Genomic DNA, 60,948 nt, shown 5'->3' on the forward strand with positions numbered 1-60,948 from the left:
CACTTAACAAATAAAGTTGAAAAAAGGAAGGTTGTGAATGAGATGCTAAATGTTTGCGCTGTTTTATTCAGAGATTGAGTAGTTTCGAGTATTGCTAAGTTCCACAGCACGACAGTGGATGGATGAGACAGAGTGGATAATTCACTGGAGTAGTGATAGTTTAGTCACATGGACACTAAAGTCATCTAAGTCGATGGATGGAGCTGAAGTGGAGAGGGAGTGGGGGAGTATGGAGTCTGGTTACGAAATTATCAGTGAAAGAGGAGTGACTGGGAAGTCAGATGCAGACTGACACAGGGAATGGAGCACAAGCTTCAAATTATGGAGGAATAACTAGAGAGTGAAGGAGCAGTGGCCTGAATGTGGCGATAGGGAGAACATTGCCCCACCCTCAAATCTGGAGCTACTTGGAGTGTAAAATGGCCCTCACTTGACAGGCTGACAGATGAAGCCTTGTTCTCAGAAGACTGGCTGGATTCAGTTAAGATAATGAGATGGAAGGAATCTCCTGAGTAGAGTTTGAGGCTACAGGAGGTGAAGTCTCCTTTTGCATTTCACTACACACTGTGGTACATGGGTTCATCAGAGGTGAACAAATGGTGGCTTGGGTCATAGTCCCTCCGATTGATGCAGGGAAGTGTTTTTCTCATATTTCTATACCCCAAACCTAGCATACTGTAAGACACCTGGAATAGTTTTTTAAAGTGTGTAACTCTTATTGAAAGTTTGATTGCTCCGTCTTTTGCTGATTCTACATTCTACTTTGACATTCTGAATACTAGTAATCATTATACCAGAATTTAGATGCTGATCCAAAAGAGTATAAGAGATTCATTTGTACCTGTATTTTCATCCGTACACATCTGGTGAATAGATCTCTGTTATGAGCTTTTCTTGGTATCATTGGCTTCTTTTTTCCCTAAAATTGAAGCAGTAGAATGTGTTCTGGTTAATTTAGTGTTTTGATTACTGAGGTTGTAGTTAAATCAAGTGTCTTAATCACCAAGCTTCACACTCACAGCCCTAGGAAAGATCATGATGTAGTTTTTGCACTATAAACTCAATGAAGGATCCACTTTGACAAAGCATCAAATTGAGGACTTCTAGAAAATATCAATATTGGTTTCTCATGCACTACGGAGATTTATGTGACTATTCATACCATCTGTCCCTTCTTTCTTAATACATCTCAGATCTTGGAAGTGTTGTTTAAACAAAGGGGTCTCATATGCCTAGGAGAAAGAGCAAAGATGAAGTAAGTCTGCCCTAACAAGGCCTAAAACCAAGCCTGGACAGGATCAAGGTGATCCTCCAGTAATTTAGCATAATCCAGAACCTCTACAATCTACTATCTACCGTGTTCAGCATACAATAAAATTACAAGATAGGAAGATATAGGAAAATGTTCATCATGAGAACACATAACCCTTTAAGTCAAAATACTTCCTCAACCTCCAGAGTGACTTCTATGGCCCAGATAAAGCAATCATAATAAGTAATGCTACATTTCCCAAAAGCTGAGTTCCTCAACATTAAATTACACCACGTGCAGAACCCCAAACTTCTAATCTAACTCCATGTTTAGGAAAGAAAATAGTTATCTACCTCATCCAGGGAACAGTTCTGTTAAAACCATCATACATTCACTTGACCACAGAGATCGTATATCAAGTTTAATCAATTGCCCCACATTCAGATTTATGATGACTTCAAAGTTTTCTCTGAGAAAAAAAAATGGATGCTTTATATTTGCTTATCTAAGGAATGCAGTTTAGTAATACTCCCCAAACAAAGGAAGTCTGCTAGGAAATCAAAGTCTCCACTTCCGGAATGATAGCTGCCAGATACCTCCAAACAGAAGTTTTCCCACTTACAAACAAACAAAATGAAAGTTCTTTCTCTACCAGGTACCCTGTCAACATGCTAAACGTCAGTGAACCCAAAGTTGCTAATCAGGACAGCTCTTTATTGAAATCTGTTTTTAGCAGATGCTTTTACTTAGAAAAGAATGATCACATTGATGAAATGAATACTCAGAGCAGTAGACATGAATCCAACACACATGAAGAATCTTGATAAATACTTCGCTACATGCCTATCAAGTTCATGTACATATCATTGTAAGTACCATTTATAATTCAAAGACAACACTTATACACTTTTGGTGAATACTTGAGAATTACATGTAAAAGCTCTGGATTTTTAGTTTTTTGTATTTTCTTGTAAGATTTTAGGTACTCATTTAAAATCCTAGTTACCATTAGATGAATAAGACCTCGAATTAAAAATTTGTAAAATTCAAGCTTCAAGAATTAATTTGGCTATGAATGATCTAAAATGCAAGCCTATTCCTTCCAAAACTGCATAATCCTGACCTCATCATGAGAAGACATCAGACCAAACCCAAATTGAGGGCATTTAACAAAATAACGGGCCTATACTCTTCAAAATGGTCAAGATCATGAAGGAGAATGACTGTCTCAGGACTCTTCCAGATTAAGGGAGATTAAAGAGATGTGACAACTAAAGGAGATGGGTGATCCTGGATCAACTCCTGGGACGATTGATGAAATCTAGATGTCTGTAGATTAGACGACACCATTTTCTCAATGTTAATTTTCTGATTTGGATCATGTCTGTAATATAGTCTCAAAAGTCTCAGAAAAAAATGTATAAATGTGTATACAGAGAGAGAGTGATAAAGCAAATGTGGTAAAATGTCAACATTTGGCTGATGAGGGTACATCTGAAATTTTTGTACTGTTGGTAATTTTTTTGTAAATCCGAAACAATTTTAAAATCCGCCCACCAAGGCATTCTCCTGTTTTTCTAGATGAACGTAAAATGGCATAGCTGCACATCTGACGGCGGTCTGTTCTCTGTCTCCCTGTTTTATTCACAAAGCATTCAAAATACTTACCCCCATTTTCCTCCTAGTATTCTAGCCAAGTTCATTACTTTATTCCCCTGACACATAATCTTTTCATTCCTTTTTCTATCAACCACAACATTGAAAAACTCTGTGATTTTCAGGAAATTCTGTACAAGACAAAGCATTAGCGTCCTTCCATTGAAGGCTGCTAGTCTACAGGGAGCAAAATTCTAGCAAGATTTAGGCTTTGTTGTTCCACTAGTACTCCCCACACATAAACCCAGCTGTATGAGGAAAGAAGCTCTTCCTACATAAGAAGAAAAACTCTTTTTCAAATTATGACAAGCAATAAAAGAAGAAATAGGGAAAAAAAAGAAAAAGCCAGTAAATGCTATTGATCTAGCTCCAGTAACACGAGACTTTAAACCCAGGAGAACTTGGATTAAGGTTCGGAGACTCTCCTGAGTCTCAGACAATCCCGAACACTAGCCAGAACCTTCCAGGAAGGCCCTCTGCCCGCAGTGGAATAACCTTGGTGTCCTCTGTGCTTATCTCCTCCATTCTTCTATCTCCTCCCAATCTTGACTGTTGTTACCTCGTTTCCCCTGGGATATAAAGAAACAGCCCATACAAAAATGTGCACTTGCCACCTGAAGATGAAGCAGAACATGAAGTGAGATGAAAACCAGTGGCATCACCTTACCTTCAAGTAGCAGTTGTGTGAAACAGGTTCCACGTCTGCACCAGGTCCCTGGGGGGGTTGAGCCTACCTAATGCATGCAGAATATATAGGGACAGATTATATATCCGTGGTTTTCATTACACAAGGCGTTTTTGATGAGTTCTCAGCCAAGATCCACTTGAAAACAAAAGCTACACAAAGACTACAAAAAGGCCACACAAAGTTTAAACAAAAGGCTAAAGAAAGACCAAACAAAAGCCAAAGAAAGTTTAAACAAAGAATGAAACAAAGACAAAACAAAGGCCAAACAAAGACAAAAACAAAGACCAAAACAAAGGGCAAAAGAAAATCTAAACAAAAGCTAAGCTAAGCTACAACTGTATCACACACACACACACCATATCTACAGGCTATCCCCACACACACTCGCATATTCTGGTCTTCCACCTCCCACAGCCCACATAATTAACACCCCATGCCAAGCCCCTCACTAAGGCTCAGTCCACACCAACTGTACCCCATCAAACCACACACCAGGTCCAACCACACCACACACCAACTCACCCCAGCAAACCACACACCCTTCCACCAATGAGCCACCCCACCACAGCAACCATCTCACCCCACCATGCTATATGCCACGCCACACACCACATGCCAAACCCACAAGCCATGGACAGAGTTGGAGTCACACTGACAAATCTCTATTTTTAGGTTTCTGTTTCCATACTCTATGCAGATTAAATTCCCATCCACACTCCCCTTGCTCACACACCTACATACACACGCCCCCAAGACTAACATTCACACACGCCTACCCTCATATACACATACCCTCATAACAAGACTACCTCAGTCTAGTCACAATTGAGATTGGATTTGGAAGATTCTGTGACAATTACCCTTTGCATTCAAATTTATGAAAACTTTAAAAAAATCATCTCTTTTGGTACATGATTTCTGTAAATGATGAATCTCATTCAATTAACATGATAATATTGGCTTCAGTCTTAGACATTTGCATTTTCTTATCATTGTCCTAAAATTTGGGGATCACACTATTGAGTCCTATAGCTCTGTGCCTCTGTTAAATTTCATGGGTCCTATAACCCTGTGCTTCTGCAAAACTTCATTTTATATATGCAGAACTACACGCTAATGATTTGAAAGATGGAAGGACACTTCTGAAACTAATCCAACCAACAGCAGCCTTGCCTCTTGAATTCCCAGAACGCCCTGCTTGATGGTGAGGTAAAAATGCCAACATTGCCATCAAGTTTCCTTTTAGGCTCTCGTCTCGTTGTATGCAAAAAAGAATCACCCAGGGAACCCTGAAAAGGCAATCCAATGAGACTACAAACAGCCAGTAGAAATCTCATTGTACACTAACATCTTTCTCTGAGTAGCAAGTTAACGAGTTATAAATGTGTGCTGGCTGATTCACTCCTACGACGAAGCCAGGGCTTTGCTTGTGCTGCCGTGGATGTGCTTGAGGACTAGGTAGAGTGAGGTGGTTCAGAGCATGGGCTCTGGTGGTCCTGAGCACTTGGATGGTCACAGGACTATGGCTCCAAGTACAAGCCCGGGGCTTGTTGATGAGTGGTGGAATGGGCAGCCATGCCGGCCTTCACATGGGCAGACCTCAAAATCCAAGTAGCTGGAAGATTTTCCCCTGGGGTCAGTCAGTTTCTTCAAGAAAGAGCAATCCATTTTCCAGCCTGGCAGGGTAGGGAAGGAGGAGGAGTTTGAATATCTTACTACTGATATTCTGTGATCAGGGTGGGCAAGGGACCCACGTGAGTATGCGGATGTTTCCTTTTCTAAGCCCTGCCCATCACGCTGCTCTCCACAGTTTCTGAGTCTAGAAATTTCTCCATAATAAACTTCCAGGACCGAAGGCAAGCTGTGCAGTGAAGTTGGAAATTTGTTCAGAATGTGTACCTTCCCCACACCTTATCCTGCTTTCCACTATGCCTGGTCCCCCAAGCCTGTAGACGCTTGGTCTTTTGACACATCCTTTTGACATGCTTTTCTCGGGCATGACCCCTGCCAGCTCTTAAAATGGAACTTCCTCCAGTCGACCAAGCCATTTACTGCCCTCCACTCATTTCTACCCCCCAAATTGTGTTATAATCACTCATCTTTTGGTGTCTCCTTTTCTTTGATGGGTTAAAACCTTTTTGAAAATTCTCTACTGCCCCTGTGGGAGTAAAAATTGTTTTTAATTCTTTACCTTTTAAAAATATTTTACTACTATAATTTTCGTAATTTGGGGGGAGATAAAAGTAGATAAAATAAGCACATGTAGTTAACCTGCCACTTTTAACCAAAAAAAAAAAACAGTAATTGTTTTTTATTGAGATATAATTTGCATACCATAATATTCACAATTTTACATTGTAAAATTTAGAGACTTTTAATAAATTCACGGGGTTATGGAGGCATCGCCACTATCTAATTCCGTAACATTTTCATCACTCTAAAAATAAATCCATACTGTAGCAGTGAAACATAATACTAGTTTATATCAGCACATAGAGAGAGTCAAGCATAAAAGGGGTTAGAGGGTATGGCGAACATCGTGTTAGGGGGAATCACTGAAAGTTAGTACAAAGTGAGTGAATCATCCACAGAAAAAAGTTACCTTAGGAAAGACACTGGTGAGAGAAGGACATCTCCATATTCTCCCTAGAAAGTTAAATGTGCATAAACTCATATCCACAATTAGACAATTGTTGTTTACCTAACAAAATTATGTACCAAAATATGTGTTGTAAATGTTGTTTTTTATTAAAATTTAAAAGATAGGCCAAGAGATGTTCAGATTAATGACAACAATCCTATTTTTCCTGTAGAAATATGAAAAAAATGACCTTTATAAATAGCTATAAGACCATTTAATTATTGCAAGGTAAATAATAATGAATTGATCAAATCTGAGAGAAACCAAAACGTTTCTTCATTTTTTGCCCTTCAGTCCTCACTTTGAGAGCAAATCTGTCTCCTCTAAGACTTTGACCTGGATCTCACAGATTTCGAGCTATACAGTCCCCAGCTTTCAATGGTAATCAGAGGAATAGACACCCTCTGAGCTGCCAGCCATTCAGACAAAGCCTCTGTGTGTTCCCAAGCTCCACAACCGCACTGAATCTCTCTCTCTCTCTCTCTCTCTCCCTCCCCCACTCCCCCTCCCTCTCCCTCCCTCCCTTTCTCTCTCTCTCTTTCTGCTGTGCTTGGGCTCAGTTACAATTGTGTTCTGGCCAGTGGTGACCTGTGTAAATGTACATTATGTTCCATACTTAAGGGACTGGGTTTTATCCAACTTGCTGTGTTAAAACTCAACTCCAGGGCTTCCCTGGTGGCGCAGTGGTTGAGAATCTGCCTGCCGGTGCAGGGGACACGGGTTCGAGCCCGGGTCTGGGAAGATCCCACATGCCGCGGAGCAACTAGGCCCATGAGCCACAATTACTGAGCCTGCGCGTCTGGAGCCTGTGCTCCGCAACAAGAGAGTCCGCGACAGTGAGAGGCCCGCGCACTGCGATGAAGAGTGGCCCCCGCTCGCCGCAACTAGAGAAAGCCCTCGCACAGAAACGAAGACCTAACACAGCCATAAATAAATAAATAAATAATTAAAAAAAAAAAAAAAACTCAACTCCATAGAAGACATGCTTCTGCTGTTCAACTTTCTGGACCTAACCCAGGGATTTTACCCCTTGTAATATTACCATTAGAAAAGGAAAGGGTGGACACAGGGTAGCAATATGCAAGGATTCTAGCAAAAGGAGAGATTCAGAATAAGAATATATTGTTGTGATGTGTTAAAGAAAACCAAAGCTGAATAGTAATTAAAGTGTTAAAAACAGATTTTATTCAGGAACTATTGTAATAGGAAAAAAGAGATCTCGCTATAAAACTGGGCTCAATTCCAAATACAGTATGGACACATGGGGATTAATAGCCAAGGAGCAGGTTGGAGGAGGAGGAGTTGGTGGATGGAAAATTACTAAGAGGAAATATCAGTGGTAAGGAGGGGATTTCTAGCTAAACTGACTTGACAGGATTCTTGCTGAAATCAGGCCAGGGTGACCAGACATCATCTGGTGGATGGTGAGGGATGAGGAATTGGACCAGATATTGAGAATGATCTGATATTGAGGGTGGGGGATTCTTGCTAAAATGACTTAGCAAGATTCTTGTTAAAACTAAGTGATACAAAGACAGACATTGAGGTCCCAAGGTCAAGGCCTAGTTGGGAAGAGGGTTCAGAGTTGGCCTGACTAAAGTTGGTCCAGGAGGGTCTTTGTCAGATGTCAGCATGTTGCAGTGGCGGAACCTTTTGATTCTAATTAGTGATATCAGTTACCCAGAGACAAGAGTGAAGTGAAGGACTGAACTATTATATTAATTATTAATAATATTATTATTAATGGAAATAATCTTTGCAAAAAGAGAACTATCTTTGTTTTAGTTCTATGCTTACCAAGCTGCCAAGCACCTATCATTATGTTATCAAAATAACTCACAAGCCAAAGTGGCACATTTTAGAGTGTCATATTCTGCTCCCCTTCATCATGAAAGTGCCTTGAGAAAAGCACAGATCCTGGGTAATCTGTCGCCATTTGAGTGAATAGATTGGAATTCATTATCAGGCTCTGTTAAAAAAAAAGTAATAATAATGCCCATCACACTGCCTGACACACAGTAAGATCTCTATAATAGAAGCTACCTTCTCTAATTTATTGCCCCTTCACAAACTAAAACTCTGATTCCTGATCCTGTTAATCTGAAATCCATAATAAAGTGTAGACAGCACACATGTGACTAAACTGAAAACAGCCTGTTTTGTTTTTTTTTTTTTAAGAAATTTAAATTTATTTTATAGGCTGTGGTGGGTCTTCGTTTCTGTGTGAGGGCTTTCTCCAGTTGCGGAGAGTGGGGGCCACTCTTCATCGCGCTGCGCGGGCCTCTCACTGTCGCAGCCTCTCCCGTTGCGGAGCACAGGCTCCAGACGCGCAGGCTCAGTAGTTGTGGCGCACGGGCTTAGCCGCTCCGCGGCATGTGGGATCTTCCTGGACCAGGGCTCGAACCTGTGTCCCCTGCATTGGTAGACGGACTCTTAACCACTGCGCCACCAGGGAAGCCCCAAACAGCCTGTTTTTAATGTAACCTTTATTGAAGTTTTTACCCAAAGTTCCCATTGACTCTCTTCCTCTTATGCCAAGTTCAGCTTCTCGGCTGGTGTGGTCTGGTGTGAGAAAGATCTGCATCCTGTCCTAGGGTGAGACAGGACCAGTGCCAGGCTCGCTCTCCAGGGAGAAGACCATCTCACTGTGGGAATCCTCCGTCCCACCGTCCTCGTCTGCTCCCTCTCAGGTTCCCCCTCCTCTCAGCAGTGCCTGCCTCATCAATTGCACTGGGCAGAATTCTCAAAGAGGGCTAAGAGTATGACAAGACTCCTGCAAGATTTCTTTTTAATAAAAAGGGTCCCCGCCGATTGAAATTGTTCTCAAAGTTTAGTGCCTGGTGAGGCCAGTTACCAGTGGGTTTTCATTTCCGGTAAATTTGGCTGAGTCTGTCCTGAATCCCAGAGAGGGAATTAAATGGACCATTACTGGGAATTCCCTGGCGGTCCAGTGGTTGGGACTCCAGGCTTCCACTGCAGGGGACACGGGTTCGATCCCTGGTCAGGAAACTAGGATCCCGCAAGCCCGCAGCACCGCCAAAAGAAAAAAAACAAAATTAAATGGACAATTACTTATAAAGTGCTTTGTGAGGGGAAAATGTTCAATCATTCCTCACAGATCGTGTGCAGTAGTCATTTCACCATAACTTTGAGGGAGGTAAGAGCTGGGAGCCTGACAAACCACACCTTGAACTCATTCAGCACCTGAGAGAATTTCACACAGTATTTGAAGTAAAGAGAAGAGCAACATCTCTCCACTTCATAAAAAGAAATCGCAGAATGAAATTCTGTCCGTGGTCAAACCCATATATTGAACATTTGTCACAAGCAGCTGTTGTTTGTAAAGAAGAGCCTCATTCACTCCAAGTAAAATAATGGTGGGGACTTCTCTGGTTTTGTCTGAGTCCTGTCATTGGGTGGCATTTTCTTCTCTCACACAGTGCTGTCCACATCTTCACAGTGACAAGGGCAAATGGAGTGAGTGTCCAGGTTTAGAGTTGTATTAGAAAGTACAATAAGTTTGTTTGGAAAGTAAAGTAAAGATGTTATTTGCACACGAGTGCATTCATGGCCACGTCCTGTTCACCTCTCCGCGGTGTGCCCTCTATTCAGGGTTTGCTCCTCCCAAGCCAACAAGCTGTGATGGGCCACTGCAGGAACCCAGGTAACACGTCACAGAGCACTTCTATGTATAAAACCCATGGTTCTCAAACACTGCAGGAATCCCTGGTGTGCACAGCAGGCTCACAGTGTGCCATGGAACATTGAAAATGTCAAGAAAAACTCAACAGACCTCTGTCCGACACCCCATGGACCATCAGCTTGAGATAGTTCACCATTTTAAGAGTACATTGCACTGTGGTGTTTTTTGTTTTTGGCCACGCTGCGCGGCTTTCGGGATCTTAGTTCCCCAACCTGGGATCAAACCTGCGACTAAGATCCCACAAGCCGCTCAGTTCAACAACACAGCAACAAAACAACAACAACAAAAAAAAAAAAAACACCCCCAAAAAACAACAAAGGAGGACCCTGGAACACTGAAAGCAGCCAGACAGAGCCTCCAAACAATCTCCAGGTTGCCTAGCTCTGGAAGTCACTTTAAAAGAGTGAAAAATATGTCCCCATCTTAATTAAGGCACAGTTATTTGAGGCCTCTGTAACTAGCAGCTAAACAATTTCTAGGTAACAGAAGCTGGTCTCCATGGGGAATGGAAGAGAGGCAACATGGTTGGAACTGACTCCTATGTGTAATAAATATTCATGTTATAAAACTTAAACAGAGAGAGTGGCATGGACATATATACAGTACCAAATGTAAAATAGCTAGCTAGTGGGAAGCAGCCGCATAGCACAGGGAGATCAGCTGGGTGCTTTGTGTCCACCAAGAGGGGTGGGATAGGGAGGGTGGGAGGGAGACGCAAGAGGGAGGGGATATGGGTATGCATGTATACGTATAGCTGATTCACTTTGTTACACAGCAGAAACTAACACACCATTGTAAAGCAATTATACTCCAATAAAGATGTTAAAAAAAAAAACAAATTTTTTCGTGTTATATAACTTTAATACATCAATTTTTAAATTAAATGTATCTCACCTAAAACTGTGATCTGCTTCAGCAGACAGAGTCGATGATGAAAACACTAGCAATCACAAAAATGTCAAATATATTTCTGAAGTGATTTTCATATATACTATGTTAGCATGTTATATATATATTTATATTAGTATAGATTATAAATATATAAAATATAATAGTGATCTACTCTGTATACATAGTATTTCTTTTCTTATCATGTGATTAGGAGTTTATTAGTTTCCTAATCCTAATGTAACAAAGTGCCTCAAACTTAGTGGTTTAAAGCAACACAAATCTATTATCTTACAGTTCTGGAAGGCATTCCAGAGTTCTCCATTCCTTTGGAGACTCTAGGGAAGAAAACGTTCCCTTACCTTTCCCAGCTTGCATTTCTTGAGGAGGCTGCCTACATTACTTGTGTAAGGATAAATACAAATTAAAAATAAGAAAGACTTTTTTTTTTTTTGCCTCGTTGTGGCATGTGGGATCTTAGTTCCCCAACCAGGGATCAAACCAGCGCCCCCTGCAGTGGAAGCATGGAGTCTTAACCACTGGACTGCCAGGGAAGTCCCAGATTTTTTAAGAGACTTAATTCTACTTGTTGAAAATAAAGGACTCTCCCCACCCCTTCTTCTTAGAGCATTTACTTTAGAAAATGTGTAAATATACATTCTTTCTCTGTCTCTTCAAAATGTATATAAATCCTTTTAAAAGCTCACTAAGCCTCTTGCCAGCTTTCCAGCCCAGGAGTGTCTTCCTCGGGGACCTGGGAGCCGACTCTTGAAATATCATCACCAAGGAAGATGGCGCCCCAACCTCCTCTCATAAAGATACAGGAGGTTTTATTTTTCCTTTGGATAAAGCCAATTAACTGATACGGTTGGTCACTCCAATTACCAGCTGAATATACGATGAACTGTGTGTGACAAAGTCCACAAACCAAATGCGCCTGTGATATCTTTGAAAGTTCTGGGACAGTGTCATTTTCTTTCTTCTAAAATATTTCACCCCTGAAAAGAATCAAATGTCCTTTTTATCAAATGTCTGTCTTAAGAGGTGCTGGCAAGCCCTCTTACTTGAGGACCAGTTATCATTTATCTTGGGAACATGGCTATAATAGGTTGTATCTGCCTGGCTATATACACGGGATGTGGCCAGGCCAAGTCAGCAGAAACAGCAGAAAGTCATCACTGCCAGGAGGATGGTGATAAAATGTATGGAATAAGGAGTACTTATTATTACTGGCTTGGGAATGGGATTTTTCTAGATTGCAGCCTGGCAGAAATGGTGAGATGTTAGCCAAAGCACCTTCCTCACTCCACCAAGGCTCACAAGCAGCTGTAGCTGGGTGACATGCCTGACAGGTGAGCAAACATCCCCATGGGCCTGGGCAGGAGTAGTTTGTGTCTCCTTTCCCTGTGTCTCTTCTGGTTTATCATGTGTCTGAAATTTTTATTTTGTAACAAAATTTTTTTTTTTTTTAAATAAATTTATTTATTTATTTTTGGCTGTGTTGGGTCTCCGTTTCTGTGCGAGGGCTTTCTCTAGTTGCGGCGAGCGGGGGCCACTCTTCATCGCGGTGCGCGGGCCTCTTACTATCGCAGCCTCTCTTGTTGCGGAGCACAGGCTCCAGACACGCAGGCTCAGTAGTTGTGGCTCACGGGCCCAGTTGCTCCGCGGCATGTGGGATCTTCCCAGACCCGGGCTCGAACCCGTGTCCCCTGCATTGGCAGGCGGATTCTCAACCACTGCATCACCAGGGAAGCCCCAAAATATTATTTTTAATCACTACATTGGAATAAGCCAGGACGAGTTTGGTAGGCCTCCACTGTGTACATCCGATTCTGCCATGATCTCTCCTGCTGGTGTGTGAGACACGCGTGCAGTGAAAGGAACTCTCACTTAGATGTGCTTAAGTCTGAAAGATGACCGTAGTAACTATCTCTCTTTTCTCTACTCTTTCCAGAAACAGCAGCTTAACTAACGCCTCCTTTTCAAGAACAGCATCAGGACACTTGCTAAAAGTATAGTGAGCTGGGACTCGAGGACCTGGGGACAGTCAATGCCTACTTATCTCAGATGGTGAGAGAAGTACTCCAAGCTGCTGCCCCTGTGGGAGACTTGAGTACCAGCCAGATGCACAGTGACAAAGAGCAGTCTGATGGCTTTTGCTACAGTGGTTTTTAGATTTCTTTGTATGATATAAATATGCAACTATTTAACTAGTTGGCAATGTTTTTTGCATTTTGCAGTAAAGTTTTTGATGACAAAGAGCTCAAATAAATGAAAGCCAAGGTTTAATAGAAAACTAAGCATTGAATCTCAGTTTCTCCAGAAAGGTGGTGATGAATCTGTAACTTGCACAAAATGTATATAAGAATTTACATACCACTGTAGGCTCTGTGGTGATGTCGGTGATCTTCCCACACCCCCCAAAAAAGAGAGACATCCGCTGACAAAGCATCAGTGTCCACTTCAAAAGTAAGTATTTTAAGAAGACTGCGTCCTAGAATGGCAGTTAAACAGGTGCAGCCACAGGACATGCATTTACAGAGAATTCTGTGAAGATCAAATGACTGCCCTTTTAAGTTTGCTCATTTTTCATTTGAAATTTGCTGCTAATCATCAGATTTTAGAAAAGTTTGAGCCTTTGAAAAACTACTTTATAAATCAAACTGTGTCCCTACTCACTTTTGTGAATGAATTACTTTAAATTTTGGTTGCGTTTTGTTCAAAATGAATTAGAACTCCTTAAGTAAAATATTCAAAGAATGGAGCACTGAAAACTTGTCTTTGAAGTTTCAGCAAATCACAGTTATCGTTAAACCCGAGAAACTTGTTAATCCCCCACGCCATCACCCTTCCGCTGAGATACTTGTGTTCTGCGCTGCCTCTCAGTTCCCAGTGGCTGCAGCCCCAGTTGCCTGCTCAGTGAGGCACCCAGCTCCGTCTCCCTTCCCCGCTCCCCTACTTGTGGGGGCCCCCTGCCATCACCTCCCCAATAACTTACTTGTATTAGACTCCTTGTCCCTGGGTCTGCTCCTGGTGGGACCCAATCTAAGGCTAGACCACAGGACAGTCTCCCTGTGAGCCTTGCCCTTTTTTTGTTCATATAATGGGGGGCCTCATCGAACTTGGGGTCTGTATCTACCTTGTATGGGAAGTCAGATTTCCCCATCCGGAACCCTAACCTAGCCCCAGGTCATCCTGAAGTCTGGCATGATTTAGCCAAGTGTTTGCTGCAAAATCAGATGCCTTGTTCCTACTAGCAGCTTCTGCTTTAGCAAGTCCTTTAACAGTTGCTGAAACTCAGGACATCTCCCTATGAAAGTGTTACCCGGCCACTCAGTTTTAGTTTATTAGCATCAAGAAATACTCTCTTTTTTAAAATAATATGAACAGATTATACATACAGTATATACTAAATTTTATAGTATATATGTAAATATATAATGTATGTATGTAAATATGTAACGTTCATTTTGATTATTAAAGGAAAATAACTTTATGCTTGACCATTTGGAGATTACAAATAAGTGGATATCCAATTCCAGTGATACAAGTAAAGCAGTTAAGTCCTCACATGTGAGGCTATAGACTTGGTCTCCTGGAACCAGTGATTGGAAGAACTGAACACTGAAAGGCTGGGCATCCAGGCTTGCAAATAAGGAACTTGTTGCATCTCTCTGCATCTGCAGTGTCTTTGTTAATCATACAAAGTGTGATTTTGCATTCTAATTACAAGTGCCATCACCCTTTGTACAGATTTGAGCCCAGCAAGTCACAATCATAATCATTTTATGACATGGGATTCTAATCTCTTCACAAATTATTACCATTTTGAATATTATTTAATTGCAGTGGTTGGTTTTAAAAAACACCCACAAGGCCGAAAACCAAGATCCCACAAATACTTTGGTTGAAAACAATATTTCAGGAAACCCACTGTGCAGGCTGTATTTTATGGTCAGTATTTTTATTTAAATATTTGATATTGGTTAATTCTATTTTTTTCCTTAGGAAATTTTAGTGAATGACAGTGTTCAACATAACTTGGTAGTTTGTCTTTATGATGAAGAATTTTAAATGTACACAAGATTCGGAGGGGAATTTTCGTATTTTTTTACCTAGTTTCAGTAACTATCGACATTTGCCTTTCTTGTTTCATTTATACCTAATCCTCACTCACCCTCTCCCCCACCCACATACACTTTTTTTTTTGCTGGGGGTGGGTCAGAAGTTTTAAAATCAATTCTCAGCCATCATATTATTTCACCCACAAATCTGCACTATGTACTGTATGTATCTCTAACAAATTATGACTTTTTAAACTGACCACAATGCTATTATCACACCTAACAATTTAATAGTAATTCCATAGCTAACATGATAATTCATTAGTGATTGTTGTTGATATTCAGTAATCCAAATTGGCGTTGTAGGAAAGAACTCAGCCAGTAGTTTGTTATTTCAAAAATACAAATTGTCACAGGATTTTGCTTCTGTTTCAAATTCACCAGCTAATCTTTTCTGCAAATTCAGTGAATCTGGGGGGAATAAAACATTGACCTTCTCCTCTATTTAGTATTGTTTAAGATGAAGTTACATAAAAAGAAAGTTTCTCCTATCCCTGATTTTAAATAAGATGTTTAAGCTATGTTTTGTAAATTCTCAAACAATATTAGGGTTCGACACACAGTTTCCAGAATATGTTCGTGCTGTGTTTATTGTGGTGGAGCATAAGAGGACCCCAGGGGTATTTGGGATTTCAGGAATAAAATGATGCATTTGCATGCAGTGTCAATTTTACTCAGATGTATTATGGAGTAAATTTTCATATTTTTAAAAAGAAACAAGAGCTTTTAAAGAAATACTATTCTTCTTTATTTGGGCTACTTTCCCAGACCCTGTGAGATTTGAGTGCGGGCTCCTCTTTTCCTCCCCGGCTAAAGGGGAGGGGCTGCTTTGCTGGAGAACCTTGTAAAGAATACTGAGTTACAGGATAAAGAAAATGCAACCCATCCTATTGAGGGATATCTTTATTAGCCAAAGCATTTCAACATGCTTTCAGATGAAAAACCTGCCTTTGATTATACAATCCAGATTCCAGCCTGCAAAACTCAGAGCAAAATCCTAACTAGCGCATTTAGTCATGCCAGAACCAAAAGGTCTTTATTATGTTAACAAAAATAATTACAAAATCCAACAGTCCAGAAATTAGCAGACTATCTAAAATATATCCACCCTCATTTAATAAGCATAAAAAATACTGTTATGGATTTTTTTTTGGTGCAATGAGTCCCAGCTTTCAAATATTTCAGAACTTATCATTTCTGCTTGCTGTTCACAATACCTGATTGGTATGAATTTGCAATTATCCACAAGATAAAGGCAAAGGAAAACACAAGGGAGGATCAAACAGGGATCTAAACTTCTAAACAGTGGAGTAAGAGGCTTAGGCCATTATTCATCATAAGTACTTAGAAAAAAATTGTTGACTTTCAGTTGTATCACTTTTAATTATACCAGTAACTTACATTTGTCTTTTTTCTTTTTTTTTTAACTCCAAGTTCAAGTCCTCTTTAATACCACTCCCAACCCCAGAGCCCTCAAGTACTTCTCAGTAGTAACTGCTATGTGGCGGATCTCCAGTCCTTTCATTACACATTCAGATTTGTTTGTTTATTCCTTAACACATGTGAGGTACTGCCTCTTAGTAGGGGTCAACATGAATATATTCGTGCACTTTTGGCTTTTTCAGCAGTGTTTTTAGGATCTATTCAGATGTACAGGTATGTGAATTCCTTTTAACTGCTGGATGTCCTGTGTCATCACATGTAGATATCATCTATGATTCTGCCTTTCCCCTATGGATGGACATGAAGGTTTTCCCCCAAGTTCCTCTATTATAAATGATGCTGCAATAATGCTGGTACCCAGTGCCAGGCCAAGCTGGAGGGGTGTATGGCAGCAGTTGGCTACAGTGGAGAGAAGTAGTTTATCAAGGACTTCTAGAATTTCTTTCTCATGATGATAATTAGCGGAAAGGCTTTAAGTGAGGTGACTTTTTAAAGTCTTCACCACGCACTCCTGTTGCCGGTGGGAGTAGACTGCTGCCCTCCCCTCCACCTCTGCTGTTACGTGCCTCCTACTTCCTGGTAGATACGGAAAAGTGGGATCACATTTCAGTTTCCATGAGTGTTGCCAAATGTTTGTTCCAAAATTGATGGTTTTTTCATCAGCCTTTAAGACAATTTTACTTAGGATTTTCTTCATTTTCTCTCCCCTGACCTCCTCAGACTCCGACGAAGTTTCTCTCCCTCTACCTGGCCCTGGGATGGGGCTGTCCACCAATTTCTGAGCTCACCTCTCTCAAATCTCATCCAGTTCCGTGGCTCCACATTTATGTTGATGAATCCAGCCCATTTCTGATGCCCTGTCCACACACTGGACCTCTCCCTGTGAATCTTGGGTGAGCCCAGGGTATCTCTGTTTACAAATGAAGCATCTCTCAAATTGAACTGTACACACCCCTTTCTTTCCAGCATACCCCCGACTTCCTTTACCCCTGCCTCCCCATCTCAGTTAAGGGCAGGAGATAAGCCAGCTACTAAACTCAGCCATCTTCACCCTTGGCTGGATGTCCTCCCAGCCCCACCCCCATCAGAATGATTGGTCTGTGACATATATTCATACTTCTTGTTTATAGCTTTAAAAAAAAAAAAGTCGGCCATTCTCCACCGTAAGGGCCATCCCTAGCCCAAGTCGTGCTCCCCTGTACCTAGGTCACCCACACAATCTCCTGGCCAGCTTCCTGTCGCAGACTTGCCCGAGAACTTTGTCCATTGCCCTCACTGTTCCCAGAACTTCCTTCTACATCACACATCTGATGGCACCCCTCAGCCCTCTTCTTTCCGGACATGGAGGCCTCAGGATCTAGCCTCTACTTTCCTACCCATTGGTGTCTCTCTTCACCCGCTCCTCTGCTTCTAAGGTTCAGCCGCACACTAGTGACCAGAAAGGTTTCCAAAGTCACGACCTTCTCCAGGCACCACTCCAGGATATCACACCGTCCTTATCCTTAGCTTACAACACGACACCCTGAAGACCGTCTTCACTTGTCAGCTTCCAGCCCCCTAAACACTGCCTCCTCTAAGGAGCCCACCCAGCATCAGCGCCCACCCCGCCAGAAAAGGAGGTTAAGATCCAGGGTCGTTGAGAGTCGCTGGGGGCCGGATGCAGGCCTTGGGGTTTGGTTGGGGCCGTTGGGGATTGGCTGGGGCCGTTCGGGATTGGCTAGAGCTGTTGTTGATTGGCTGGGGTCGTTGGGGATTGGCTAGAGCAGTTGTTGATTGGCTGGGGCCCTTGTTGATTGGCTAGGGCCATGGTGGGGGGTTGGTGGGGCCCTTGTTGTTTGGCTGGGGCCCTTGTTGATTGGCTGGGGCAGTTGGGGATTGGCTGAGGCCCTTGGAGTCGCAGATAGTTGCTGAGAGAGGTCCCGCCTGTGTCCAGGGTAGAGAGCTGAGGCAAACGGAACCAGGAGGCCAAGGAGTAGGCCCTCTGTCTGGCCAGGACCAGGAGTGAGGGAATCCGACAGGGAGTCCGCCCGCCCGCCAGCCGCGGAAAGACCAAGACCACGAGATGAGCAAGAGCCAGGGCGCTCCTGAGCATCCTCCAGGCCGGCTGCGGGCAGCGGCCGCCGGCGAGGGGCAGGTCTGGTGTGCGCAGGAGGCCGAGGCCCCTGGACTGTCCCCGGGAGAGTCAGGCCCGCAGGGGGTTTAGCTGGCTCCCAGGTTCGGGGCCGCACCTGCTGAGAGCCCAGAAGCCTCAGCTGCCTCAGCCCTGCGCCCGCGGGAGCAGCGAGGGATCCTGGACTGGACCCAGTTCCCCGTCTTACTGTGGCTCTTTCAGACCTGTTTGAGTGCAGGCTCCAGTTTTAGGGGCTGTGGAGGACTGGGGGAGGGAGCTTCCCTGACTTTAGGCTCCCATAGCTCTTCCTCCAAACCCTCACTCCAGTGGAGCTGGGCTCCAGGTGCCTTGGCCGGTACTCTTTCTTTCTGAAGTCAGGGTCGAGATCACCTGCCCCACTCAATCTCAGGAACCTCCTATTTATTTTTATTTTATAATTAGTTGTCTTTTGTGTCTTCTCATTCCTCCATGGGGTAGACTTCGGCCCCTCTGTTTGCTCATGCCTTCCTATATCCACGATCTTGCAGAACCCTCACCTCCTGAGGCTGGGCTTGGACGGGTGACTTGTTTTGGCCAAGAAGAAGATATCAAAGGTGAGGCAAGAGGAAACTTGAAAATCTCTTGTTACTCCTGGAATCTGCCTCCATGTGCACAAACCCTGACTCTTCTGCTAGATGACATGGCCCAGCACCCCCAAAGACCCAGCTGAGAGAGAGGCCGTCTTGAGTCATCCAGCCCATCGGCCACCTGACCCCAGACATGTGAGTAAATCCATCGCAGCTTGGCTGAGCCTAGCGCAGGTGAAAAGAATCGCCCAGTGGACTCGAGCTAAATAAGTGTTGTTGATTTGAGATAGATCGTTATATAGCAACAGGTGACTTATATGCTACTCAAATCCCTTTGTTCTCTCCACCCCCCGACTCCCATCTCTTATCCTGATTCTGTCACTCTAGACAACAAGCCTGGAGGGAACCCCATTAGGGTTTCTAAAGAAATGTTTCCCCAAAAAACTTTTACATAGACCCCCCTGCATCAGAATCATCTGGAGAATCTTTTGGAAATAGTGAGTCCTGGTAATTGCTGGGAATCTTTGGGAGTGCAGGATGAGAATCTCCAACTTAATAGGTCCCTCTGTCCCACTGGACACATTTTAACAGTTCTCTTTCCTCATCCACAGTTGTTGCAGTGTCCTTCCTTGCCCTAGTCCCTGTGTAATAGGGAAAAACCTTTGTATTCTATACAGGTTAATCAGTAAAGGAATGTTGCCTATAAGCTTAAATTAAACATTCTGGCCCATCTCTGGGAACCCTGTCTCCCAGGTAGGTAACAAGCATTAAGCTAAAATACCCTTGTTTAGCTCACAGGAATCATCCTGACCAGGCCCACCTGTGAATGACTGCAGAGAGGAAGAAAGTAACACATCCCCACCGGAGGCTGACGGGAACCAGGAAACATTTGACTTGACTCTCCTTTTAGTTAAAAGAAACCTGAGTTCCAACTCAGGCAAGATGTTTTTTGGGGACACAAGTCCACCATCTTCTCGATCTGTTGGCTTCCCTACCAAAGTCGCCATTCCTTGCCCCAGCATCTCGTCTCTCGATTTATTGGCGTGTCCTGCAGCAAGCAGTAGGAGCTTGGACTTGGAAACAAATGTTGGCCAGCCAGACAGCCAGGAGCCTTGCTACTCGTGGCTAGCTGGCCCTGGTTGGGAAATTTTCAGATAAGGCCCTAACAGCTGCCGGGACCACTTGTCCTGAGGATCTGCTCTTCAAAATTTGCCAAAGCAGCACCAGCTGCCCCAGCGCTTGGCAGTTGGAGCAAGGAATCGACATTTGGGAACTGATGGGCTCGATACAGAAGGGTAAGTCGCTCCCCTGTGTACAGCTGGGAATTTTATTTCCCTTCCGTTTGGGGCTTTTTCTCCGGAATAAACCAACTTGTTTGAGGTACCCTGTTGGAGATAGTTGCACTTCCTCTCTGTTTGAGGCTTTTCCCCCAGAATAAGTCAGTTTGTTTGGGATACCCTGTTGGAGAGAGGAAAGAGTTGTTGGACTTCTACCCGATTTGTGAACTGGTTTGTTTGTTTGGATGCTAGCATTTGTGTGTGCAGTTTGTATTTTGTTTGTCTTGAACTTCTGTCTTTAAAAATGGGGAATGTTTCAACTATCCCTGAAGTGCTGTGAGGCACATTTTGGGTAAGTGATCTGATTACAGCCATGAACCCATGGGTGAGAGGAAGATGATATTTTATTGTAACCATGTGTGGCCAGAGTACCTGTTAGGATCTCCACAAGGGGTTTAGGCAGGGTTACCTTGGGACCCTGTGCACCATGTACTGCTACCCTTGCTGTGTTAATTCCGTCGTTTATGGCCTCCTGTGTCCTTGGTATATGTAAAACCCGAAGACCAAACCTGAGGGTTCATTTAGGATTTTCTGTTTGTCCTTTGGGTTTTTTCGTTTCATTTTGTTTGGTACTGTTTCTCCATTTACATCCAAATCAGTTTTTTGATATTTAAAATTTTTACTGATGTCGAATGGAGGAAAGGAACAAAAAACCCTGTCTGTTCTTGGCTAAAAGTGGGACATTCCCAGGAAGAAGAGAAAGGTTCCACTTGGTTCCCCAAATCACCAAATGCTACAAATAAAAATAGAAGTGCCTTTTCCATAAATATTAGTAAAAAGGGTTTAGCCATCTAGACAGGTGACCTTGATTTGTCCCATCTGCCAGAAACCCAATTTGAATCCAACCTCTTTTGTAACTGATGGATTTTATATTGTTGTACCTGATTCATGGCTGAAATTTTGGAATGGGAACTGAGAGGTCCCTGTGTTTGAGTTTGTACGTGAGTTGTAGATGTGCGACATTGCCACAATTGATTTGGGGTTGGGGGGGGCTCTGTTTGATTGGCTTGAAGGAAATTAAGTGCTTATATTCATGTTCAAATATGGAGGAGACCGACCAGAAAGACTTTTGGGTTCACGTGATCTAGGAAATATTCAGTATTGCATTAATATCTGGTATTAAAGTTAGCTTAAGCTTGTTGGTGTGATTAATACAGACATGTCTTTTGAGTAATCAACATTAAGTATAATACTTTTATTGTGCCTAGGTTTACTAGAAGTTAAATAAGACCTTATTCCTGTTACAAAGTTTGTCAGCAAGAAAAATAACAACATGACAAAGCTTTTAAATAAACAAAATAGAGGTAAATGAGGTAAGAGTTTTAGGCAAACTGTCTAGGAATACTTATGCTTTTGAAATGTCTATGTAAAATAGTCTCTCCAGATTTTCTCAACTTGAAATTTTCAAACTAAGTTCAATGAAGAGAATTCATTGACTATCTGGGTCATTTCAAATAGGATAAAATATTCAAACATCAGTTGCTGGGCAGGGAGGAAGACTAAAGCATAAGTTTGCCAATCAGGAGATACTGGTATGATAAATAGTTTACAATTACTTGCCTCTTGGTTTTCACTGAGAGTAAAATGATGAGGGAAACATTTCAGTATGCAAAAGAGGTAGGATGTGTGTTTTCAGCAAAGAAGGTATGAGGAATGAAAATGTATTTTGTTAAAGGGAGAAAGGTGGTTTTGTCCTCGAGCTGGTTGTTTCTGAATGGAAAAGAAAGTGAGGGACAGATAAGTATGGATACAGAAAATTGTGGAAGGTTTGTGGAGGAAGAACACTGAAAGGGTTTTGTGCATGGTCAGGATTGACTAAGATAAGATTGAATTTAATTAAGAAAATGAATGTTAAAGGTCAAATGGTACAGAACCTGAATCTGGTTCTCTAAGAGGACAAAGTTGTCTTAAAATATTGAACCACTTTTGGTAATTGTTAAACCACTTTTGGTAATTGTGAATTTCTTTAAGTGATTTGTATTTGCCATTAAGATCTTTTATTACCACTGGTTTAAACTTTTTTATATTTTGACAAACTTCCCAAAAATCGAATTCTAAATGAAGTTCATTTGACTTCTAGCTAACTTTGAGGTTTTCCAAAGGGTCCCTGGAACACCTCAAATTATTTGTTTTCTCTCCATCCTCAAGAGAGAAATACTAATTAGGCTTATTTAGTATGTTAAATTACGTGATAAGCAGTGTCAAATAGGTGGTGATAACACTTTTTAGATTGTATCATGTGGGTAAATGTTATTAATATACACATTCTAGAAATTATATGGAACTCCTAAAATGCTAGTATATCCTGATAAATGATATCAGTCATAATTTTAATAATTATCTTAAATTGTTGTACGTCAATGCAGTGACCAAGTTTCTTTTCAATTGCATTGTCACCAGGTTGGTTGACACCAAAGCAAAAAGGCATCCTTTTAATGGTTAGAGGTGATCAATTGCTATTTATGGTTTTACAGTGGCTTTTGAGTGACTCTCTAGCTATTTTGTGAGGAAGTGGGGGAGAATGATGAAATCCTTTATGTGCAAGCACTTGTGCTATTACATCAAGGAAAATAAGAAAAGGAAGGGAATGAGAGTGAGGATATGTTGCTTCAAACCTTCACTCCTCCAGGTGAGCTCACTGTCCCAGCCACTCTGGCCGCTATGCCAATATATCCACCCCTTCCACCACCTTCCGTTCCTATCCAGCCCCAATTCCCGACATTGGGGCTCAGGACTGTCCCTCCTTATAAGGATCAATTAGAAAATCCTGTGTTATTTTCTGGAGTACGGGGACTTGGTCTGGTATCACCATCTAAGACCCGAAAGGGCACCCAGCTTGGTCCAGGAGCCACTCCCAGGGCAGGGCAGTTTTCATTGCTATTGCCTCATATATGGGGCTAAATGCAAATGACCAGCCAGCTGAGTTTCTCACACTTCTTTAACTGGAAAGATCACAACCCTCCTTATAGGGAGGATCCTCTACACCTGAAGCCCACTTGGCAGCACCCACAGCTGAACCAAATTGTGGCCCCAATGAGGGAGGACTGCCCTTATTAGAGCATTACATGTTAGTGCATCTTGGCTGGGCTTTGAAAAGGGAACCAAAGCAAGAATTTGAACAAAATCCAAGAAATTCAGCAAAACAAATGAATACCTCTCTGAATTTTTGGAAAGGATTTATCAGGCCTACAGATGTCATACTAATGCATATCCCGAGGCCCCTGAATATATTAGAATGGTAAATTTGACCTTTTTGGGGGGGGCCAAAGTGCCTCAAATATCAGAAGAAAGTTGCAAAGATTAGATAGTGCATTTGGAATGAACCCTTCTCGGTAAATGTTGCTTTTCAAGTGTTCAACAGGGAACAACCGAAGAAAGAAGATGCAAAATGAAATGCCAATTTTTTTGGCTGTAAGTCACCATTGGGGAAGGAAAACAGATTGCCCTAGGCTAAAACATAAGAAAAACAATAATAAGATAAGAGCCTCTCGTATGGTGGAGAGGAACATTCTAAAGAAGAGGCCCAGGGGCGCCCTTGGACTTGAGGCTCCCTCGGACTTGAGGCACCTAATTTCCCACAGGAGCCTTGGGTAAAATTGACAGTGGAGGAATGAGCTGATTAACTTTCTGATAGAACTCACCCTGAACTTTTTCACCAGAACAGCTTGACATCAGAGTCCCACCAGAACAGGCTTTAAGCCTACAGATGGCACTCATGAAAACCCCAGGAAAGGAGACAGAGCTCTTTCCCCCCGACCCCCCGAGGTCTACAAAGAGGTAAGACCAGAAGTGTGTGCTAACAGCATCCCAGGTAAGGCCAAAAGACATGGCCAATATGAATCCCATTAAAAAGGGACGCTGGGACACCTCATCTAAAGCAGCCTCCTCTGAGGCAAGAGGATCCCTTCTCCCATAGATTGACTTGTCAAAATACCAGCCAGTGTATTCCTTGTGTCTGCCCCTCCAGGACGTCTACACAATTGGTGGTATTTGTACTGTCCCTGTGGGTCGAGTGGAGACTGGTGTTCTCAAACCTGGCATGGTGGTCACCTTTGCTCCAGTCAGTGTTACAGCTGAAGTAAAGTCTGTTGAAATGCACCATGAAGCTTTGAGTAAAGCCCTTCCTGGGGACAGCGTGGGCTTCAGTATCAAGAACATGTCAGTAAGAGCAGTACAAACTTGGGCTCGGTAACACGTGATGTTGACCCAAGAAGATAACCTTAGGGAATTTAGAAGAGGTCATCATACAGCATGTGCTGATAGAGCTGGGGAAGTCCAGTTTCCCCATCTCCTCCTCTCCATGGGTCAGTGCTCTCCTTCAAGCCACCCCAGGGCTGACTCAGGGCCAGCCTTCTCTCAGGCTGATGCACTCAGCCCAGGGACTTCTGAAGACTGAAAATGAAGCTGGAGGAGGAATCAAGGTGAGGTCTTGGAAAATGGTCTTCACCTCTGACTTTGCATTGAGGAGTCAACTAAGGGGAAATTAATTTTACAATAATTCCCTCGCTGCAGTGCTCCTGAGCTTGCTTTTCTAAGAAAAAGAGCCCAGGATTTGTGCCCTAAAGAGAATAAAGTGTACCATTTCACCACTGTATACTTTGCTATTCCCCCTCCTCTAAAAAGTGAGTTCCTAAGAGAGAACTGAGTCTGTTACCAAATAAATAGGGTCCCGCTGCTCGCCGCTTACAAAATCAATTACATACTCATAAATGGTAGAGAAGAAAGGTGCCTTTAATCAGAATGCCAGCAATCTGGGGAGATGGTGGACTCAGTGGCCCCCAAAAACCACCTCCCAAGATTCTGCTCAGCCATGAAGCTTTTTTTTTTGATACATCTTTATTGGAGTATAATTGCTTTACAGTGTTGTGTTAATTTCTGCTGTACAACAAAGTGAATGAGCTATATGCATACATATATCCCCATATCCCCTCCCTCTTGAGCCTCCCTCCCACCCTCCTTATCCCACCCCTCTAGGTGGTCACAAAGCACCGAGCTGATCTTCCTGTGCTATGCAGCAGCTTCCCACTAGCTATCTATTTTACATTTGGTAGTGTATATATGCCAGTGCTACTTGCTCACTACGTCCCAGCCTCCCCTTCCTACCCTGTGTCCTCAAGTCCGTTCTTAACGTCTGCATCTTTATTCCTGCCCTACCACTAGGTTCATCAGTACCATTTTTCTAGATTTCGTATATATGCGTTAGCATAAGGTATTTGTTTTTCTCTTTCTGACTTACTTCACTCTGTATGACAGACTCTAGGTCCATCCACCTCACTAAAAATAACTCAATTTCGTTCCCTTTTATGGCTGAGTAATATTCCATTGTATATATGTGCCACATCTTCTTTATTCATTCATCTGTCGATGGACATTTAGGTTGCTTCTGTGTCCTGGCTATTGTAAATAGAGCTGCAATGAACACTGTGGTACATGACCCTTTTTGAATTATGCTTTTCTCAGGGTATATGCCCAGTAGTGGGATTGGTGGGTCATATGGTAGTTGTATTTTTAGTTTTTTAAGGAATCTCTGTACTGTTCTCCATAGTGGCTGTATCAATTTACATTCCCACCAACCGTGCAGGAGTGTTCCCTTTTCATGAAACTTTTTAAAGGAAAACAGTGAAGTAATCTCAGTTAATCATTGAGGTAGGGGGTCAGAGTCATCGCCATCCCCCCACTGTGTGTAGGCTTGCCGACTCCTCGTGATCTTCCTCTAGATGTTATCTTTTTTTTTCTTTTTTGGCCACACCTCGAGGCTTATGGGATCTTAGTTCCCCGACCAGGGATGGAACCCGGGCCCTTGGCAGTGAATCCGCTAACCACTGGACCGCCAGGGAATTCCCCCTCTAGATGTTATCTTTTTTTTTTTTTAAAGCTCTTTTGTGTTTTTTAAAATTAATTAACTTACTTATTTTTGGCTGCGTTGGGTCTTCATTGCTGCACGCAGGCTTTCTCTAGTTGCAGCAAGTGGGGGGCTACTTTTCATTGCAATGCGCTGGCTTCTCACTGCGGTGGCTTCTCTTGTTGCAGAGCACGGGCTCTAGGTGTGCGGGCTTCAGTAGTTGTGGCACATGGGCTCAGTAGTTGTGACGCATGGGCTTAGTTGCTCTGTAGCATGTGGGATCTTCCCATACCAGGGCTCGAACCCGTGTCCCCTGCATTGGCAGGTGGATTCTTAACCACTGTGCCACTAGGGAAGTCCCTAGATGTTGTCTTATTCACACAGTTTGTTTGGGAGATTACTGAAAGGGAAGCTAGGGAAGAGATCTGGTCATCTATTAATTACAAGTTAGGCCAGGTATTGTGTGTGATTGAAAGATTTGAAAGGTATGCTTGGGCCAGAGATGAGTAGATCATGGGGGTGCCTGGTTTAAAAGTTAGTTACGGGCTTCCTTGGTGGCACAGTGGTTAAGAATCCGCCTGCCAATGCAGGGCACACGGGTTCGAGCCCTGGTCCGGGAAGATCCCACATGCCGCGGAGCAGCTAAGCCCATGCGCCACAATTACTGAGCCTGCGCTCTAGAGCCTGCGAGCCACAACTACTGAGCCCACGTGCCACAACTACTGAAGCCCGTGTGCCTAGAGCCTGTGCTCCGCAACAAGAGAAGCCACCGCAATGAGAAGCCCGCGCACCGCAACAAAGAGTAGCCCCTGCTCGCCACAACTAGAGAAAGCCCGCGCACAGCAACGAAGACCCAACGCAGCCAAAAATAAATAAATAAAATAAATAAATTTATAAATAAATAATAAATTTAAAAAAATTTTTAAATGCTTAAAAAAAAAAGTTAGTTACAATACAGCTTTGCTAAAGTGACAGGAAAAGGGGCTTCCTACTGAGGGTGGTTTCCTGTAAAGAGCTGCTTACAAGCCCGCTGCTTTCACCTAACACGGGCTCTTCCCAGCACTAGCTAAGGGTGAGTGCTCAAAAGGCCTTGCCAGCTGCCCAGCCAGTTCTCACCCACAGGCTGTGTGCTTATGGCTGGAACACTGAAGACCAAGCCTGACCTCAGTGATTTGGAACGAAGGGATGATGTGAGCCTGTGAAGGCCCTGAGATGTCCTAACCCCCCAAACCAAACTCCTGGGCAGGGTTTCCCCATGTCAGGCTGAGATCAGCTAGACTTGTCCACTTTTCCCCAAAGCTTTCCTGACAAAGGCCTTGACAGACCAGAGCTGTGCCTTTTACTGCTAAGAATGAGCCACCATGGAGGTGGCACAAGGCAGCTTCTTAAACCCACATTGTTAAAATAGACAAATGCATAAAAATAAGCAAGGAAGATAGAATCGTGAAGGCCTGGTTGTGATGGTGGCCAGGACCAGGGACCACTTTAAATCTCCCATGGATGGCCCAAGGCTAATTGCCTTAATCCTGTCAGTCCCAGCCCTGTTTCTGGATGAAAGAAGAATTTGCTGCCTAATTCCTTTAGTGGTTACAAGTTTCTCTTTCCTTTGAACATTAAGTATCCCGCCAAAGTGACTTTGTCCTACTGTTTTTTTCTAGCAACGCCTTGAACTTAAGATTTCTGTGGTATTTGAAGGTTCTCTGCTCAGTAATATTTATGGGACCATCATCCACAGACAGATGCCCTTCTTTTAAGTTTTATTAGACTATCTGAGCTCAGAGAAGGGGCCAAAAGAGAACTGGGGCTGTGAAATGTGAACTCTTGAGACCATTGTTCGTGTTCCTTGAGAAAGGAGAGGAGAAAGGAAGGGAACAGTCATTGTACAGCCACCGTGTGCTGCCTGAGGTCAGTCCTTTGTCCTTGAACGATCTCAGGTACACGTTCCCATCGTTGTACCTGTGAGGACAGGCGTATGAAATACAATTCTTTCTCTGTGTGAGATGATTGCCAGTGTGTACTAGTGGGGTTACAGGTGATTTTAGTTAAATTGCCTCAAACTAGTTCTTGTTCTTCAAATTAGAAGATCCACTGGAGGGCTTCCCTGGTGGCGCAGTGGTTGAGAATCTGCCTGCCAATGCAGGGGACACGGGTTCAGGCCCTGGTCTGGGAAGATCCCACATGCCGTGGAGCAGCTGGGCCCGTGGGCCACAACTGCTGAGCCTGCGCGTCTGGAGCCTGTGCTCCGCAACAAGAGAGGCCGCGTTAGTGAGAGGCCTGCACACCGCGATGAAGAGTGGCCCCCGCTTGCCGCAACTAGAGAAAGCCCTCGTACAGAAGCGAAGACCCAACACAGCCAAAAATTAATAAATAAATAAATCAATAAAGGAGTTCCTTTAAAAAAAAAACTTAAAAAAAAAAAAAAAGAAGATCCACTGGATTCTACCCAGGTTTTAGCTGTCCTGCTTGGGAGGGACAGAGGTTGACCAAAGGACAAAAGCTGCGGAAAAAAAAAAAAAAAAAAAAAATGGGAAACTCACCTAGTGACTTTCTTCCTATAGGGGTCTATTCCCCTCCAGAACTTCTGCTTTTGTTTTCTGTTCAGTATCTTCCAGCAATAGTTTTTTTGAAAAACTTTTTTATTGAAGTATAGTTGATTTACAACATCGTTTTAGTTTCACGTATACAGCACAGTGATTCAGTTATACATACAGATTCCTTTTCCTTTTCAGATTCTTTTCCCTTATAGGTTATTATAAAATATTGAGTATAGTTCCCTGTGCTATGCAGTAGGTCCTTGTTGGTTATCTATTTTATATATAGTAGTGTGTATATGTTAATCCCAACCTCCTAATTTATCATTCTCCCCCACCCCCCTTTCCCCTTTGGTAACCATAAGTTTGTTTTCTATGTCTGTGAGTCTCTTTCTGTTTTGTCAATAAGTTCATGTGTATCATTTTTTTAGACTCCACATATAAGCGATATCATATGATATTTGTCTTTGATTTACTTCACTTAGTATGATAGTCTCTAGGTCCATTCATATTGCTGCAAATGGCATTATTTCATTATTTTTTATGACTGAGTAATATTCCATTGTGTATTGTGTGTGTATGTGTGTGTGTGTGTGTATACCACATCTTCTTTATCCATTCATCTGTTGATGGACATTTAGGTTGCTTCCATGTCTTGACTACTGTAAATAGTGCTGCAATGAACATTGGGGTGCATGTATCTTTTTGAATTATGGTTTTCTCTGGATATATGCCCAGGAGTGGGATTGTTGGATCATATGGTAGCTCTTTTTTAGTTTTTTAAAGAGCCTCCATACTATTCTCCATAGTGGCTGTACCAATTTACACTCCCACCAACAGTGTAAGAGGGTTCCTTTTTCTCCACACCCTCTCCAGCATTTTTATTTTTGGTAGACTTTTTGATGATGCCCATTGTGACCAGTGTGAGGTGATAACTCATAGTTTTGATTTGCATTTCTCTAATAATTAGCGATGTTGAGCAACCTTTCATGTTCCTCTTGGCCATCTGTATGTCTTCTTTGGTGAAGTGTCTATTTAGACCTTCTGCCCGTTTTTTGATTGAGTTGTTTGTTTTTTTGATACTGAGCTATATGAGCTGTTTGTATGTTTTGGAGATTAATCCCTTCTCGATTGCATCATTTGCAAATATTTTCTCCCATTCTGTAGGTTTTCTTTTCATTTTGTTTATGGTTTCCTTTGCTGCACAAAAGCTTTTAAGTTTAATTAGGTCCCATTTTGTTTATTTTTGTTCTTGTTTCCATTACTCTAGGAGATGGATCCAGAAAGATATTGCTGAGATTTGTGTCAAAGAGTGTCCTGCTTATGTTTTTTGTTAGGAGTTTTATAGTATCTGGTCTTACATTTAGGTCTTTAATCCATTTTTATTGAAATATTGTTTATTTACAATGTGTTAGTTTCAGGTATACAGCAAAGTGATTCAGTTATACATATACGTATATCTCCACTCTTTTTTAGATTCTCTTCCCATACAGGTCATTACAGAGTATTGAATAGAGTTCCCTGTGCTATACAGTAGGTTCTTATTAGTTATCTATTTTGTATATAGTAGTGTGTATATGTCAATCCCAATCTCCCAAATTATCCCTCCCCCCCTTTTCCCCTTGGTAATGGTAAGTTTGCTTTTTACATCTGTGACTCTATTTCTGTTTTATAAATAGGTTCATTTGTGCCATTTTTTTATATTCCACATATAAGCAGTATCATATGATATTCGTCTTTCTCTGTCTGACTTACTTCACTCAGTATGATAATGTGTAGGTCCATCCATGTCACTGCAAATGGCATTATTTCGTTCTTTTTTATGACTGAGTAATATACCATTGTATATATGTACCACATCTTCTTTATCCATTCCTCCATTGATGGACATTTAGGTTGCTTCCATGTCATGGCTATTGTAAATAGTACTGCAATGAACATTGGGGTACATGTATCTTTTTGAATTATGGTTTTCTCTGGATATATACCCAAGAGTGGGATTGCTAGATCATATGGTAGTTCTATTTTTAGTTTTTTAAGGAACCTATATACTGTTCTCCATAGTGACTGTACCAATTTACATTCCCACCAACAGTGTAGGAGGGTTCCCTTTTCTCTACACTCTCTCCAGCATTTATTGTTTGTAGATTTTTTGATGATGGCCGTTCTGACCAGTGTGAGGTGATAACTCATTGCAGTTTTGATCTGCATTTCTCTAATAATTAGTGATGTTGAGCATCTTTTCATGTGCCTGTTGGCCATCTGTCTTCTTTGAAGAAATGTCTATTTAGATCTTCCACCCATTTTTTTGATTGGGTTGTTTGGTTTTTTTTTTTGATATTGAGCTGCATGAGCTGTTTGTATATTTTTGAGATTAATCCCTTGTCAGTTGCTTCATTTGCAAATATTTTCTCCCATTCTGTGGATTGTCTTTTCATTTTGTTTATGGTTTCCTTTGCTGTGCAAAAGCTTTTAAGTTTAATTAGGTCCGGGCTTCCCTGGTGGCGCAGTGGTTAAGAATCCACCTGTCAATGCAGGGGACATGGGTTTGAGCCCTGGTCCAGGAAGATCCCACATGTCATGGAGCAGCTAAGCCTGTGCACCACAACTACTGAGCCTGCACTCTAGAGCCGGTGAGCCACAACTACTGAGCCTATGTGCCACAACTACTGAGCCTGTGCTCTAGAGTCCGTGCTCTGCAACAAGAGAAGCCACTCCAATGAGAAGCCCGCACACCACAACGAGAAGTAGGCCCCGCTCTCCACAACTAGAGAAAGCCCACGCACAGCAATGAAAACCCAATGCAGCCAAAAATTAAAAAAAAAAAAAACAAGTTTAATTAGGTCCCACTTGTTTATTTTTGTTTTTATTTTCATTACTCTAGGAGGTGGATCAAAAAAGATCTTGCTGCAGTTTGTGTCAGAGAGTGTTCTGCCTATATTTTCCTTTAAGATTTTTATAGTATCCAGTCTTGCATTTAGGTCTTTAATCCATTTTGAGTTTACCTTTGTGTACGGTGTTAGAGAATGTTGTAATTTCATTCTTTTACATGTAGCTGTCCAGTTTTCCCAGCACCACTTATTGAAGAGAGTGTCTTTTCTCCATTGTATATTCTTGCCTCCTTTGTCATAGATTAGCTGACCATATGTGCGCAGGTTTACCTCTGGATTTTCTGTACTGTCCCATTGATCTATATTTCTGTTTTGGGGCCAGTACCATACTGTTTCGATGACTGTAGCTTTGTAGTATAGTCTGAAGTCAGGAAGCCTGATTCCTCCAGCTCCGTTTTTCTTTCTCAAGATTGCTTTGGCTGTTCAGGGTCTTTTGTGTTTCCATACATATTTTTAAATTTTTTGTTCTACTTCTGTGGAAAATGCCATTGATAATTTGATAGGGGTCACATTGAACCTGTAGGTTTCCTGGGGTAGTATGGTCATTTTGGCAATGTTTATTCTTCCAATCCAAGAACACAATGTGTCTTTCCATTTCTTTGTGTCATCTTCTGTTTCTTTCATCAGCTTCTTATAGTTTTTGGAGTACAGGTCTTTTGCCTCCTTAGGTAGGTTTATTCCTAGATATTTTATTATTTTTGATGCAATGGTAAATGGGGTTGTTTCATTAATTTCCCTTTCTGATCTTTCATTGTTAGTGTATGGAAACACAGCAGAGTTCTGTGTATTAATTTTGTATCCTGCAACTTTACTGAATTCACTGATGAGTTATAGTAGTTTTCTGGTAGTGTCTTTAGGATTTTCTATATATAATATCATATCGTCTGCAAACAGTGACAGTTTTACTTCTTTTCCAATTTGGATCCCTTTTATTTCTTTTTCTTCTCTGATTGCTGTGGCTAGGACTTCCAAAACTGTGTTGAATAAAAGTGGTGACAGTGGACATCCTTGTCTTGTTCCTGATCTTAGAAGAAATGCTTTCAGCTTTTCACCATTGAGTATGATGTTAGCTGTGGGTTTGTCCACAGAAATACGGCTTTTATTATGTTGAGGTAACTTCCCTCTATGCCCACTTTCTGGAGAGTTTTGATCATAAATGGATGTTGAATTTTATCAAAAGCTTTTTCTGCATCTATTGAGATAGTCATATGGTTTTTATTCTTCAATTTTTCAATGCGGTGTATCACACTGACTTACGTATATTGAAAAATCCTTGCATCCCTGGGATAAATCCCACTTGATCATGGTGTATGATAATGTTAATGTATTGTTGGATTTGGTTTGCTAGTATTTTGTTGAGGATTTTTGCATCTATGTTCATCAGTGATATTGGCCTGTAATTTTCTTTTTTTTGTGGTATCTTTGTCTGGTTTTGGTATCAGGGTGATGGTGGCCTCATTGAATGAGTTCGGAAGTGTTCCTTTCTCTGCAATTTTTGGAATAGCTTCAGAAGGATAGGTGTTAACTCTTCTCATATGTTTGATAGAATTCGCCTGTGAAGCCATCTGGTCCTGGGCTTTTGTTTTTGGGGAGTTTTTAAATCACAGATTCAATTTCAGTATTTATGATTTGTCTGTTCATATTTTCTATTTCTTCCTCATTCAGTCTTGGGAGATTATACCTTTCTAAGAATTTGTCAGTTTCTTCTAGGTTGTCCATTTTATTGGCATATAGTTGCTTATAGTAGTCCCTTATGGTCCTTTGTGTTTCTGTGGTGTCAGTTGTATCTTCTCCTTTTTCATTTCTAATTTTATTGATTTGGGTGCCCTCCCTTTTTTTCTTGATGAGCCTGGCTAAAGGTTTATCAATTTTGTTTATCTTTTCAAAGAACCAGCTTTTAGTTTCATTTATCTTTGCTATTGTTTTCTTAATCTCTATTGCATTTATTTCTGCTCTGAACTTTATGATTTCTGTCCTTCTATTAACTTTGGGTTTTGTTAGTTCTTCTTTCTCTAGTTGCTTTAGGTGTAAGGGTAGGTTCTTTAGTGTAAGGATAGGTTGTTTGAGATTTTTCTTGTTTCCTGAGGTAAGCTTGTATTACCATAAACTTCCCTCTTAGAACTACTTTTGCTGCATTCCGTAGGTTTTGGATCATCATGCTTTCATTTTCATTTGTTTCTAGGTATTTTTTGATTTTCTCTTTGATTTCTTTAGTGATTAATTGGTTGCTTAGTAGCATATTGTTTAGCCCCCACATGTTTATGTTTTTTTGCAGTTTTTTCCCTGTAGTTGATTTCTAATCTCATAGCATTGTGGTCAGAAAAGATACTTGATATGATTTCAATTTTCTTAAATTTACTGAGGCTTGCTGTGTGGCCCAGCATGTGACCTATCCTGGAGAATGTTCCCTGTGCACTTGAAAAGAATTTGTATTCTGCTGTTTTCGGATAGAATGCTCTTTAATATCAACTAAGTCCATCTGGTCTAATGTGTCATTTAAGGCCTGTGTTTCCTCATTGATTTTCTGTCTGGATTATCTGTCCATTGATATAAGTGGGGTGTTAAAGTCCCCCATTATTATTGTGTTACCATCAATTCCCCCTTTTATTATGTCTGTTAACATTTGCCTTATATATTGAGGTGCTCTTGTGTTGGGTGCATATATATTTACAATTGTTATATCTTCTTCTTGGATTGATCCCTTGATCATTATGTAGTGTCCTTCTTTGTCTCTTGTGACAGCCTTTATTTTAAAGTCTGTTTTGTCTGATATGAGTATTGCTACTCCAGCTTTCTTTTGATTTCCATTTGCATGGAATACCTTCCTCCATACCCTCACTTTCAGTTTGTATGTGTCTCTATATCTGAAGTGGGTCTCTTGTAGACAACATATATACAGGTCTTGTTTCTGTATCCATTCAGCCAGTCTACGTCTACTGGTTGGAGTGTTTAATCTGTTTACATTTAAGGTAATTCTTGATATGTATGTTCATATTGCCATTTTGTTAATTGTTTTGAATTTGTTTTTGTAGGTCTTTTTTCTTCCTTTCCACTTTTGTTCTCTTGTGATTTGATGACTATCTTTAGTGTTGTTTGGATTCCTTTTTCTTTTTTGTGTGTATATCTGTTACAGATTTTTCATTTGCAGTTACCATGAGGTTTTGATATAGCAGTGTATACATGCTTGTTTTAAGTTGCTGATCTCTTAATGTCAAATGCATTTCAGATATCCTGCATTTGTACTCTCCTCCTCTCATGATTACTGGTTTTGATATTGTATTTGTGTGTGGAGATTTCCTACCTTTACTGTATGTTTGCCTTCACCAGTGAGCTTTCCTATTCATAATTTTCTAGTTTCTAGTTGTGGTCTTTTTTTTTTTTTTGGCTTAGAGAAATTCCTTTAGCATTTGTCGTAAAGCTGGTTTTGTGGTGCTGAAATCTTTTAGCTTTTGCTTGTCTGTAAAGCTTTTGATTCCTCCATCACATCTGAACAAGAGCCTTGCTGGGTAGAATATTCTTGGTTGTAGGTTTTTCCCTTTCATCCCTTTACATATATCATGCCACTCCCTTCTGGCCTGCAGGATTTCTGCTGAAAAATCAGCTATCTCTAATGGGCATTCCCTTGTACATAATTTGTTGCTTTTCTCTTGTTGCTTTTAATATTTTCTCTTTGCCTTTAGTTTTTGTCAGTTGATTACCATGTGTCTTGGCATGTTCCTCCTTAGGTTTATCCTGTGTGGGACTCTCTGTGCTTCCTGTACTTGGGTAACTGTTTCCTTTCTCTCCCTCTTTTCCTTCTGGGACCCCTATAATGAGAATGTCATTGCATTTGACGTTGTCCCAGAGGTCTCTTAAACTGTCCTCATTTCTTTTCATTCTTTTTTCTTTATTCTGTTCTGTGGCAGTGATTTCTACCACTCTGTCTTCCAGCTCACTGATTTGTTCTTCTGCCTCATTTATTCTGCTATTGATTTCATCTAGTGTATTTTTCATTTCACTTGCTGTATTCTTCAAGTCTGGTTGTTCTTTATATTTTCTAACTCTTTGCTAAAACCTTCCTGTAACTTCTCACACTGTGCATCCATTCTTTCCCCAAGTTCTTGGATCATCTTTACGATCATTACTCTGAACTCTTTTTCCAGTAGATTGGCTATCTCCACTTCACTTAGTTGTCTTCTAGGGTTTTATCTTTCTCCTTTGTCTGGAACATACTCCTTTGGCATCTCATTTTGTTTAAATTTCTATTTGTATTTTTATGTATGTAGTAACTTAGTTACATTTCTTGACTTTGGAGAAGTGGCGCTCTGTAGGAGATGTCCTATATGTTCCAGCAGTACACTTCCCTCTCATCACCCAAGGACCAGGGACCAGCTGGTCCCAGGGTAGTTTCTGACCTGTGTTTGCAGACTCAGTTCTGCAAGATCATAGTTTCCTTGCTTCTGGTGTCTGCCCCCTGGTGGGTGAGGCTGGTCTAGAGGTTTGTGCAGGCTTCTTGGTGGGGGTGTGCTGGTGCTTGTCCACTGGTGGGTAGAACAGGGTCCTGGCCTTCTGGTGAGCAGGGGCCATGTCAAGGGACGTGTCTAGAGGTGGCTGTGGGCAGCCTGTCTGCTGATGGGCAGGGCTGTGTTCCTGCCCTGTCAGTTGTTTGGCCTGAGGCTGGAGCTTACAGGCTGTTGGGTGGGGCCAGGTCTCAGTACCTAGGATCCAAAGTGTCTGCCTCCAGCCAGAGTTCATGTAGGTCCCCGCTATGTCTGCCACCAGCTTTTATGACCCCAGAGAGAGCTACAGCCACCCCTGCCTCCCCAGGAGACCCTCCAAGGCCATCAGGTAGGTCTGGCCCAGACTCCTATGGAGTCACTGCTTTTGCTCTGGAACCCAGTGTGCACAAGACCTTGTGTGCACTCTCCAAGAGTGGAGTCTGTTTCTCCCAGTCCTGTGGAGCTCCTGCAGTCAAGCCCCGCTGGTCTTCAAAGCCAAATGCTCTTGAGTCTCTTCCTCCCGATGCTGGACACCTAGGCTGGAGAGACTGGCGTGGGGCTCAGAGATCTCGAACTCCTGCAATGTACTTATTCTCCAGCTTGTGGGACGCCCACCCAAGTGGTATGGGATTTGATAATATACTGAGTGCGCTCCTCCTGCTTTCTCGTGGTTTCTTCTTTATGTCTTTGGATGTAGAATATCTTTTTTTTTGGTAGATTCCAGTCTTTTTTTAAAATTTTTTATTTTATATTGGAGTGTAGTTGATTAAAAATGTTGTGTTAGCTTCAGGTGCACAACAAAATGATTCACTTATACATATACATGTATCTATTCTTTCTCAAATTCTTTTCCCATCTAGGTCATTACATAACATTGAGCAGAGTTCCCTGTGCTATACAGTAGGTCTTTGTTGGTTTTTCATTTTAAACATAGCAGTGTGTACATGTCAATTCCAAACTCCCTAAGTATCCCCACCCCACCCTTCCCCCACCCCGTAACCATAAGTGTGTTCTCTAAGTCTGTGAGCCTGTTTCTGTTTTGTAAATAAGTTCATTTGTATCATTTTTTTTTAGATTTTGCATATAAGTGATATCATATGATATTTGTCTTTCTTTGTCTGACTTACTTCACTCAATATGACAATCTCTAGGTCCATCCATGTTGCTGCAAATGGCATTATTTCATTCTTTTTTATGACTAATATTCCATTATATATCTATATGTATATGTATATATGTACGTATATATGGGCACCACATCTTTATGCATTCATCTGTTGATGGACATTTAGGTTGCTTCCATATCCTGGCTATTGTAAATAGTGCTGCAATGAACATTGGGATGCATGTATCTTTTTGAATTATGGTTTTCTCCAGATATATGCCCAGGAGTAGGATTGCCGGATCATATGGTACCTCTATTTTTACCTTTTTAAAGAACCTCCATACTGTTCTCCATAGTGGTTGTACCAATTTACATTCCCATCAACAGTGTAGGAGGGTTCCTTTTTCTCCACAGCCTCTCCAGCATTTATTATTGGTAGACTTTTTGATGATGGCCATTCTGACCAGTGTGAGGTTTGTTGTAGTTTTGATATGCATTTCTCTAATAATTAGTGATGTTGAGCATCTTTTCGTATGCCTCTTGGCCATCTGTACATCTTCTTTGGAGAAATGTCTATTTAGATCTTCCAAATGACTTTTGAAGTGTTCCTTCCTCTGCAATTTTTGGAACAGTTTCAGAAGGATGGTTGTTAGCGCTTCTCTAAGTGTTTGATAGAATTTGCCTGTGAAGCCATCTGGTCCTGATTCCAATCTTTTTTATCCATGGTTTTTCAGCAGTTAATTGTGATGTTGGTGTGCTCATAAGAAGAGGTGAACTGAAGGCCCTCCTGCTCCACCATCTTCTAAAATACTAGGTTCTCTTTTTCTTACACCTCTCCCAGGAATCAGGAATCATGTCGGAGAAAGCAAATTTTCCTACTCACTCCCCCACACGGCTTCTTTGCAGAACTTCCAGGTAGTGAAGTGCTGCTGAAAGCTGTGATTCTCCAGTTTGAGATGCTCATTATATTAAATGATTACGGAGGCTGTGAAGTCCCACAGTCTGCCATCTGCAAGCTGGAGAACCAGGAGAGACAGTGGTGTAATTCAGTTTGGGTCCAAAGGCCTGAGAATAGGGCCATGGGTGGGGGACAGTGATATGAATCTCAGTCTGAGTCCGAAGGCCTGAAAGTCAGGATCACCTGTGTCCAAGAGCAGAAGAAGATGGATGTGTCAGCTCAAGCAAAGAGCTTCTGGCAATAGTTTAAAAAAATATTTTCCCTAGAGTTTTTAGTGGTTATCCAGGGGAGATTATATCTGATAGGAGCTGTTTGGCCATTACAAAAGCAGGTCCAATCCTTTGACAAAGTTTCAGGAAATATGGGTAAAGTTTCATGACTAACCCTTAAACTCCAGACTAAACTTGCACAGCAATAGGGCCCTTTAGGTGGTCAAAATATGTTTAGGACCCATCACTGGAAATCTCCTTTGGAGCCAGCTTAGAAGTCACGTAACAACTTGGTCTCATTGCCTATAGAGTCAGTTTCCATTTTCCATCTCGAATAGGAGTATGCAGTTTGATTGCCCTTTTATTCACATCATTGGTTCCAAACTTCTTTCAGTATGTATCAAAAATTCAGTTCACTCTCATAGTGATGTCCCACCTTAAAAAATATTTCAAAGCCCCTTGAGCTATGGACTTTGGGTGGGTAGGGGGGCACCCAAGAGTGGTAATAAGCCACGATCTCCCAGGTATGAAGTGGCCAAGCCACCGCCTAAAGGGATTCTTTCAAAGGCAAGAACAAGAACTCAATTAATTTGTCTGGGTTGTTTCACAAAAGCAGGCTTTAATCTGGAAGGTGTATAAATACACCAGGTTTCTTGCTCAGAATAAAATTGGGTGTTCTTTACTTGCTGAAAGTTTTAAGTCTTACATTTAAGGTTCTGGTTTCCTGAATAACAGTAGATGGCGTTTATACAGTATCAAGTGTTTAGAGTCCGTGCTATGGTAAATAATGTACTAGCTGGCATCTTCGAAAGTTAGAATAAAATGAGAGAGTCTAAGGCAAAAGACGAGAAAGAACAACAAAAAGCTTTTTCACACTAAAGTGTAGGGTCATTCAGGGCCTGTTCAAACAACAGGAATTATGCTGGTGATGACAATACATCCCTTCCAGCCTCAGAAAAGTGCTCTAAGAAAGACATTCATTCCCCATGGCCTTTCTCATCCCGTGCGCCCACCTGATCTGGAGAAAGCCCTCTGCAATATTGAGCCCCTTGGGCTGCCCATCACTGGCACGATGCAGGGAGCTCAAAGGAATTCTTTGTGAATCTCATGTCACAAAAGGGGACACATTCTTCCCTGGCCTTTGACCTATCTCCCGGTGGAAACCTTGTGCAGGGTTAATGGGTGAGAAACCATGTTTTAAGCACCCTGGAGCATGTTCTGGTCCCTGAGCACCAGATCTCAGACGGTGGAGAAGGTACAGATCTTCACCAGGGTTTGGAAAAGTGCTGGCGAGGAAGCATTTCCCGTGAAGTCTGCCCTCCTGTGGTTAACAGAGTGATCGACAGTGACATGGCAAGGTCTCTGCTTAGGGTTCTAGATTTAGATGTAGTAAAGCCATAAATTCCTCTATTTTCCCATTTTCATTTAGATGGTAGTCTCTGTTATGGGCATAGCTAAGGTAAAATACTTAAATTATTTGAAATACAAAATGGAATGCTTTTCTCAAGTCTGTATCTTTTTAACTCATAAACCTACTGTTTTGATAGAAAAACAAAAGAAGCATAGGTATCTCTGCCCTTTGTCGCCTTCACATGATACATGCCTTTCTTTTTGGACCGTGTGGCATGTGGGATCCTAGTTCACCGACCAGGGATTGAACCCACGCCCCCTGCTCTGGAAGCGCAGAGTCTTAACCACTGGACCACAAGGGAAGTCCCAATAGACACCTTTCTATTTGTCTTCTCTCCATATTACAAGAGTAAATTCCTGGAGGGTAGCGAATGGTCCTAGTTCTCTGTCGGTTCCCATGTCCCTAGTTCTGTGCAGAGCACATCGTTTTTAGCAAATACCATTGAATAGTAAAATTACAAGATATCAGTTTGTTATCTTCCTCTATTTTTGCAACAAAAATGGAAGGTAGTGGCTTTTTTATTTGGTCATCTTATGCATAGATTATTGCTGGCAGAGGGTACCTTAATGCCACCTAGACTAGCTTCCCAGTATGTGGAGAAATGCTTTTGGAAGCATCAAGCCTTGTAGCTTCTTTCTGGATGTTCAAATCAAAGCAGGTCAAGAACTGCTCTTTACGTAATTGAAATGCAAAGAAACAACACTGAAATGAAAATTTTCATTAATCAGATTAACAGAGATTAATAATTATTGTGGGGAGTTCCCTGGCGGTCCAGTGGTTAGGACTTTGTGCTTCCACTGCCAGGGGCCTGGGTTTGATCCCTGGTAGGGGTAATAAGCTCCCACAAGTCATGCAGCATGACCATAATAATAATAATAATAATTTATTATTATTGTGGGTGACGATAAAATTGAGCCTGCAGTCCCTTTTGTTGCTACTAAAAATGTAATTCCAGAATACTTAATGATTTTATTTTAAATCCTTAAAATATTCCTGTTATTTGATCCAGTTAACCACAGGATGTTCATGATAGCTATGTTTATAAAAGTAGAAATTTGGAAAATTTTTTTTTTTTCCAGATGTAGAATGTATTTATTTATTCATTCAGTCAACAAATAGTGAATGAGTGCCTGCTGTTTCCCAGTCATTGTTCTAAGCGGTGTGGACAAAATGGTGAAAAAAAGGCATGCAAAATCCCTGCATTGATGAGGCTTATAATGTCCCAGAGAGGTACATTATAAAAGAAATAAAATGGCCATAGTTTATAGTGTTAGCTAGTAATAAAAATAAGCAGGGTAATGGGATAGTGACAAGAAGGGTGCTATTTTAGATAGAGCCCCCCATTAGAAAAAGGTATACCTTAGACGAGAGATTCACTCTGTTTTACTATACAAAGCTCAAGAGCAAATCTGGTGAACAGTCCCAATTCACTCAGATCAAAGCTTCAAATTTGGAAAATATTAAAAATAGGAAAAAACATATACAAAGCATTTGGTAACCACTTAATACTTTATTTTATAGTTAATATATACAATAGCTATATATATATATATATATATATACACACACAATATATACATACAAAAGCTATAATATTGTGGAGAAATGCTTATGGTAAATTCTATAAAGAAATCAGGTGGCTATAGATTGTGTATATAATTACTCTTGCTTCATTGCATTGCCTGATAAATTCATTGCTATGATATAAAGTAGTGGTAATAGTGGGCATCTATGTCTTGTTTCTGACTTTAGTGAACATGTCTCTAGAATTTTCCCATTATATCAGCTATCTGTTACTGAGTAACAAGTTTTCTTAAAGCTAAGTGGCTTAAAACAACAATAATCATTTATTTTGCTCATGAATATGCAGTTGTTGACAGAGCTTGACAGGAGTGACTTTCATCTGCTCCACATCGCATCAACTGAGATGGTTCTGGTTGATAGTGGACAGTCCACTTTCAGTACAGATCACTCCCATGGCGGGCGAGTTAATGCTGGCTGTCAGCTGGCAGTTCCGCTGGTCTGGGGCCTGGGAGTGAGGGGCCTTGCTGCTGCTTCTCCAAGTGGGCTTCTAACCTGCTAGGGCTTCCTCACTGGATGACGGCTGAGTTCCCTGAACAAATGTCCCAAGAGATGCAGACAGAAGGGAGTGGCACTTTTATGCTCTATCCTTGGAAATCACGTAGCATCACTCATTGTACCTTATTAGTTGAGGGAGTCACGAAGTTCCACTCAGGTTAAAAGGGAGAGGACATAGGTTCCACCCATGGGATTGTGGGAAGGTCACATCGTACAATGAGCGTGTGGATGAGAGACATTCTTATATTCTAACCTCTCTCAGATTACAGAGACATTGAAACACTTTAATTTATGCATGTCATTGCATGTAGCTGTGCTTCGTTCATTTTCACTGTCGCCTGGCAGTCTTTGATATAAATATACCGCAACTTAGGAACTGTGCTCTGGATGGACCCTGGGCTATTTCCAGGTTTATTGATTAGCATTCCTGTCCACATATACTAGTGCAAATGTGCATAGGTGTCTTTGGTGTATACCCCCAAGAGGGATGTTACAGATGCTTGTGTTCCTAAATAATGCCAAACTGTACCAGTTTATACTCCCACCAGCCAGTATGAGAGTTCCTGTTCCAAAGCCTGGTTACCATAATCTGATTTTTCCAGATTTTTTTCTTCTTTATGGCAGGTTTGTAATGGAAAACACCTTTAATACTACCTAATCTTTCTGTGTGCTAGCTTTCCAAGGAGCAAGAGTGTTACCTTCTTCAGAGTCTGCCCCTTCAGATGCATAGCTCATAACTGCTTGACTTGGTCATACAGAAACGTTTGGCTGAGTATATTGCAGGTCAGAGACAGAACGTGCCTATATTAGCAGAACTCTGTGTCCTTCCATTTCTGCTTACAGGCTGCCTAGATTTAGCTGGAGTTGTTCCTTCACAGGACTTTGCTCAAAGCAGTCAAAAAATTGTCAACATGATCCATCATTCTAAATCTTCCTGACCATGTCCCTAATGACACAGATTTGGTCAAATTATAGTCTACTCTCCAAAGTAATGCAGGCCTCCAAACCTGACTGAACATCTTATCACCGTGTAATGTGAGGCACCAGCTTCTCAGCCTATACCCAGTTAACAATCAGCACATCTGTTACTGTGGAAGAAGGGAGGATGCACATTGGTCGGCCACCAGCACTCCTGGCCACAGCTTCCTTCTGGCATCACTTTTTCTTAGTAACTTTGTTTTCTGGAAAAGTATAGTGTCCTAACTCTTGGCTAACAGAGCTGGGTTGACCACTTCTTTTTCTCACTTTATTGTCTTCTGTCTCTGTTGATAGGGAACAGTCGGGTGTCCTTTTTCTTTGGTTATTTTCAAGAACACTTTTGTGTTTGGCATTTCCTTGATTCCTCAACAGTGTAAGGATAGGTTTTTTAAAATAAATTGATCCTACTTGGTAAACACTGGAATTCCTGAATTGGTGGATTCATGAGAAGTTCAGAAAATTCTGACTTCCCTCATTCTCTCTTCTCCCTCTGGAACTCCAACTAGATGTTTGACTCTCATTTTGTCCTCTGTATTAATCTTCTCTTTCCTATGTTCTATCCCTCTGTCTCATTTCTTCATATATTTTTCTAGTCCACCAAACTCCTCTCCAACAGTGTCTTATTGTTTCATATGCCCATTGTGTTATAAATTGCAATTTTTTTTCATTTCTAAATTGCAAAAGCAGTGTTAATCATTAGACGTTGTTTTAAGAAGCAATTTACAACAGAATTATTTCTATATGACATGATAAATACAAAAAAAAAAAAACCCTCCAAAAAGGATTTTGAAACAAACGTCATGTTATGCCAGCCCAGTCATTCCTTGTCTTGGAATCTTGTAAGGCCCCTATGCAATCTTGTGTGGCCATGATGGTCTGGAGGGCTACTTTCCCATGCTGAACGCTGTAACTTTCTCTTGAAAATTTTAAGTGGAAGACACCCCTTGGGTTGGCACAGGGTATTGGGTGGAAGGAAATGCAGAGATCAGTGGCTGAGGATGTGGCAGAGGGCCTTCCAGTGGGGACATGATGGTGGACACTTCTGGCAACGCTGAGAGCTCTTTGCACCGGTGTGGACTGCGTACATCACACGTGGCGGGGAGTGGGGCTGCGGGGTGCTCCTTGGGCCATTGTCTTCCAGTGCGTGTACAGCAGGGAGCAGAACTGGGACAGATGTCTGTATGGTTAGAGATTTTTCTTCCCCCCGGTTCCCATTTTCAGAAAGAGTTAAAGGAGAGGAGAGAAAAAGTTTTCCATGGGTTGGAAAGTGGAGGTCCATACCTTTCACACAGCATGGGCTCCAAGAGACTCCACGGCCTCTGGTAAAGGGCCCCAAGTCCTGAAGGAGGGCAGAACCTCTCCCAGCTTGATGAGACTCCTCCTTCCAGAGGAGTTTCTTTGGGCTCTTTTGGTTCTCCCCCAGTGATCCTCTCCCATTTTTCTCTCCTATAGCCTGATGCCTGTGATTTAGGCAAACCTTCACATTTACATCCTCACTTCTGATCCTATAGACAATGGCATACTTAGCTTTATTACCGCCTCGTCTATCAAAATGTAACTGCCATAGGGTCACAAGCTTCATTCACTGCTCTACCCCCAAGTGCTTAGAATAATGTCTGGTCCAGAGTAAGCACTTAATAATTATGTTGATTATTGAATTATTTTACTTGAGATTCTTTGCAAAGGTAGAATTGGAAAATTATCAGGTTATTCGTAAGTGAAACCCACTGAACTTAGCATGGGTAGGAGTGCAGTAGGTTCTTCTCTACTAAATGAGTTCAGTGTTTGGCATGTAGGTTTGGAGCAGGTTTTTCACAGGTGGAGTTTGGTAATCTCATTCTTGCCTTGCATGAAAAGTGTGGATTGCTCAGGCAGGGTCAGAAGCACCATGGCAGTAGTGACATTTACCATTGCATACCTGTTTTATTTAAATATGGATTCCAACAGCATCCCTAATTGTTGAAGAGTACGATTTAAAACACCTTGAGAATCTAGGAATATATTTACCTAACACAAGATGTGCAAAACCTCTTTAGAAAAAACTCTAAAATTTTATTGAGGGAGGGACATAAAAATGAGAATCTGGCAGGATGTAGGTTGTTCATGGACTGAAAAACTCCATGCAGTGAATCAATTATAGTCACTAAATTACAGAGTCAATGCAATCCCAACTGGCTTTATACTGGAGCTGCACTAGGTTAAAGAATTTATATGACAATGCAGAAGGTTCAATAATAACCATGACATTTGGAGAAAAGGCAGGCAGGAGGACCGTAAACAGGAAAGACAGTGTGGCATTGGCCTGGGGACAGTCATAAGAGCAGTGGGGAAAGAGAGGGGCCACGATCACACCCTGCATTTTTGAGACAGCAGTTCTGAGCAGTGACTAAAGGACAGTGCTTTAGTACTAAGGGTTGTGGCTGTGTTTTCAGAGGATTTTATAGATGACTGTGAAATCATCTGACATTATCTGGTGAAGCTAGAGTTTGAAACCCAGAGTGAGGAAATTTCCATACACTGGGATCTATCAAAAATGTTCAAAATAGCTCTGCTGGTAATGGCCAAAATATGGAAACAACTCAAATGGCCACTGCAGTTAGAGGTCATGGATGATTCTTTAGGAACATGGCAAGAGGGGATGAAAAGCACAAAATAAGAGGGAAAAGAAGCAAGTCACACAAGATATGATTCCATTTATAGGAAGCTCAAAAACAAAATAAGAATTCTTGATCATCTTACCCTTTCCAAAGGATCAAAGGAGAGAAGCTTGTGACTTCAGGAAGGAGCAGGGAGGGGAACATGAAGACTTTCTCAGATCTTGGCACCTTCCTACTTGGTAACCTGTGTAATGGCTATAGAGGCTTTAACTTGATCCTTATTCTCCAAGAATACACAGGTATGTCTTTCATGATCATCTGCATGTTTTACTCTTTAAAATTATTTTTAAATTTGCTCTGCGTCACAGCTCCAAGATTATCCCCTGCTGAGGACACCTGGGCCCAGAAACATCATCTCTTGCCCAGAGCCACACACTAGGAACGGGCTGAGCAAGGGTTTCATCCCAGGCCTGTCCCATGAACTGAAATAAATGGACACAATTTTTAGAAACTGTTTATTTTCCGTCAACCTATTTCCATTTTAAGAGTCTGTGGAAGAACAGTTTAAGACCACTCAGTGGTCGTTCCTACCCACTCAGTGGCCTGAGCAGTGGGAGCTGCAGACCAGTCTTCAGTGGCAGGCTGAGCGCTCCAGTCTTCTGTTGAGAAAATACCAAAAAAAAGAAAAGAAAAGCCATCAGCCCCATTCCCATAGTATCTTTGTCACCCCACCACCAGCAGCAATCTGCCTTGCATTCCAACAGATACACATTTCAAAGGACAAAGACAAAAAACAGAACATTTCAAAAGCACCTGAATTCAACCTGTCAAGTTATTAGCACAGCTATGGCACACCGAGACAAAAACCCTTTAATGCTAGTACGTGTGTGTGTATATACGTATACATGTACACATACATACACTAAGTGCCCTACATACGAACCTTCAAGTTACGAACTTTCAAAGATGAGAAAGTGCATTCGCATGTCCAATCACGTAAGTTAATTCACATGTCTGCTGTACAGTCACGTGCCTGCATCCTCTACAAGTGGTTGTACTTTTGTGTACTGTACAGTACTGTATAGAGCACACACAGTTACAGTATTTTTACTTCAAGCCCAGGAGTCCGGAAGCAAGTGTAAAAGCAGTGGTGATGTAGCTGGTACAGTACTACCGAGACATCACTGACTCGTTTTTTCAAGAGTAGACAGAAAGAACTGAACCCAGCAGGGAACCAGACCTGTGCCATCAAGGTCAGGCGTGAGTGAAATTTACCCTCCATCTCCGATAGCTGACAACCTTTCAGCTCTACCATCTCCCTCCCACCTCCTCTCCCTCCTCCAGTCAGTAACACTTCTTGCCTATTCACTTGATACCAGCCCCTGTATGCCAGCTGTTGTACTGTAAGATTAAAAATGTTTTTTGTGTTATTTGTGTGAAGTGTTATAAGCCTATTACAGTACAGTACTATATAGCCCATTGTGTTAGCTGGGTACCTAGGCTAACTGTGTTGGACTTACGAATGTGCTCTCAGAATGGAACTCGTTTGTATGTACGGGATTTACTGTATACGTATATGTAAAGTGTGCATATATATGCATATTTATGCATGTATATATATATATAAAGTGTGCATATATACACACACACACATACATATATATGTTACATTGAAAACACAGTTCTAAACCACCAGCCTGATGCCCTTGGATCTTGATACGTACCAGTGGGGAACTGCTGAATAGGCACAGAGGGCACCTGCACACCTTCGGACCAGTCTGCCACCTCAGGCTGAGCAGCAGTGAACTCAGGAGCGGGAGCGGTCCATTCACCCTGAAATTCCTCCTTGGTCACAGCCTTCTCAGCTGCCGCCTGCTCTTCCTTTTCAATCTGGTTTAGAAAAAAATTTTTTCGTTTATAGGGACTGACAGACTTTACTTCCAAGAAGCACAGACTAAAGTGTCTGATTTGTTCATGTTACCACAAGCCTTTGTGGAGGAAGCTCACCTCTTCAGGATCTCTGTAGAAGTAGAGATCAGGCATGACCTCCCATGGGTGTTCACGGGAGATGGTGCCACGCATGCGCAGAACTTCCCGGGCAAGCATCCACCACATCAGACCCACTGAGTGAGCTCCCTGCAAGAGTGCCAGGTTATTATAAAGTGATACTCGGCGAACCCCAAACAGCAAGCACCTCCCATTCCATCTAACAGCTGGGTCCCTTGGTACCATGTGAAGAGACATGTCTTAGTTTAAAAGTGCTTATAGTATAGCAGAAACTAACACAACATTGTAAAGCAACTACACTCCAATAAAAATAATAAAAGACTTTTTACTTATTTAACAAGATTATTCCATAACTCTGGTTCTCAACCTTGATTGCCACTGGAATGAATCATGGGGATTAATCAAGACTCCACTCTAGACAACAAAATGAATTACCTGGGGTCAGTGCCTGAACACTGGTAGGAGGAGAAAAAAAAAAAAAAACCTCTTTCGTTGCCTGATTCTTTTGTGTAACCAGGGTTTTGTGACCAGTGACAAACCAGACTAATTTGAACCATATGCAACCCACCTTTTTAGGATCTTACATCAGGATACATCAAGTTAGTCTGAAAACAGAAAGGCCAAGTAATGCCTGAGAGGTCCAGGAGTAAGAAATAATGGAGAAAAGCAGAAGAAAACACAGGCCATTTTAAAAATGTCTTTTCATCTCTCCTTAAAGCTTTCATATATTAAAACCATACATTTGTAGCAAGTATTACTATCAAACTCCACTCATTGGGCCAGAGACCCTTGTGATGTTAGCGAAAAACTTGCCCCTCATGTAGCACACTACCTACACTTGTGAGTTCATCGGCCAGTGGCCTCAACTCCAAGCTCTAACAATGTGCAGAGGAATGTCTGTCTAAGAGCACTTATTCTCCAGCTCTAGTTTAGATCATAAAATTGTTACCTTGTTGTTGCATGGGATGGCAATGTCCACATACCGCAGAGGAGAGTCTGTGTTACACAGAGCAATGGTAGGCAGGTTAACGTAAGAGGCCTCTGTGAGAGGCTGGTGGTCAGCCCTGGGATCAGTAACCACCAGAAGTCTTGGCTCCCGGAAGGCTGCCTGAATCTGGTTAGTGAAGGTTCCAGGAGTGAAGCGGCCAGCAATAGGAGTGGCTCCAGTGGCAGCAGCAAACTTCAGCACAGCTCGCTAGAAGAATCAATATTAAGAGTTAACGGTGCTCCACAAAAACAGAAACAAAGATCAATGGAACAGGATAGAAAGCCCAGAGATAAACCCACGCACATATGGTCACCTTATCTTTGATAAAGAAGGCAAGCATATACAGTGGAGAAAAGACAGCTCTTCAATAAGTGGTGCTGGGAAAACTGGACAGGTACATGTAAAAGTATGAAATTAGAACACTCCCTAACACCATACACAAAAATAAACTCAAAATGGATTAAAGACCTAAATGTAAGGCCAGACACTATCAAACTCTTAGAGGAAAACATAGGCAGAACACTGTATGACATAAATCACAGCAAGATCCTTTTTGACCCACCTCCTAGAGAAATGGAAATAAAAACAAAAATAAACAAATGGGACCTAATGAAACTTAAAAGCTTTTACACAGCAAAGGAAACCATAAACAAGACCAAAAGACAACCCTCAGAATGGGAGAAAATATTTGCAAATGAAGCAACTGACAAAGGATTAATCTCCAAGATTTACAAGCAGCTCATGCAGCTCAATAACAAAAAAACAACCCAATCCAAAAATGGGCAGAAGACCTAAATAGACATTTCTCCAAAGAAGATATACAGATTGCCAACAAACACATGAAAGAATGCTCAACATCATTAATCATTAGAGAAATGCAAATCAAAACTACAATGAGATATCATCTCATACCGGTCAGATGGCCATCATCAAAAAATCTAGGAACAATAAATGCTGGAGAGGGTGTGGAGAAAAGGGAACCCTCTTGCACTGTTGGTGGGAATGTAAACTGATACAGCCACTATGGAGGACAGTATGGAGGTTCCTTAAAAAACTAAAAATAGAACTACCATACGACCCAGCAATCCCACTACTGGGCATATACCCTGAGAAAACCATAATTCAAAAACAGTCATGTACCAAAATGTTCATTGCAGCTCTATTTACAATAGCCAGGAAATGGAAGCAACCTAAATGTCCATCATCAGATGAATGCATAAAGAAGATGTGGCACGTATATACAATGGAATATTACTCAGCCATAAAAAGGAACGAAACTGAGTTATTTGTAGTGAGGTGGATGGACCTAGAGTCTGTCATACAGAGTGAAGTAAGTCAGAAAGAGAAAAACAAATACAGTATGCTAACACATATACATGGAATCTAAGGGGGAAAAAAAAAGGTCATGAAGAACCTAGTGGCAAGACAGGAATAAAGACACAGACCTACTAGAGAATGGACTTGAGGATATGGGGAGGGGGAAGGGTAAGATGTGACAAAGTGAGAGAGTGGCATGGACATATATACACTACCAAACGCAAAAAAGATAGCTAGTGGGAAGCAACCGCATAGCACAGGGAGATCAGCTCTGTGCTTTGTGACCACCTAGAGGGGTGGGATAGGGAGGGTGGAGGGAGGGAGACGCAAGAGGGAGGGGATATGGGGATATATGTATAACTGATTCACTTTGTTATAAAGCAGAAACTAACACACCATTGTAAAGCAATTATACTCCAATAAAGATGTTAAAAAAAAAGTTAACCGTGCTCCAGAGATAGTGCCATCTTGCAGAATTGCAGGAGTTCTGCAATTATAAATGGGTCAACACCAAGTTCTGTAATCACATGAAGCAGCCTATCTAGTCAGAACCTCCCGAAATCCCTTACTCAAAAATGAAACCATCAAACACTCAAAACATCCAGTAATTCTTCTATATCCTTCACTTATTACATGAAAAATACTTACAAAATTAGAGCCAAAAAACATGCCAAGCACGGCCCACCCCTAGGCCCTCTGCTGGGGATGCTCCTCCCGCAGGTATCTGAGGCTCACTACTTCCTCACTTCTGCAGGTTCCAGAGCCAACCAGCCTGGTTCAAGTACCAAGTAGGTCACTTACGAGTAACCGGGGCAAGTTACTCACGTGCCTCCAAGTTCCTCATAGAATTGTAAAAATTACACGAATCGACACACACCACGCAGAACAGTGCCCGGCATCCAGTAAGCACTTCTGTACCAGTCAGATTTTCACAGCCAACCTATACAGAGCAGGAGTACACCCACCTTTCTTATCCTCTAACTTCCCCCTACAGAAAGCTTATTTCCTTCATCCCTTCAAAAATAGACTGCTTTTCTGCTATATTCCAAGCACTCAGCAAGCACTGCCTGGACCAATCTAGATACTCAGTAAATTTTCACTGAGGGAAGCACGGAGTGGTCACTAACTTCATTCTACAGCAGTAATTAAAACTGTCAACCATACATCAAACCACAGAGGTCCAGTCATAAGCCAGCCTCTGGGGGAATAACCCCGTTAACATACATCTGCAGGGGGCTCCCATCAGGATAGTGGAGTAGAATGACGTGGAACTCACCTCCTCCCACAACTATGTCAAAAATACATCTACAAATGGAACAACTGTCACAGAACACCTACTGAACACTAGCAGAAGACTTCAAACACCTGAAAGGACAAGAAAGATCTCCACATAACTGGGTTGGACAAAAGGAAAAAAAAGAGGAAGCAGGATGGGACCTGTGCCCTGGGAGGGAGGTGAAGAAGAGGAAAGGCTCCCACACCCTGGGAAGCCCCCCTCAACGGTGGGGAGATCAACTGGGACAGAAAGGGAGCTTCTAAGGCTCAGAGGAGAGCACAACAACTGGCTTGTGGTAGGCGTAACAGAGAGAGACCTGCACGCCCCAGCCTGAGATGCGTGTCCGTTAGTACAGGTGGGTGCTGGGTGCTGGTTTAGAGGACAGACCCAGAAAGATGACTGGTGTTGGCTGTGCAGACAGCCTGAAGGGGCTGGAGAGTGGCACAGCTGCAACCAGGAGTGTTCGTGGAAAAAGGCCGGGTCCACCACAGAAGGGAAGCGCCACTGTTAAGTGGCATGCGAAAGGAGAAGTGGGGTCACCATTGCAGCCTCTTTCTCCACTCACCAGCCCCAGCGCCAACAGCCGGCTCAGTGGACCCAGGAGCAGACGCCAGCAAGTTGCCCAGGAACAGAGGCAGGGCTGCAACTACAGCTGAGCCCCAGGGGCCACGCAACTTTGGAAGCAGGCTGAAATCTCTCCCCACGGCTGCATGAGCTGTGGATTTACACATCTGCCACCAGCTTTGTAAACTCAGCTCCTGCAGGACATTCAAATGGACCAGTGCTCCTGCAACTGGGATGGGTCTTGCCTAAGCACCTGTGGGCTTTGTGGGCATGGGCACACGGGGGCTGGGCCAGGGTCTGAGCTGCCTCCATAGCTCCTACAGGGGGTCCATGTGTGCGACTACTGCTGTCCTGGCACCTGACTTCAGTGGATCTGCGCGGGTGGCCTTGTAAAAACAACACCTGAAGAACACCAGGGCTGACTGCCAGCATTCCCCGGGTTATGATGGGGCCGAGGGCAGTGCCAACAGCACAACGGTGACAGGTGGCACCACAAAGCACACTCGCCGGTGAACAGCTCCAGCAGAGAAAGACGCAGTGGCTCCTCTCCCAGTGGAAACGCTCCAATCCAGCCTACCTTATGCTGCAGCTCAGCTCTGGGGGCTTCTACTCTATAACAACAACTAGGGAGTATACCCTGCCCCTGACGGGGTAGTGACAACCACAGAGTAAACAACATCCAGTGCAGGCTCTACTCACCGCACCAGTCACACCTCCTGTCAAGGGGATGATGGCCACCATACACTGAGGAAAGAGGCAGCGGGCATCCACAGTAAAAACAGCCCTCGCACCAAAAATGTTAAACCCAAAGAGGCTATACAGTGACATTCCCACATAAAAACAGCCCTCCAAGGGACTTCCCTGGTAGCGCAGTGGTTAAGAATCCACCTTCCAATGCAGGGGACGTGGGTTCAATCCCTGCTGAGGGAACTAGATCGATCCCACATGCATGCCATAACTAAGAGTTCGCATGCCTAAGTGAACTAAGACCAAGAGCAACCAAAATAAAATAAGTTAAAAAAAAAAAAAAAAAAGCCCTCCAACACCACAGCAGGTAACTGTTTCTCAACTCATAGAGCAAGAGAAATATAAGTAAAATGAAGAGACAGAGGAACCACTCCCAATTAAAAGATCAAGAGAATTCCCCTGAAAGAACAAACAACGAAAAAGACCTCTGAGTCTAATAGACATCAAGTTAAAAAAGGAAATAGTGAAATACTGAACGAACTGAGAAAGACCATCAACAGAAATGCAGATTACTGTGAAAAGGAACTAGAAATTATTAAGAAGAACCAAGAAAAATCAGAAAATTCATTTGCAGGGACAAAAGCTGAACTAAAGGCAATGAATAGCAGAATGAATAATGCAGAAGAACGTTATCTGGAAGACAGTGATCTATCTTCAGAAAAAAGTGATTTGGAAGATAGAATAATGGAAATCACCCAATCAGAACAGCAGACAGAAAGCCAAATGAAAAATGAAAGCAATATAAGGGACCTATGGGATAATAAAGCATGCCAATCTACACATAATAGGGAATCCCAGAAGGAGAAGAGAAAGGGGATTGAAAATGTATTTGAAGAAATTATGGCTGAACACTTCCCAAACCTAAAGAAGGAAACTGATATCCAGGTACAGGAAGCACAGAGCATCCCAAACAAGATAAACCAAAATAGACCTACACCAAGACATAATTAAAATGCCCCTGCCCCCCAAAAGGATTCTAAAGACAGCAAGAGAAAAACAAAGAGTTAATTACAAGGGAACCCCTATAAGGCTTTCAGCTCATTGTAGGCCATAAGGGAGTGGCAACATATATTCGAAGTCCTGAAAGGGAAAAATCTGCAACTCTACCCAACAAGATTATCATTTGGAATAGCAGAATTTCCTCAGACAAGCAAAAACTTAAAGAATACAGCAATACCTAACCTACCCTAAAGGAAATACTGAGAGGTCTTCTCTAAATAGAAAAGAAGAATCTATAGGAAAGGGAAAAAAAAAAAATCACAGTTGGAAAGTAAATCACTTAAATAAGCCAGTAAACAGATTTTAAAAAGAAATCAAAAAATTTCTCTTAAAGCGATGATAACCACTTAAAGCAAAAGGATAAACATGAAGATGTAAAAGAGGACATCAAAATCACAAAACGTGGGGGATGAAAGAAAATGTAGATTTTTTTTTTTTCTTCTAGAAAGTGAGCCTGTATGACTACCAGTCTAAGTCAAGTTGATATAGGAAGGGATTAACATATTTGAAAAACAGGGTAACCACAAATCAAAAACACAATAGATTCACAAAAACCAAGAAGAAAACAAAAGCACAATACAAAAGAAAATCATCAAACCACAAAAGGAAAAATAAAAAGAAAGAGACAAAGAAGAAATATAAAGCCAACAGGAAAACAATGTTTAAAATAGCAATAAAGTTACCTTAAATGTCAATGGACTAAATGTTCCATCAAAAGACACAGAACAGCGGATTAGTTTAAAAAAAAAAGGAGCCTACAATATGCTGCCTACAAGAGACACACTTTAGGGCAAATGACACACGTAGACTGCAAATGAGGAGATGGAAAAAGATATTGCATGCAAACGGAAATGACAAGAAAGTGCGGGTCGTAATACTCATCAGACAAAACAGACTAAAAAAGATAAAAAAGCACATGACATATGGTAAAAGGATCAATAAAAGGAGAGGACACTATAGTCATCAACATGTACCCAAATACATAAAACAAATATAGACATAAAGGGAGAAACTGACAGGAATACACTAATAACAGGAGACTTTAACACCCTACTCATATCAATGGACATAACTGGGAGAGAGAAAATCAATAAGGCAACAGAGATCCTAAATGATACAACAGACTTAAGACATTTTCAGGACATTAGAGCCAAAAAAGCAGAATATACATTCTTTTCAAGTGCACATGGAACATTCTCTGAGACTGACCACATACTAGGGCACAAAATAAGCCTCAACAAATTTAAAAGCATAGACATTATTCCAAGCATCTTTTCTGACCACAACTGCATGAAACTAGAATCAACCACCGAAAAAGAAACAAGAAAAAAACAACTGCATGGGAGACTAAACAACATGCTACTAAGAAACCAGTGGGTCAACAATGGAATCCAAGAAATTAAAAAATACCTTGAGGCAAATGACAATGAAAACACAAAATCTATGGGATACAGCAAAAGCAGTTCTTAGAGGTAAGTTCACGGCGATACAGGCCTTTAAGAAACCAGAAAAATCTCAAACAAGTCAGCAGAAGGAAGAAGATAATAAAGATATGGAAGGAGGGACTTCTCTGGTGGTGCAGTGGTTAAGACTCACGCTCCCAGTGCAGGGGGCCAGAGTTTGATCCCTGGTCAGGGAACTAGATCCCACATGCATGCCACAACTAAGGAGCCCGTGAGCCGCAATTAAGCTCATGTGCCACAAGTAAGGAGCTGGTGAGCCACAACTAAGACCCAGCACGACCAAATAAATAAATATTAAAAAAAAAAAAAGATCAGAGAGGAAATAAATAAAATAGAGATTAAAATAAAACCAAAATCTGGTTCTTTAAAAGGATAAACAAAATCGACAAACCTCTGGCCAGGATCACCAAGAAGAGAGAAAACCCAAATAAGAAAGGAGAAACCACAACTGATACCATTACAAACAATTATATGCCAACAAAAAAACATTATGAACAATTATATGCCAACAAACTCGACAAACTAGAAGAAACAGACATCCTTCTAGAAACATAAAGCCCACCGAAACTAAATCAAGAAATAGACAACTTGAACAGCCCGATTACTAGAAATGAAACAGAATCTGTAATTAAAAAGCTCCCTTCAAACAAAAGTCCAGGACCAGATGGCTTCATAGGCGAATTCTACCAAATATACAAAGAACTGGGAGAAAACATTTGCAAATGATGTGACCAACAAGGGCTTAATTTCCAAAATATACCAACAGCTCATACATTTCAATAACAAAAAAACAAACAACTGAACTGGGCAGAAGACCTAAATAGACATTTCTGCAAAGAACTACAGATGGCCAATAGGCACATGAAAAGATGCTCAACATTGTTAATTATTAGAGAAATTCAAATCACTACTACAATGAGGTACCACCTCACACTGGTCAGAATGGCCATCATGAAAAAGTCTACAAATAATAAATGCTGGAGAAGGTAAGGAGAAAAGAGAACCCTCTAATCCTGTTAGTGGGAACGTAAACTAGTGCAGCCACTACGGAAAACAGTATGGAGGTTCCTCAAAAAACTAGAGTTGCCATATGACCCAGCAGTTCCACTCCTGTGCATATACCCAGACAAAACCGTAATTCGAAGATTCAGGCACCCGAATGTTCACAGGAGCACTATTTACAATAGCCAAGACATGGAAACAACTGAAATGTCCATAGACAGATGAATGGATAAAGACAATGTGGCGTGTATAACAGCGGAATACTACTCAGCCATTAAAAAGAATGAAATAATGCCATTTGTAGCAACATGGATGGACCTAGAGATTATCACACTAAGTCAAGTAAGATAGAGAAAGACAAATATCATATGACGTGGATTATACGTGGAATTTAAAATACAACACAAATGAACATATCCATGAAAGAGAAAAATAGAACAGACTAGTAGTTGCCAAGGGGGATAAGGGATGGGGGAGGGAAGGATTGGGAGTCTGGGATTAGCAGATGCAAACTATGCTATATAGGATGGATAAACAAAGCCTCATTGCATGGCACAGGGAACTATATTCAATATCCTGTGATAAACCATAATGGAAAAGAATATGAAAAAGAATATATGTATATGTAACTGAGTCACTTTGCTGTACAGCATAAATTAACACAACACTGTAAATCAAATACTATAAATATTTTTTTTAAAATGAAATTCAAAAAGAGCATCTTACTATCAATACATAATTTAAACACTGTCAAAATCCAAGTCAAATTTTTAAAAATTAGCAACAGGGTGAATGAGATCCTTTTAAGAGCTTTAATGCTTTTATAAAGCATGTTTTAAAAAAATCCATTAGTTTTCTCAGCAGAAAAAGGAAATAATTATCAAGATAGAAATGGGACAAAAAAGACTAAAGTTTTACCTTACTTGCCATTAAAAAATATTAAGCTATTTTTTATTCATTTAAGCTGGCAAAGATTATTACTCTTGCTTATGAGACAAAGACTGGGGGTACCCTACCCTCATAAGACCTTCCTGAAATATTCTGAAGTTGGCATTTAATTTTTTTTAACCCAGTATTTCATCATTTTAAATATAAAAAGCTCACTGCAGAAAAATGTGGTGAACCACTTTAATAGGGTCATTTCTCGATATTTAGTGGCACAAGAAAACACACAATGACATGAAAACATGAACCTTGACATACTGTCAGATGCAAAGTGATAAATATACCGAAATGGTTGAATTTTGGCAATTCCTCTGACTCAGGGCAATTTCTAATGATTTCTGAACAGTGAAATTACGGGTTATTTTTTTCTTATGCTTTTCTATACATCCCAAAACATCTTTAGGTTTTATAAGAAAAACCAAGCATATTGTTCCACAAACCTGGCCAGTATTCCTGGAGGATATGACACTGACATCAGCTGGGTTTTCAATGGCAACAATGGCACGAGCTGCCAACAGAAGCTTCTCCCATGTTCTCTTCAGATTTATGATGTAGATGCCTAGACACAAGGTTTTGTTAACACCTAGCCAAGCTTTAAAAGTTAACATTCTTCTAAAAAGCTGAATGCATGTGGCAGCGAGTACTATCAAACTCCAGTCATAGAGGCAAGCTCTACTGGTGTTAGCGAAAATCCTGCCGTTAATATAGCACACTTCCGACACTCAGAAGTTCTTTGGCCAAGACTGGCCTCCACTCTGAGCTTTAATAGTGTGCACCTTGATTCAGTAGGCAAAGTGCACCTTCTCCCTACTCTTCCCCTGTACTAACCCGCCCTCAGGCCCCCCATGCAGAATCCAACAAGCTCTTACCTACTTGTGGCCTCTTACCACTCTTTTCCTCTTATCTTCTGCCTTGATGTCAGATTCATCCCAAACTCCTTTAAACCCTGCCACTCACACACATAATTCCTTCAGCGGTTCTAAGCTGAAGAACTTAATGCCTTCCATATTCTCATCACAACCTACATTCCCTTTTCTGATACATTCAAGCAAGCCAAATTCCCATCTGTGGCTTTTTCTCTCAGAATTCAGCTTTACAAACCTGTATCAGTAGCTACAAAATATAAGGCACTATGGGAAATAAGTTATTAGGAACCAAGCTAATGAACTTCCTCTTTATGTTTACATCATGCTTCTTCATGGCCCAACCCAGGTCACATAACCTAGCAATAGCCACTCTTCCACTGGAGTCCAGAAACCTTTCCTTCCAAAAAAAACCAGAGCACTTTTACTCAGTTTTAAAGCTTCTTACCCATCTAAAGATCTAGTTTCATCTGTTACTTAGTGAGAGCCCTCCAAGGCTGATATTTTAGAAATCACTTTACTCAGCACTACCCATCACAACAGAAGCATCAAAATTTGTCCTTATAGCTGGGATGACCAAGAAAAAGAACCCTAAAGCAATGACTGACCATCACTTTTCCTTTTGTAGATGTACTGTTCCATTTGGAAGTCAAGGTTGGTGCCACCTAAATGGGTTCCTGCTGCAAGGAATTTGAGGACATCCTCCTCCTTCATTTGCAGGACATCAAGGGCTCCGGACATTGTGAAAGTTTCCCTTTAAGTTACGACGGGAATCTGAAAAACAATAGTTAACAAAAGTCCTTTACACTCCAGTGACAAGTGGGATGAGGTAACGGGTGCATTCTAACTCCTCTTGAGAGTCAAATAACTCAATGTTTAAATCTAACCATCTTGACAGATGAACGGATAAAGATGTTGTACATATATACAATGGACTACTACTCAGCCATAAAAAAGAAAGAATGCCATTTGTAGCAACATGGATTCAACTAGAGATTATCATACTAAGTAAGTAAATCAGAAAGAGAAAGACAAATACCATATATCACTTACATGTGGAATCTAAAATATGACACAAATGAACCTATCTATAAAACAAACAGAACAGACAGAACAGACTTGGTGGTTGTCAAGGGGGAGGGGTGGAGTGGGAGGTTGGGATTAGCAGATGTAAATTTTTATATACAGAATGAATAAACATGGTCCGCTTCTATAGCAGAGAACTATATTCAACACCCTATGATAAACCATAATGGAAAAGAATGTTAAAGACGAATGTATACATATGTATAACCTAATCACTTTGCTGTACAGCAGAAATTAACACATTGTAAATCAACTATACTTAAAAAATATTGATAAACTTGAAACAAACAATCTAACCACAGACCACACCTCCTCGTCTCAGGCATTGGGCTTAGTCTAGTGGGATGAGACACATGAACACCTTGTAAAATATGCCACACCTTGTAAAATTGCTGGAAATCCTGCTAAAGAGTGTTATGGAGATGGACAAAACACCCAGATAATCAAACTAAACGAAAATAGTGAACTGAGACTTAATACTTCTCAAGGTACACAGGACTTAGGGAAGAGCAGCCATGTTCGAGACTATTCTAAAGGTGAGCAAAGGTGGTGAAGTTTATTTTCAATCCGACTGAAGCCGGGAGCTTTGGCATTACTTCTCCCTGTGATTACAACTAGTTTTTCCTCAAAATCAGGCAGGAAACACAGGGCTGGACCCAAGAGCAGCCTCCTCAAACAGACTTAGGCAAAAGGCAAAGCCACCTCCTTGTTTTGCACTTAATGAGACCATGAAGCATGGAGGAATGACGTCAGCAACAAGAACGTAAATCAGACTTTGATTAAACTCTGTGACACCTTAAGAGGGAACCCTGACCATAAAACCCAGAGAGCTTGGCCGAGCCCACAGGCTGCAGGTGACTGCTGTACAACCTCACACGCCTGGCACTCGACTAGCAAGGGAAAATGGCTCTTAGAGAGCAGGTGCGGTGGCTTCTGGAGGCGAACGGGAAAGAGCAAAACCTGATGTAACCAGGTGGAATCAAAATCCCACTCCGATTCTCCCAACAATGAGTATTCCGCCCCTAAACAAAGAAATATGCGCCCATTCAAGGAATTAAAGTGAAGTAAAAGCCGTGGTGGGGGGAGGGTCAGAAAAACCCCTCGGTGCGCTCCTCACTCGTGAGGACGCCCGCATTCTTCTCCGAGTGCGTACTTTCGCTTCTGCCCTTTCATAAATTGCTTCTTTGTTTCTCTCTACACCTCAGTCTCTGTGTGTCTTTTTTTTTTTTATAATTAAAAAAATTTCTTTTAACACCGCGAGGCATGCGGGATCTTAAGTTCCCCGACTTGGTATCGAACCCGGGGCCCCTGCAGTGTAACAGCGGAGTCTTAACCACTGGACCGCCGGGGAAGTCCCTGTGTCTTTCTTTGCGTCCCCTGTCCGAAATCTTTTGGACAAGTAGAATAAGAACCTGGAGCTTTAATTTAGCCTGTCCGGCATCAAAAACCTCGCCAAGAACCTTAACTCTTGAACGGAATACCACGAGCGGGGAAAACATAGCAACCCAACCAGCTGGAGAAAACTGGAGCCTAGGTCTCTGGGTTTACCGCCGAGTGTCGAGACACGAAGCGACCGCAGCGCGCTGCGTAGGCCGGTCTCTCCGCACCCCCAGCCACCCGAACCCCAACTCTGGTCCTCCGCGGCTGGAGCGAGACCTCCGCCGGCTCCCACGGCCTTGTGGGAACGCGCGGGCCCGAGCCCGGCCACGTGCAGGACGCCAGATCCGAGGGGGAGCGCGCCGAGCCGAAGACAGACGCGCTCCGCCTGCGGGCTTCCACCCAGGTGCTCGCACCACTCATCGCGGCAGGAAGCTCGTCCTGGTAGCCGTGGGGTACGCCCGGACGCCACATGCTACTCACCCAGAACAAAGCCGTATGGACCCTTATCTGGCGCAGAAAGAACGCGCGCGCGGAAATGACGTCCTTATATAGTCCGCCTCCAGCCAATGACAACGAAAGGCGAGCGGAAGCGCTAACAAGGCGGGCGTCGTGGGGGCGGGTCTTCCTCCGGAAGGCGGGCTGCGGCGCTGGCGCGGACGCTATCGAATGGCGGAAAGGGGCGGGCCGGTTGGACCACGGTTTGCGACCAGGGACGCGGGCCGGAAGTCAGCCAGCAAGCCAGCCAGCCAACCAGCCCGCCCGTCTGGATTCGAGCTCTCGCCCAACCTTTTGTACCTATCAACTTGAGCGGGTCCTTCATCTAA

General features: G+C 42.0%; 1 protein-coding gene and 2 non-coding genes across 3 annotated transcripts; all 3 read right to left on the reverse strand.

Moving 5' to 3' along the window:
- Nucleotides 1–45,988: 45,988 nt before the first annotated feature.
- Nucleotides 45,989–60,678, reverse strand: RPSA (ribosomal protein SA). Its single transcript, XM_061196592.1, has 7 exons — nucleotides 60,605–60,678; nucleotides 58,267–58,432; nucleotides 57,236–57,354; nucleotides 48,444–48,689; nucleotides 47,495–47,623; nucleotides 47,212–47,377; nucleotides 45,989–46,146 (listed from the first exon to the last, which is right to left on the reverse strand). Exons 2-7 carry the CDS (start codon nucleotides 58,397–58,399, stop codon nucleotides 46,052–46,054), a joined length of 888 nt encoding a protein of 295 aa, XP_061052575.1. The 5' UTR covers nucleotides 58,400–58,432; nucleotides 60,605–60,678; the 3' UTR covers nucleotides 45,989–46,051.
- On the reverse strand, nucleotides 48,235–48,384 carry LOC133095807 (small nucleolar RNA SNORA62/SNORA6 family). Its single transcript, XR_009701670.1, has one exon. It is a non-coding gene; the product is annotated as a small nucleolar RNA SNORA62/SNORA6 family (small nucleolar RNA).
- LOC133095808 (small nucleolar RNA SNORA62/SNORA6 family) lies at nucleotides 57,422–57,572 on the reverse strand. Its single transcript, XR_009701671.1, has one exon. It is a non-coding gene; the product is annotated as a small nucleolar RNA SNORA62/SNORA6 family (small nucleolar RNA).
- Nucleotides 60,679–60,948: the final 270 nt, after the last annotated feature.

This window comes from Eubalaena glacialis, chromosome 7, assembly GCF_028564815.1.
Source record: "Eubalaena glacialis isolate mEubGla1 chromosome 7, mEubGla1.1.hap2.+ XY, whole genome shotgun sequence".
Classification (NCBI taxonomy): domain Eukaryota; kingdom Metazoa; phylum Chordata; class Mammalia; order Artiodactyla; family Balaenidae; genus Eubalaena; species Eubalaena glacialis.

Excerpts from the sequence above, each read along its gene's own strand:
- RPSA (XM_061196592.1), bottom strand. The coding sequence starts at position 58,399 with ATGTCCGGAGCCCTTGATGTCCTGCAAATGAAGGAGGAGGATGTCCTC. Across the intron at positions 47,624-48,443 it reads CCATCCCATGCAACAACAAG|GGAGCTCACTCAGTGGGTCT; the intron begins GTAACAATTTTA and ends GCACTCTTGCAG. Across the intron at positions 46,147-47,211 it reads TATTCAGCAGTTCCCCACTG|AAGACTGGAGCGCTCAGCCT; the intron begins GTACGTATCAAG and ends TTTTCTCAACAG.